Source organism: Enoplosus armatus, chromosome 10 (assembly GCF_043641665.1).
Source record: "Enoplosus armatus isolate fEnoArm2 chromosome 10, fEnoArm2.hap1, whole genome shotgun sequence".
In the NCBI taxonomy this organism is placed as follows: domain Eukaryota; kingdom Metazoa; phylum Chordata; class Actinopteri; order Centrarchiformes; family Enoplosidae; genus Enoplosus; species Enoplosus armatus.
This window is the reverse complement of record NC_092189.1, coordinates 22,387,964-22,456,028: the sequence shown is the minus strand read 5'-3', so window position 1 is coordinate 22,456,028 and position 68,065 is coordinate 22,387,964. Positions and strand designations below refer to the sequence as shown.

At 40.9% G+C, this 68,065-nt stretch overlaps 1 protein-coding gene across 1 annotated transcript; it reads left to right on the top strand.

Annotated features, from left to right (window-relative positions):
- Positions 1–8,207: 8,207 nt before the first annotated feature.
- LOC139291458 (complexin-2-like) lies at positions 8,208–54,461 on the top strand. Its single transcript, XM_070913484.1, has 3 exons — positions 8,208–8,249; positions 49,487–49,662; positions 54,267–54,461. The coding sequence occupies exons 1-3, from the start codon at positions 8,219–8,221 to the stop codon at positions 54,459–54,461; spliced, it is 402 nt and encodes a 133-aa protein (XP_070769585.1). The 5' UTR covers positions 8,208–8,218.
- Positions 54,462–68,065: the final 13,604 nt, after the last annotated feature.

Genomic DNA, 68,065 nt, shown 5'->3' with positions numbered 1-68,065 from the left:
TTAGTTCATTTCTGCTCCCCGTCTACTTACCAAAATGACTTTAGGTAGTTTGACTGAAGTTTGAGAAATGATGATACATCTTTTAAATTGTAATTTATCAGGGATTTTAGTAGTAAAATACAGCAGGCTAGCATGAGTAAGGAAGATTCCACGATGAGATCTTCTTCAGTAAAATCATCTTCCATCTACAGATACAATCATTTTTTGAAATACTGACAATTTTTGAGAAACGTTGCATGTCAGCCACAATATGTAAATCCACTTGATCACTGTTGATGTTACATTCTGTGATTTCATCCGACACTTTCCGTCTCATGATGCATGACCACATCTGTCGTCCATTCACATGTGAATTATACAGACACCCTGAACCCATTCAACATCATAACGACGATTCCTTTCAGCAGCCCATTTCCTCCATGGAACATTATTACCCATGATTCATTTCCTCATCATTGAGAGATGCGGCTGTGTGGCCGAACCTAAAACATTAGATCATAATGGAAAAAAAATGGAGCCAATACGTATTACTGAGATCACCCTATACATACAACTGTCTCCACATGACTGTCTTATACTGTGCTGGCCCCTGTAGAGCAGGGATTATAATGTGAGCGTAATTTAATGGTAATTTCACCAACACTATGCTCCTTTGTTTGACCCAGAAATAATAAAAGGCAGAAATCAGGGAGGGAAAATGGATTTGTGAACACTGAACATGATAGATGAAGTGCGGTTAACAGAAGAAGGAGGTTTCTGTGTCACTGGGCTTCTTTGCTAGTCCATAGGTTCAGACCATAAGTAGAATATGTAGGAGGAGAATAACAAAATACCACTTGAGAAGCCACAAAAAACCTACAAGAATATTCAGAAAGAACTGAAAGAGAATCCAGTGAAAACCAGCCTGCCGGAGCGATGTCTACCACGATGTCATGCTGAGTAGTTCCTGCATCAGAACTGAAAGGCCTTACTGTACTTTACAACTATGCAGGTGTTTTCAAAGCAGGCAGGACAGGAATTAGTGTGCTGTGTTGTCATAAACTGTGGGAATCAGCAGGGCTAGCTGGTTAACGAGAGCAAGTTTTTAAATTATAGAGAACATATGAAAGAACATGTAAAGATGTGCTTCACTTTCATATGAGTTCTTTTTAATGTTATTACCGATCACACCTATCTTTTTTATGTTCCTTATTATTCTCCTGACGAATGTTATGGGGATTATCTACTTTAACACACTTCAACTTAGAAATGTCATTAAAACTTTAAGCTAATTTATGTATTCTTCAGACTAGTGAAATATATATACGGTATAGGTTTTAAAAGATTCAGCTCCTCTTACTCCCACAGTTGTCTCTCTTCATAATTTACACACCAAAAGGTTCACAAACTTTGCCTCTCTCACACAATGTAAGTGACATATCTTATGCTGTGAGCTTTAACCAACAGAAGTCATCCAAACGTCTCATAGTCTCCAATTCTATCTGAGCCTTGAGATTACTTTGCAAAACACAAATTAAGGCAGTTTTACTGTGATACTGTGCACATATACAGGTATTTCAATATCTTCAGCAAAGCCTTCTGAACTTCATAATGAAAGAAATTCAGCGTGTGACCATTTGTCAGTCCGTGGACACACAGCTGACTATGATTGACTGATTAGACATCAGTGCTCTCTGGCAGTTCCTCTTTGTTAGCTGTTAATGTGTCAAAGTCTTCGGCTTTTCTTACTTTTCCGTCCGCTCCGTCACTCACAGCTTTTTAAGAGGTGCATTTCAGCTCCCAGCAATCAAGCATATTTTCTTCTCTAGTTGCTGCATGGAATTTGGCGCATTCATGTAATTCCAAACAAAGCTTCACCTTACATGAATCTAAGGTGTAACAGAATAACTGAAAACACCAACGTGGGTGTGCAGGGCCTTGAAAAAGATGAGAAATATCTTTAATTTCACTGTAACAGGATTGTTTTTGTTGTTGTTGTTGTTGTTCTGGTGTTAAACTGTATTTTACTTTGACCACGACTCAGCTGCAAAGCAAAAAGAGCAGCAACTGATTAAATTAAAAAGTCTTACAAAAGTATTATAGGTTGTTTTAGACTTCTGACTTGACTTGACAATGTCAGCTCTCAAAAATACACCAAAAGGTAACCAATGTAATGCTCTGTGACAAAATGCTGAACGTCTGATTTAGATTGCAGCTGCTCCAATCGGAAAGAATACCACCTCACATGATGTTGTCGAGTATTGCTGCCTCCAATGGTGAGACGTTTCTGGTACCGAGAGGGAGGCGTATACCTTCAGGTAAGATATTAAATACGGTGAGAGATCTTAAACTATAGTTTCAGCTCCACTGACATCATCATGCTGAAAATGAAATCATCCGATCCCATTGAAATGAAGGGGCATTTACCAACTGACTGCAAAGGAGATGTGAGGGCATTTGTCTCTCTTTCTGCAGCTTTCCCTTTGGCCATAGTGAGTTGTCAGACTTTATATTTGATGGAGTACAACTGCTACATTTCTGGAGTCGATTCCAACTCCAATTGCTGGAGTTGCTGAGATTGACTTATTGACTCCTGTGTGCGCAGCACCCAAAAGGTTAGGTAGCTCTCTTTTGAGAGAGCAACCTAAAACTAACTTGTGTAAATTCAATAGATCTGATCATGTTGAAAGAGCAACAATAGATTCGATGTTTTCAGTCCATCCTCGCTCTGCAGGCTGTATACCCACGTGGCTGCCTAGACATCTGTTACTCAACTGTAAAGCCACTACAAGAATTTGCGACTACATTTCTGTTTTGATCTGCTGGGCTTCGTACTTCATCCACCGCAATAAATACGAGAGCTCAGAGAGACTTTGGACTCTGCTGAGGAGGATGATAGCACCTCACCATGGATTGGATTGTGTTCTGAAAACTGGGATGTCTGTATCTCAACGAGGCCTTTGGGTGGCCTGTGATGGCCCAGTTGAACAATTTGGTTTTGTTATGAAAAAACATCCAAAACTACAGGGGGGGGGGGGGCACTTCATGGTGAGCAATTTAATAATGCAAGCTCAGTCACTGTGAATGCATATTGATAAAGCTTCAATTCCTGCATGTGTTCACACAATAAAAAGCAACAACACCAAAGGGACAGAGATAGCAGGGATTATTTGTCAGTAATTATCTTTGGTAAAGTGTCAGTTTCTGTATATTGTATACTTGGCAGATTCTGTAACTTGCATCTCAATGTATTTGAGGATGATTTTCTTTAGATATTTCATCTGCTGAGGGCTGTATATGAGTTTAGTTTAATCATAATGTGGGGACAAACCCTGTTCCCGGTCACATTACGGGGACTGAAAGCAATACTTCAATGGCATCTTGCAGGCTTCCCATGTTGATTTACAGGCTATCTCACCACTTAAACGCACAGATCAACTTTTGGCAAGTCGGTGGAGATCCTCTGATGTCGGTGAGTCAGTGCAAGCATTACTGTTCCTCCTGCACTGATAACCAAAGACATACCACCAACTACTGTGTGTGTGTGTAGGAAGACCATGATACAGTGAGAGAGATAAAGGAGAGTATAGTACATTAGAGCGGGCTTGAATTGTATTAACAAGACGTCAGGGGAGTATTGTATGTGTGCGAGAGAGGGGAGTGTATGACGGCATGTGCGTGTTTTTGAGCTCTTGTGCTCGGCCCTCGCAACAAAAGTGCACCCAGGAGGAAGCAAGGTTTTCATTTTGTTGCTCCTTTTAACAAACTGAGCTCCCGGGGATCTCGCATTGGGTTAGATTTAGGGCACAGGTTGAATTTAAAGTTAGGAATAACAGTTAGATTTGGAGTATCAGTGTCACTTGTCACTGAACCTCTACGTTTGCAAGGTGTCTGTATGGAGTTTGTAGTTTCATTTCTTCATGGACAAGGACAGAATTTTCATTTCAGCTTACACTCAAACTACACTACACTACATACACAGACAGGTGTGCTTTTAATAGGATCCAATTCGTGTGATATACAGCATACACTATATGAAACCTTTAACCTGAACAGGGACACGTTAGCTCTAACTTTGAATTACTCAGTAGTAGTGGAATTAAGAAAACCCACTGCTGTCACATGCTGCCACGGGCTTTATGCATATTTTCAACATTGTAATTGATCATTAGGTTTGGGTCAGAAGACATAGTGCAAATCAAACAAGTTCAAAGTACCATTGGCAATGCGATACTGCAATGACAGTAATGGCTTTTAAAAAATCACTTAATTTGAGTTACTATTGATCCCAGTTCCTGGTCAATAGCCATCTCAGAGGCTGATGGAGGGGACACATGGAGGCTTGTGGGTGGATGCAAATGACCTGTGGGCAAGTAGCCATTCTGGGAGGCAACCTATGGCAACAGCAATACTATAGTGTGACAATTGAAGCTAATGGAAATGAATGGAGAGCAGGTAGAGAATCATGCATACATTTCTACTGCGTACTGTTTTCAAATTACATTTTTGACATTAGAGTATTGGTTTGGTTATCACAAGGTCCACTTATCTGTTTTTTTCTGAAGCTTTCAACCACATCTCATGTCCTTCAAGCTCAACTTTACATATTCTCTCTTATTGCATTTAAAATAAACTGCAATCTGATCTAGAGTTTAAGTGACCAGTGATAAGGAATTCAAGAGTCAACGCTAACGTGCAAAGCTTTGCATTCTTTAAAATGAATCTACAAAGTTGCAAGAACCAAACAAAAAGACAGCTGCACTCAGCAAGTTTGTGCAAAATGAAAAGGAGAGGTCACTTTGAAGTTTAAGGACTTCCAGAAATCCTGTGAGGTGACATCAGCAAGACATGCACAATGTGCTAATGCTAATCCGCCCAGCTGGTCTTTGATGCTCTATGTGAAAAAAAAACCAAAGGGACGAGGAGGACGAAGGAAAAGATTTCAGTTCTCCTCTGCACGAGGCATTATGTAGACATTTTGTAGTTTGCCGATAGTTTCAGCTCACCTCCTTACAGTTGAAGTGAAGATTTAAATGCATACATTTCTCTGCATGTGCAACAATTTCCTCTAAATACCAATCCACACGCCAGGGTTAACCTACCTCACCCCTTCTCTGCTGCAGTCCTACTTTTTCAGACGAATAAGACGGGTGAATAAGGAGATATATATAGATACGATATACGAATCTCCTGTGCTGCTTTAAACTGCATTTTACGCCATAGCTCCATGCAGGTAATACTCTTTACTTTTATTACATCATTTTAAACTGGCAGGGATTTCTGTGAACTCAGTTTAGCTGCTCAAATCAAGCTTCACGTATGTGCAGTTGCACACATAACACCAAGCAAAACATTTTTTGAATTGAGTTAACTTTATTGCTGTCTGAGACGCTGTTCGACCTTTTGTTACTGAGATTCCTCAAATGAAGTGAAGATAAAATGAGAACAGGGATTATAATTCTCTACATGCAGCCTAATTCCAGGAAACATGTCAAGTCCCTGATATGCAGCTGAACAGTGAAGGCCGTCGAGTTGGCACGATTTTACATATGAATCATGGAAACCGAAGAACATCAGTGAATGCTGAATGGGATGCTAAATGAAATACAGCACAAAGGGTGTAAGATGTCAAATGTTCGAGTCACAGCTTTGCATGAATTTGCCAGAACACATCATCTATCAAGAAAAACTTTAATATTGCTTTATGTTTGGTGTCACTAAAAAGATCAGCCTTACAGGTTAAACCTCCCTGCGAGCGAGATCCAGATAAGAGGAAATGTTATGAGCTGGGAACAAAAAGGGCTCAAGTGGCATAATGGACTAAAACAAGCTCAACAACATATTACATTATATCATATCTGCAGGGTTCAAGCTCACTGGGTAGAGCAACAGTTTTCCTTCTGACCAAGCACTGTTCAACCTCAAAACATGATCCTATTTCTTTTCATTTACATGTTCCCCAACATAGAAAAGATGTCTTATGTACACAAGATGTTATTTGTTTTCCATTTGTTGTCATTAAAATGGTGTGCTTGGTTTGAAGTGTCATATAACTATAATATATGTGATATATGTGTGATATCGTACGTATGAATCAAATGTGCAGCTGGATTTAAGAGTGTAGACAGACATTTGAAGGCACTGGCTGAAGAGTCTGACATCCAGTATTTGAGGTAGACTGCACAGACTAAAAAGAGAGTGACATGAACAGGGACACTTCCATGCTTCATTTTTGCCCCACAGTTCTCATCAGGGGGGTACATGAGCATCCCAGCTGCCTCGCTGATGTGACTTTGGGCAAAAACGAACCTAACCAGGAGGAGGTGCCTCTTTCATTTCGCCCCTGTCCCTTCCAGAGTCTGTGCACACCACTGATATGTCCTGATGTCTAGAGGAATATTATAATGTAACAAGTCAAATATAATAAAGAACAATGTGGTGTAGGAAAGAGCACACGCTGAGATTCCCTATAACCAACATGAGGGGAACCCCAGAGGAACATTTTGTGATTTTTCACATCGCACCTCCTGGATTCAAACCGAATGTGTGTCACATTAAACAAGACAGAGCAGGCACACAAAGAGACATCCAGCTACAACATCTTTACCCCAAATCCCATCATATTCCCGTTATATTCTGCACTACAGTTTTAAGTGAAAGCCGAGTCCCTCTCCCCGTTGCAGAGGGGGGGGGGGGGCTGTACGGAGCAGCCAGCCAGCGTCAGGGCTGAATAATTGATCTCTCTCTATCGGTCAGGAGGACGTTAGTGGGACGTTTCTCTGTCCATCCCTCCATGTGATTCAGTCGCTCCTTCCCATCACGGTGTGAACGGCAGCAGCTTTACCCTCCGCAAACCACCACCCCCCCTCTACTCCTCCTCTTTCTCTCTACGTGTGTGTGTGTGTGTGTGCGTGTGTGTGTAAGTGAGTGTGTGTGCAGGAAGACGTAGCGGCAGGCAGGAGGAAGCACCAAGGACGTCCTTTTTCCAGCCCCGGGAGCCGGAGATGCCAGGGACGAGCAGTTAGATTAGCCTGTGCCGCTGTTGCCTGCTGCAGGATAACTTCGTTCCGGAGGGTGCTGCTGCCGAAGCTCTGCTCTCTGATCCTTGTTTGGTGTGTGAGTGTGTGAGGAGGATTTCAGCCAGTCGCCGGACGGAGGTAAACCGATGCTTGATGCGGCTGCTTCAGTGCAATTCAACGGTTTGTGCAGCTATCCACTCGCGGTGGTGCTGAAAGGCTCTGATCAAACAAGGAAGTGCATGTGTAGCTCTGCTTCCACACCAGCTGTCTCTCTTTGCACGCAAACGCAGAGTCAGGTCGATGAACATATTTACTGCACACTGCATGTGGAGCCGTACACATGCATCAGTCTGTAATTAACGAGCTGTGCGAGCAGCGGGTTCGATGCCGGAGTGGGATGGCTGTGTCCGGGGTCCCTCCAATGGAGGATGGAAAGTTTTACCACATGATCCGGAAAAATACACAGCAGTGGTTTAGTCCGGCGCCCACATGCATGACACCAGACTGTCCTGCCGCGCTGAGGACTTGCACCGTGCACTTTCTCAAAAGTCGCCTGGCCGCGGGCAGAGCTCGACCACGTAGAGGTTATTAGTAGGTTATTAGCAGGTTATTAGAGGGTTGTCGTGACACGTCCTCCCGCCAGAGCCTGACACTAAACACTCAGCTGTCCGGGATTCTTGAAAAAGCGCCACATTTGTAAGGAAATGATGATCCATAGCTGCTGATTTGGTCTGTAGATTTGAGATGTTTGGCGTTTTTCTGTGTTTCCTGTAGTGTTTGAACCATTGACCTCGGTGTCCTTCAACTGGCGCATTGTAGAAACGTGCCTCACAGAGCAACACAGATTCTCTAAGCCTTTATGTGACTGTTTGGCTCCGTGCAAGCTGTAAATGATAGAAGGATTGTTTGATATTCCTATATTTACTGGGGACCGTGTCTGTAGTAGTCTAAAGTGAGTTTGTAGTGACCTCCTTAATGGCATTTCAAGTCGTGATCCATCCTCCTGTGCTGCTTGTGTTGTATAGTCATTACTTTCGTGGTCTTATCGGTGTATTTCAGGATTATTAAGTTTAAGATGATCGCTTTTCTGACAAAAACATGTAACTTTTTTTTTTGTCATTTTCTTTTCCAGATCTGGCAACAAAGGACTTCTAATTTTCCGTAACAATTGAATGTAACATCGCTCGGATAAGGAAGGCAGGGAATTAAAAGCCATCATCATGAATTTCGTTATGAAACAAGCGTTGGGAGGTAAGATCGATCTTTTTTTCCCTGTTGCACCCCAGACTGTGAATGCATATACGCGTGTGGTGTTTCTGCTTTTCCTTGAGCTTTTATTTTTCTCCAAACTTCCGTCTGACTTGATATTGATATTCAGTGCCTTCCCAATTTCGCGTCTTGATGCACACATTCACACATCATTATTCTCCTCAGTCGGAGACAGCTGCTGTGGAGGAAGTCAGTTCATCTTTTATTTCTTTTGTCTCTCGTTGTGTTTTTAGCGTTTTCCCTCCACATCTGCTGCTGCTTCGCTGCACACACGGCGCAGTTGGCCCCTGGGGCGCACTGAGCGCAGCTTACTGTAACAGGCTGGTGATTTGTAACGTAGACTGAACCGCTGTGGCCAAAAGGGCATTTCATGTTCCAGCAAGTGCCACCTGCTTACCAAGAGGTGTTAAAACAGGTCTTTGTCGTGGCTCAGTCCTACCATTAATCAGGTGGTGGTGGTGCCTCTTGACTGGACGCTGCAGCGACTCTTATCTCGACATGCTGAGTTCACTTTTTCCAGCTGAAGGGGGGGAAAAGATAATCAAGGCAGATTCTAATCTTCAATAATTCCATTCCAGCATGCAGGCATGTGGATGATTTTGTAATTGCTTGTGCTGCAACGACTCCCCTGACATGAAATCATCATAACAGAGTAATGGATTTTGAGGGAACTTGTTGTGTTATGTATGAATATGCAGATGGTGCGGTGGAAGGTGAAAGGACCTAAATGGGTGTTCACACAGCGGAGACGCTGCTTAGTGATTTGTCCAGAGCGGGCCCTCACAGCACAGAGGAAACCCAAGCCTGGTCTGCTGTTAATGGTGTTGTCAGGAGATGATCAGACTCTAATGTGTCTGCACTAAAATTCGTTTGTGGTCAGGCTCAAGCATCTAGAGTTTATAGAAGAAGTAAAGCCTCTTGAAGAAAGACATTCTCAAAGTTAAAGATTATTACAGCTGATGAGCTAAAAGTCATATAAAGGCTAAATTAGGTGCCTTCATTCACATTTGTTCTAGTCATTCATGTTAAACGTCATGTCAGCTGTTATTACTCGTACTCCTTCGTGAGTTAATCTGACTCTAATCTGCATCATTAGGATGTGACTGTGTGGGTGTGGTACAAACAACAACAACAACAAAAAAAACAACAACCCCACAACTGTCATCACATTTTGATTCAAATGTTGTTCAATCCTGATTGGTGCAGGGAAGTATGTCACTTCAGCTTTCTCCAAATGAGCACCGCCCACTTCAAGCACAGCCGAAACCAGCACAGACAGAAGTCTCTCAGGTGAAATAATCAAGCCGGTTCAGAGCTTTGTAGAAAATTGTGTTGACGTACTGTTGTTTCACACAACAGTCAACATTGGTTTCTTTTAACCACGACGGGGATCTTTCCCTAAACTTCAGGGAATACTCGAATGACCATTTGAGTATCAAATCTCCACTGACTGAAGGGGTGAATGGTGGCTCTGAAAAGGTTAGCAGCTGTGTCAAAACTGTAGTTGGAGCTACAAAAAAAAAACCTTTTAACAGGGAAAAAATGGAAGAAACCTCAGGAAGAGCAGCAGATGAGGGACCCCTCCCCCAGGACAGACAGACATGCAATAGATGTCATGTGAACAGAAATATATACAAAAATGATGACAAGATATAGATTGTAAAGCATAAGTGAAGGCGATGGACCCAGGAGGACAACTGAGCAGCATCAGGTGTCGCCCACTGAATAGGATCTGAGCCACACCACCACAGAGACCTGGACAGAGGACAGGCCACACAGACACAGAAGAGGACAACAGCATTCACACCGAGAGGAGAGACAAACACACACACACAGAGGGAGAGAGAGCCAGGATAACATGCAAACTAGGGAGAGAGGGAGAGAATGGGAGAGGCTGAATCTCCTGGGGGACGAAGATCCAGATCAACGACTGGATGAGGCTCCGACAGCCAGGAGGGAGAGAGGTCCCAGGACGGCCGACGGTCCAAGCAGATGGTGCCAAGCTCCACATCCACACACACTGCCTGACCACCTGCTCTCCATTACATGACTTAATGTAGCATGTGCATGCAGTCGTCACTGTTGCCTCCGGCCAGTCACTCTGCAGGTGGTGGTGGACGTGAGGTTATGTCACAGTAGATCTGCACAGTGCAGCAGGTAGAGATGTTAAAGCACGAGGCTCCACGTCATTAAACCGCTCCATCTTCCTTGTGTGGTTTCGTTGGAGTCTAATGTGGATACAAAAGCACCTCATTCTCTCTTGATGTGAAATGTTCTTGGTGTTATTTTACGAAATGTTGTCTAATATGGGACTTCTGGTGTAAACGTACCCAACTTGTAAACAGATAATATGGAAGGATTTTCGGATGAAGTCGACTGAGCTTGGCATGTTGTCAGTTGGACAGGTGTTTCTCATTATTTCACTGATATCACAACGCTGCTGAAGTGTGTTGCTTACTTCCTTTTTTCCAGTGTTTACATATTCACAGGACAGGATGGGCCTGATTACTCCTCATCAGTTTGTCCAGTGAGGGCTTTCTGAATTTTATGCAGACTTAATGTTCACTGCAGTGGATTACACAACAATAGCAGGTTTCAAGAGTCTACTAATAGATTTTTATATCATACAGAAATGATTGGAAACCAATAGTTACCAGAAACGGTGGGAAAAATACATCAGTATAATATTATATAGCCTGTATTCAAGAATAGTCAGCATAAATGTATACATGATTTGTAGTTAAGAAGCTAAAAACTTGCAAACACACTGGTATGTGGCTTTAAGGCTGCTGGTCTCTGTGGCTGTGTTCTGTTTGTTTGTGTCAGGAAGAGTATCTGTGTGTGTTCATCATGTATTTAGACGTGTGTGTGGTTCACTGCTGGTGGGTGTGTTGGTGGGTGTCCCGGGGAGGTGCGGGTGCCCACCGCCGGGGCTCGTACAAAGCGCCTCGTCAACAAAGACAATAAGTCAAATCCGCTGAACTGTGCATGAAAGAAATTTCACACTTGAGGGAAAACCAGGCGGTTTGCGCCAAGGTCTTCACCTTAAGCAGAGTATTTCTTTCCGTCTTGGGGAGCAAGTTTTTTTTCCGTTTTCTTCGTAAGGAGTAATGAGTTTTCAGTGTGCAGTGGATTAGCTGTGGGCTATTATCTCACTTCTCTCTCTCTCTGTGCGCTCTGAGGAGAAACTCACACTCCATCTGCTCCCATCTAGGCTGTGATTTGTATTCTGTCTGTCTTGTACAGTGAAGAGCGAGGTCGCGCCGCTTGGCACCGAGGAGGCGCTCGTCTCTGTCACCCGCGACCCTTTCAGCCTTTGAAAGGCAAGTCATAGATCAAAAGTCCCCCAAGTTTTTAATGTCAGAGAACCCCAGAAGATGAAGCCTCATCTGAGGAGAGTCTGTACATATAAGAAAAGACCATGCTGGTTGTTTGGTATGTTTTAGCTGGTTCATTGTTAATCATGTGGATTTATGTGTAAATGCAACCAGATCATATTCCTTGTGCTGCTGACTAGTAGTAACGACATGCGTTTTCCATAATCTGTGCAGCACAGCTGGGTATGACCACAAGTACAACAGCCCACATGTGACCAAACCCAGCTGTGATCATGTTCAACAAACTGAAGGCCTGGTTAAACCAGCATTTAAAACAACAACAACATTTTTCAGCCAAATGAATGTATTTCAATGGAATCGCTACGTAAACACATTTGCTAGCAGGGTGTAAGAATATCAGCGCTAGTCTTACATGTCCAGTTCTACGTAGGTGGACTTTGACACGCAAATCTGTGACAATCGAGAGCAAGAGAGTTCAAAACAGAGCAAGCTATCAAAGCCTATTATCCACTTTTATTTAACCTGTTCTGCTGGAATAGGCATGTCAGCCGACAGAGACAGCAGTCGATGGTTCAAATATGACTCTAACTTATTTTCCCATTAGCGACTAGTTTCCTGACCGTTGGGAAGCCAACTAGGTTGGAGAACTATTGTGACTGACTAGTGCTAACATGTAGCCTACCTGGCTTGCTAGCATGTTAGCTGTAATCTTGCTAAGGTAATTCACCAAGCGCTCCTTTATGGAATTATCACCAATCTTACAGTCACGTTTATGGAAACACAAATATGCAGATAAAGGGTTAGAGCATGCAAACACACCTGACTGGTCCTTTAACTTGCAGTGAATAAAATCAAAGTAAAATGGAACCTTTCCTCTTTTTGATTCGGACCCCAAAAGAACCACTTCAAGGACTGCTTCAAGTCCCTGAACCACATTTTTAGAACCACTGGCCGTAACTTATCAGTGACATGGAGGGAGAAAAGTAAGGACAGATGAGGAGGTGATTCTGTTTGCCGGGTAGTTACAGGCTGTTGGTGTGTGTGTGTGTTTCTCAGTGTGTGCAGGGCTCTTCTTGAAACCACGCAGGGGGAGGATTTATTTCCGTATGACATCATCAAAAATGCTCGTAAATAGAAGTCAGCTCTCTCACCTCTTTCTCTCGACGAAGCTGCAACTCCTGCTCCTCCCCCCTCCTTCTTCCTCCTCCTCCTCTGGCATCTCTGCCCTTGGCCTCGGCTGCAGAGGAGGAGGAGAATGAGGTGTAGGAGGAGATGAAAAGTGACAAATTGATCTTTAAAACTGGGTGTTATATCATCAGTGGCTGACGGCAGAGGTTGTAAAGTCGCGCTGCACTCTGGACCGGCACAAGCTGTAATCTCCGTTTAATGGGAGATGTTTTCTGTCCTCTGCGGCCTTACAGTTCCTCTCCTTCCCCTCTTTCCTCCCCTACTTGTATCCATTCCTTCATTCATCGTTCCTCCCTCTAACGCTCCCTCCTCCTTCTAACCATCATCTACTCAGTCACGTTTCTTCCTACCTTTATTTCACCCTCCTTTGCCACCTCGTCACTCCCTGCACAGCCCCCTAATCCTCTCTACTTTTACTCCATCACTCTCTCCATCCCCTCTTTGCTCTTCCATCCTTCAATTTTAAATTTCCTTCCCTTTCCTCCTTCCCTCCCTCCGTCGACGATTACAGTAAATCTAAAGGGCGAGGCAAGGAAGCCTCAATCAGGCAGCCACAGGGGAAACTGGGACTTGTGTGTGTGTGTGATTCATTGTTTGCTTGTGTGTGGTAAGAGAGAGGGGAGGGGGGGGGGCAGCAAAGTGTGTGACAAACAGACAAGAAAGACTGTGGACCTCAGTAGTTGGCTTTAGCTGGCATTATATGATAAAGTGTAAGTCTGTGTGTGTGTGTGTGTGTGTGTGTGTGTGTGTGTTTGTGGGTGCCCAAGTAAGACGGAGAGAGACGCTGACACAAACACACTGACAGGAAAACACAACACACTCACACACATCAGGACAAAAGTATCAAATTCAAACCTACTGACATACTGATAAACAAAGCCAAGCACGCACACACACACACACACACACACACACACACACACACAGGGAGTCGTAATCAGTGGGATGCGACAGACCTCCCGCTCGGTTGAAAACCACAGCAGGGGAACGTTGAGGGAGCTCTGGGGGAACCGTACCACAACGGTTCAGACAGAGCAGCCTGGACAAACAAGTAAACACGGAAGACAAACTTCTGTGTGTCAACAGAAAATAACACTGTATAATAATAGTGGATATACTGCAGAGCATTTGGGCAGGATGCATTTGAGGGACTAAACAAAAGGAAAGTCACACTGCTGTCAGTCAATTTCAGATTTGAATTCCTCTTCGTGACTTACAGCTCCACACAGTGTTAAAGCTGCACTGTCTTATTTTGGGAGGAAAAATTATACAGTCAAGAATCTTGAATGTTGTTTTAAATTAAAACGGCCATGTCGGGTGTTTCTGCCTTTGTAGGTGCATGTTTTGAGCAAATTCACTATTGCTGCAGAGTTACTCCATCTGACAAGGACATGTGGTTTTAAGCCTCATTTATTCAGGGTAGGTTCACTGAGCACAAATGCCTCTCTCAATGATCTGTTGGCACCAAGCAGCTTCACTGGATGGAGGCTGTTTTGCTCAAGGGCATCTCAACTGTGGTGAAAAAGGTCAGAGAACTGAACTGGGGACAGACTCAGTTACAAGCCATTTCTCTAACCTTGAGGCCACAGCTGCACTGCGAATGGATTTACACAAAATGTGGAGAACAGCCAGAAAGGAACTGATGTGGACTTCTGATAATATTACTCATAACTATGGAATAAACAGAGACAGAGCTTGAATTTGGAAAAAACATGGGGTGTTTGTAGCAGTTTAAAATCCATTCAAATTAATATATTTTGAACATGAACATGATCGGGCTGTGGTTTAGTCAGACTAAAAAGGCTGGGAACTACTGTCTTAGACCCACATCGTTTCAGTACATAGTAGTGTGCACATTAAGTCACACAAATACACACACATACAGTGCACATGGTAAACTGAAGTGGGTGTATAGGTCAGCCATGTGGGCAAATGCGGTCCAGAGAGACAGTTATGGAAACATTCATCGTCAAGTGTCATGACTAACATTGATGGTCTAACTGTGAAAATGTAATATGCAGTATACTGTATGAGGCAATTCCCTGTGCTCTGGTTGTGCAGTCACATAGGAGATAAAACATAATTATCCTAAAGGATTAATTAGGATTACCTGAAGAACCCTGGAGGATATACGGCTCTATGCAGATATATAACGCCTGTGTGACCCTACAAACCCCCGCAGGTATATGGGCTGTTATTTGTTTACGTGTTCAAAGACAGAAAAAGAGACCCATTTGTACTTTTTGTGTCTGGATTTGTTTTTTTTGCGTGTTCTGACTTATTGTAATGCTGATGTGGATATTTTCCACATAATGTACATCCCCCTCCCTCAAAGTATGAACTTAAACAAACCTACATCTGTAAATTAATGGCTTTTACATGCCCTGTTCTGTATGTCCTCCCTCCTCTCTTTTTCCATTTCATCTTCCTTTTTTTCTCCCCTCCCCTCTCCCCTCTGCGCCTCTTGCTCTGTCCACTCTGCTAATGAGGCTGATATGGACTGCGTCTTTATGAGCCCTAGACATGGCCTCCGTCCTCCTGCTGTCTTTAAAAGAGCCGTAGGACAGATTCATACACACAGCCTTTGTACAGCTAGTAGAGAATCGTTTTTCTTTTTATGTTAAACTTTGATTTAAACAAACACGGCCATGAGAAGCTGAAATGGGATTTTTATCCAGTAGCAGTTCCATCAGCGTGAATGTGATATTACAACATGTTATTAATGCCCTTCAGCCCTGTACATAAAGAATAGTGTTTTCAAATATTACTTAATTTTTCCCACAATCTTTTCAAAATGGCTTTTCCGTGCACTATTCATTTCAAGCGGGCCACCAACACACACAGCACACCTTAGAGGAGTTTAACCATTTAACCACAAGCTTAGATAACATGACATGTAATTTCTATATAACACACGCTTCCTGCTGGATTTCATATAAAACCTTTGCGCATGGGTGGGCTCGTCTCTGTGGCCAATTCCAATGAGTTTCTTCACACTTAACTGGCTTTCGGCTGACTTGGCATGTAAGAATAATGTTTTATGGCGGATATCAACCTATTTTAACCCAATTCAGAGGAATGAGCCAAGAAGGGAGGCAATGTAATCCTGATAAATTGATGTGCACTAATGATATCAGCCCCCTTCAGACACCTTTATTATTTATGGTGCAGAGCCTTACCTTGGAAAAAAATAATAAAACACAGATTTGAAACTCCTTTGTGAAGCAAAACTTGGCTCCAGTTTCATAACATTTTAGACTATGAGTTGAATACTTTGAATTTTTTATGACTTAAATGTTTAATTTTGTCAGATTTTTATATTATTAACATTTTAACAAGAAATCGTTAAGAAAGTTCAGTGAGACAGTACCAGACTTGCAGAATGCCTGGCTTTTTTTTTTTCCTCTCAATTATTAATCAGCTAACAGCAGAGTCAGCCACATATGTAAAAGCTCACATATCTCATTTTTTAATAGGCCAGTCAATGGTAATGCAGTTATAAAGTTCACAATATGGTAATATGGTTAACAGGAGACAAGGCTCATTATCATCCTACAAGGAAAGGGATTACACCTGTGAGATATCTGCTAGGACATTAAACACACAAAATATTCTCCTCAAACATCTTTAAAACTTTACCTGGTTGAAAAGAGGACCTCATTCTTAATCAAACGTTGAGTTTATTAATGTGTTGAATTGAAGCAAATATAACTGATTATATCAAACAAATGTGTCCATCAACTAATATGAATTTTTAACATAATCACATCACATGAGCAAAAGATTTGGCAACAAAGGCAGATAATACTGGCCTGCCAATACATCATTCAGTAACTACTGTGCAGTGTCTTCTGAACTTGGGTGTTTGTATTTTTGATTAGGATGTCAGAGCTTAGCTGGATACACATCTCTTTTGGAATGAATGCATGCTGGCTTTTTATGTCTACCTTTATGTCCTTTTCTGCCTTTTATACATACACTGAAAGTATGTATTCATACTGGATGCTCATTTTGCCTATTCAATCAGCCCACTCCTTCTCAGAGCTAACTGCATGTTTGTGAAGTCTGGCCCTAAAATAATGTGACACTTTCAAAGACACCATCAAAGAGGAAAGAGCCAATGCTCCAGACTCCTTTTCTTCACAAAGTCCTCCACCTGGCTCTACAGAAGGGGCCAATTTAGAAAAAGTGTCAGTCTGAAGATGATTGATGTATTGATATTTTATTTGTGATCAAGGTCCAACAACTCACCCTGAAGGTCTCCGTGTCACACTGTGTGTGTCGTTTGTGTTATAATCATGGTGAAGTGACAGCGACCAATTTATTGCGATTTTCTGAAACTCAAGTTACAGACCACAGTCTTCAGACGCAGCCATGTCCAGTAGATTTAACTTATGAAGCCCCCCTGAGGCTTCGACAGTCAGGACTGTTCTCAGCAATCGGGTTAGTTCCGGGACTGTTTGGAGCACACTTGCTCTTTTGCAGCAGCCAAAAGTTATTCATGCTCACAGTTACATGCAGTATATTAATATTGTTTCCCAAGAGACTTGAAATTAGGTCAAGATTAAGACCTGTCCTAATCAAGTCATATTCAAAAGTAGGTAATAAAATGTAAAAAGAATGCTTAAAATCTCTTAAAGGTGGCGGCAGACGTTTTTTCTGAGCCCATTACCTATATTTTAACCTTACCTAAAATCTTGTAAAATTCCCCTTATTTCAAGCTACAGTAGTTAATATTATTGAATTATAATTTTAGTTGAAATAACACATTTTGACCACTGCATGCCACTAACAATATCTAATTGAAGGGCTCCTTTAAAAAATGTGTGTCTGTGAGCACCTGCCCTTTTGTATATAGTCTTTTAAAAGGACCAGGTCTGAATCAAACAATCAATCAGGGTTAGCTAGCACGTAACTGGTCAATCACATCGACTCTGAAGGTTCCAACTTCTGAATTAAAGTGTGAATCAGAACAGGAATAAAAACACAGAGCCCCTGATTACGCTGATTGGTTGATTTAGACCTGATCCAGTCAAGCAAAAATACACCTCTATGCTGACGACACTGTCATTTATACTCCTGCTCACTCCATAGTACAGGTGGTGCAAGAGCTTCAGTCTGCAAAAAAAAAGGAAAATAGATGTAGACGTAAAAGTTTTAGAAATCTATCTTTCTATAAATGTTAAAATAGTAAAGCCAAAGTTGAGTCATCCAAATCAAAACAAGTCTGTAGCAAATTTGACATAAGAAGAACTCATGTCAAATTTGACAGACATAAGTATAACTCATCACTTTGGCTTGATTTGACAAGAATACAATTACAAAATAAACTTTACAAAAGTACTTTAGTGGCGAGACAAAGTCACAGCATCATTGTAATATTAATATCTCTCAAATGGATTCAAACCTGGTCCAAATTTCTGAAATCTGTCAGGTCTTTTTGGCTGCCGACCTTTACACCCAACCAGACGGTCTTTGTGCAGTGTTGAACTATATTTCTCCTTTATATAATAATGGCAATTGATTGACATTATCCAATCTGTGGGGGTTTTCTGCCCTGCGACAGCCTGCCGGGGGCTGGCAGTCCAACTACTGTAGAGGGATATCCCCATGTGGTCGACATGCCTGTCAATCAAATTCTTTTCATTTTCAACATGAAAAATCCCCGACATATTCTCCATGTGGGAACAGTTGCAAAGACAGGAGAAGAATGAGCAGAATAGCCACCTTAAATAGCTGAATGCACACCTGTACTGGGCACATGAAAAGCCAAAATACCTTAAGTGACATTTGGGATGTTCAGTTCATAAAGATAACTTTATGTTACAGTATGGTTTCACACTGTCCAAGCAAGGGTGATATTTTCTCCAACCCACTCACTCATGACTACTAATCCTCAGTGTGAACTAATGGTGGGATCAGAGTGTAAAACGTCAGAGATATCAGACTAGGTGATCACTGCGTTAGACCGCATGTTTTTGCTGTTATCAATAGTAACAGCTGAAGAGAGACAGGAGGGGCGGGGGGGTTGACCTGTAGCAAAGAGCCTGGGTTGAGCTACCGGAGTGCAGCAAGCTTCTGTTTAATTTTTTTCCTGACACCTTGCTTGTACAGATAACTCCCTTCACCTTGTGGGAACTGGTGAGCGATTTCATATGACTGGCTAGGTGTCACTACTAGACTGCCATCGGCATGACAAATAAACAGACACATGCACAGTTACAGACACACACTAAAGCCGCATGGCAATCCCGCTCAGTCATCCTCGCAGACAAATGAACCTCCATGAACCTAAACACACAAACGCATTAATTCTTTTGTTTGGTGCTAATTACGTCTCCGAAAGAAGTTTTTTCTCTAATCTTGGTGGGGAGTTCAGGGAATCAAAACACTCTACCTGCATCGCCGGGGAGCTGAGAGGAGACGGCGTGATGCATGAGAGCCACTGATGCTTATTATTGATTCACGCTCTGACCTAGAAAGCGGTTAATAGCGTACGCTGAGGCTGCATGACACTTAACTATACGCTATGCTGAGAGGGATGACTGGATAGCACAGATTAGCGTTATAGAGCACCCTCTCGATTGTGTGTGTGTGAGTGGCTGTACATGCATTCAGTGTTCAGTATATCATCATTATGCTGCAGGAATGTTGCTGCTCTCATTTGGCTTGTTTCACTGAAGTTGACTCAGTGCTCTCTCAGTTGTTATTATTTTCATGGCTCTCAACTGACCATTTTCCAATGTAATATAAAATGTTAGAGTTGTATTTTTGACACGACCTGTTTATACATCTGTATAGTTGTGACCTTGAACATTCTCAGTCGTGTATATAATGATTTTTGCGTTTTTTCGTGTAAAAATGAGGCAGGAGCCTTTTAAAACTCAAAAATCTTGTACAGGAAATGGTGTTGTAGCCTACAGGTTTGTTGGCAGAACACTGACAGCGCGTACATTTGTGAGATCAATGCCAAGAATCTATAACAACACCAGCTGGCACCCTGCCAGTGACATCCAGCTAGCTGGGAGGGTGGGATTAAGTGGGGAAGTAGCAACGTATTTGGTTCATTAGGTTTATTCTAAGAATAGAAGTGTTTAGTTTTTTTCTTTTTTAACAACTTTGGTCTCATTTTATTCCTATGTAAACTATTATTCACTCATTTAATTACTGAGATCTGTGAACAACAGAAGTCCAACAGGAGTCCAACAGGACAAGGAGCGCACCAGAGACAAGTAATAAGAGATAAGATCAGTAATAATATCAGCTGGTTATATTTCCATTTTTTTCCCCACTGAAAAACCATGTCCATGCACAACTACAATAGGTATTGTAGGTCTAATAACAAAGTAGTCTTCAAACTCATGCAACAAAGATGTGGTGAAAGTTTTAAAGCTTTTATGACTGTTGGATATTAATCAATGAGCGTGTTTTCACAGCGGCACTTAACTGGTCCAGTTAACTCAGACTGGTTCATTTTCCCCCTTGGTGGGATTCGTTTGGGCAGGTGTAAACACAGTAATCCCACTCTGGTGTGGACCAAAACAACCACACAGAGCCCTTTGAGAGGAGGTGGTCTTGGTCTAGTCCCAAACAAACTGAAAGCGAGAAACAGAACACAGGATTTTTACTTTCTTGTCCCAGACACATCTGACCAATAAGCGGAGTGAACGCTCTCTCGTGGTTTGTAGTGATTTATTTTGGTTTGCTTGGATTTTTCTCTGCGTGAAAGAAGAACAAACCAAGTCATCAAACTGATTCGGACCAGAACAAACAAACTATAGGTGTGAAAACACCCTATGAATGCTGGCCAGTAAGACCCATATTTGTAAACAAAACAGATTTTTTCTTCAACATTATATGTTTGTTTCTTTACAAATTAATTCCCAAGAAACTTTCTTAGGCTCCCTATTTCTGCACAAACCATAAAAAGTTTCACTGAAAACTACATGATATTATGAGACCAAGCATGACTACCATTAATAGTGTGTGTAATAGTTGTAGAGCACTGCACTGTAGCAGCTAATGTACAGGAAAAGCAAATGGACCTTCAGGCAGTGCTGTCAAGGTTTCATGCAGGTATGGTACTGTATGAGTCACTCTAATGGATGAGGCCCTATTTAATGCTGCATCCTCTTTTGGCATACTGCTACTGTAGATCACTGGCACTTAACAGACCAACATCAGTCCCTTCTATTGTAGAACAGATCTGTGGATGTGCAATTTTAGTATGTATGCTGGCATTTTTTAAGGATGTGTAATTTAGTCATTTTTCCACTGTGATAGTTTGAATTAGTATGTAGTTTGCACTCAGCCAAAGTATACAGGTGGAGGGCAGACAGAAGAACTGGCCAAAACAGCAGGTCAGTCAACCCAGCAGCATCCAGAACTTTCTGCAGGGGTCAGCAGCTGTACACTTGACGTGCGTGCACACACATATTGGCGGTGGCAGGGCTGTCTGAGCTAAGGGCAGAAGGAATCAGTGATGTGTTGTGGCCTGCTGAGCCGCCAGGAGGATTCTGATGCAAAGAGATGCCACCTGCTGCTGTGACACACACACACACAAAGGGGTGTGAAGTTATCAGTGACTGCTGCAGCAGCGGTAGAAACTGCAGAGTTTGTTTTCTCACACACAAGTTGGGTCGTGAAGTGAGTTTCTAAGCACATGGCCAAGAATTCACTGAGTCACTGTTGTTGCTCAACAAGCTTAACAACCCCTGCAGATGTACTGGGGGCAGTTTGTGCAATCAGGCTGCTAAAATCGACTTATTGCTCTGTTCATGATGATGAAACACACACATAAACATATGTTTGTCCACCAAAAATGACATATAAACATAAATATACATAAAGATGTGTATATGCAAGTACCCTCAGACATAATGCCCACATGTATACTCATGCACACACACAGACACACACATATAGCGCAGGTAAGTATGACAACATAAACAAAAACATGTTGACAAATGCAATAAACAGATTCACATGTACATATTAACATACAAAGAGATTCAAACAAGAACACACCCATTCATTCAAAAACACAACCGTGTTCAGAGACGCACAGAGCCGAACATTAGTCGCACACATGCTCACCACAGATGGGCTCCCTCTCTACCTCTGCAGTGACTGTGTTGTGAGGAAATGACTCATCTGTTTAGCCTGAATATTTGCACCTACATTATGCAACATCGCCGTGTCGACCTCCACTGTCCGTTTTTGGCGGTTTAACATCAAACAACACCGTTTAATCTGGGTCAAGAGAGTTGAACAGATAAAATACACGAGTGGTTTTATAATAACTTCAGGGCAAAATGAAAATATAAATATAAAAAGATATACACAACATAGTTAATCAGCTCAGCCACTGAAGTGTGAAAGTTACTAAAAGGCTCCTATTCTCAGCAGGATTCTGCTCATAGAGCTACAGGGTATTAGAAAGTTGGATTTTTAGCAGCTTTTTAAGGCAGAGCTGCTCTGACGGCAGAAATAATGTGATTGGTTGACTTGATGGAGGAGGAGCTGCTAGTTCCAGTGAGGTTTTTCCTTACAGTTAATTCTCATTTGAAAGTTTTCTTTTAAAGATATCCTCAATGTTGCTTAACATGGAAACACTGAAGTGCAGTCAGAGACATGAATCTGAGCAGAAGCAGCATTCAGAACACTTTATTGTTGCAGTTTGCAACAAAATGCTGCACCATGAATGTTAAATGCATCTTAAATGGACCCAGAATCTGAAAGTAAACTTATTTAAATGTTTTAACATTTATTTTCTACACTATATAATGCTTAGCTTTAGCTTGCTGTTAGCAGTGCATACAACATAACTGAAAGCTGGGTGATGGGATGCTTCTCATGCTCCTTGGAGTCATAATTGACTTCTATCCTAAAACAACTAGAAAATATATTTATAAAGTAAATGTTTTCATTTAGGATGATAGCATCGATGATCTTCAAAGCACTGCAGTAACATACCTGATAGCTACAGGCTGGTTTGTCTAGCCTGAACTTGAAACATCAGCCTGGTTAAATGGCCAGCCTATTAAAGATTAACGAAAATATGTTCAAAAGCATAAAAATCATTTCCTGCAACAATATTGTTCACTGGTTTGTCATGGTTGAACTATATTGCCTGCACTACAAATTATGTTTTTATAATTATACTTTATGTGTATGTATGTTTATGTATATATGATTAAAATGAATTTTGCGCCATGGGGCACTGAAAGTCTTTCTTTATGTTCTTTAGCTGATTATATAAAGGAACCACTGTTGCCTAAAATAACTGTTGTGACGTCTTCCCTCCTTAGATAACAACTAATTTTCCACTTGGCTCTCTGATACAACATGCTGGGCTGCTCTGCCCAATGAGAACAATGTGTAATTCTCTGGCGAGGGTAAAAAGCAACAGCTGACCTTCACTGCACCTTCTTGACCAGCATCCAAAATGTCCGCCCTCTTCAATATGTCACCTTGGCATGTGTTACGGCGCCATTAACAAACACTAGGAGCATTAGGAATGATTCCCTTTAAGTTACACAATGCTTAGACACAAGAACATATGCAGACACACGCACTCTCCATGAAAAACAAACAAAAGGCTCATCAATTATGTCTACGTGACATAGCTGTGGCTGAGCCTCGGTCCATTTGGTTTGCTGGATCATTAATCAGAACACTTGTACTGTGCTGCAAACCGTCTTCACTCTGCACACTTGTATTCATCCAGAGGTGTTTGCGGTGCCGTTGTGGGTTAGAAAGGTGGGGAGGGTCCGGAGGCATCAGAGCAGTGACCTGTTGAGGTAAAAGCCAAGTGGATCAAAGACACGCGGCAGCAGAACGCCCACTGAGATTTCACTCAAGGACACACCAAGGCTGGAGCTTTTATCCTCACTGTGACTAAAAGCTTTGGAGAATTTGGAACCTGAAACCAGGACCCTGTTCTTCAAATTAATTCATTAATATGGTTCTTTAAAGCATAAGATTTGACTCAAATATGGACAATGTTCAGCAAATGAAAGTATACAGGAAATTAATTAATTAGACCTCAGCCACATTCAATGGCACAGTCAAGTTTTATATGATGGGCTGTTGCGCTTGTCACCCCAAATCACATTTGATTGGATAAATTAATGTATATATGTCATCAAATACATTGTTATATATTTCACATGAAGAAGAAAAAAGAGCAATTTTGATATAAAAATAGGTAGAATATATCTTTTTTTTTAATATTTGGCTGATACTCTTGACGGCTCAGAGATATCTGAATGATTAACACAAGGACAAAAGATTATAACATTTATTTCTTATTTCGCTGTGTCTATAAACTTAGTAACAGTGCATATTTACATACTCCAAAGGGTTTTGGAAAAGTTTTATGATGTAAGGTCACGTCAACCTTAAGTCAAATGAATGTTTGCTTGTGTGAGAGCGATGCTGCAGTCTGTCTGTAATATTGTTCAACAGAAGGTACACTGATAGCATAATGACTTCCCACTTCCAAAAACAAGTCTGCTGGTTCCAACTTGAAATTACTTTGAACCAGAAAATGCATCCTTGAATGCATCAGTCGTACGGCCATCACTTGAAGATAATGGAAAACTTAACGAATATAAATCTCTCCCTCTATATGTATGTATGGTGGACTACTGCTGGTTTTCCATCTTACCAGTTAATTGGTGTTAACAGCATTCACCTGGCCTCCCAGGTGTAAATCAGTCCCTGATTAAGTTGGCAGGGAAAAAAAGCCAGCAGGATCCTAAAAACTGAATTGATAACTTCAGCAAATTGTCTTCAGGCGAGATTGAAAGCCAATGATATTTTGCACAGAATTCACAAAACAATCAATACATTAATTAATATACTGTATCACTGCTATATTCATGCCTTTGTTGCTCTTCCAAGTCATAATCCTATATAACAGATAGATTCTATATGTCTCTCCACGTGGTCCACTATAAGCATATTAGCAGTCTGTGCAGGCCAAGCTTCGTGTCCTGCTGGCTGTCATATGCCGAGTGTCCTGAACAATCCTTAGTCCCAAACGCTGCCAGGGTTTCTGTGGTTTGATTCCTACTGGGCTAAGCCATGCTGAAAATGTACGCACTCACGATATTGTATGATTCTGTGGATTAATAGCCCGGTATTTGGCCTGATAGCGGTGAACTGCCAGGGGAGAGGGACATGTGGACGAGGGGAGGGTGGTTAAGGTGGGGGGTAGAAACCGCCCAAACCTTGACTCTGCTGATAAGATTGGGGCTACGTCATCCACCATCTGTCTCGGGGGAAATTCCTCCTTCACTGCTCTGGACAGAGCAACAGGAGCAGGACATAAAATGACCACTGAGGTGCACACAGGTAGGCGGAAATGATGGCAGGAGATGTGCCAGCAAGGTAAACACTCAAAGGTAAACACATACAGAGGAGGCGGCATTTAAACTGAGGCTAAGTGACACATTTTCAAATCTTTTAAATCAAAGTAAAGGGCAAAGTGGTGCAGGTAGTTGCACATTTGAGATGTACATTTACATGCAAGCTTACACCTCAAATTGGAATTTGCCAATAAAACCAACTTAAATAGCTGCATTTATTGGCCAAACGGGAAGGCACTTACAGTAACTGAAAAACCAAATCAAACACTGTCTAGTGCACAGCTGACAGATGCCAACAGATGCATAGAGGAATAAAAGTAATGCCACTGTCAGTACTTACTAAAAGTACAGCATGGACAATCAGGGTGACAAAATTATAGATAGATTGTAAACTGACAAAAATGGATCTGGGAGGACGTTGAGCAACTTCCAGGTGCCGCCAAACGGGAAGAGGACAGACTACACAAACACACAAGAGGCAAAGCTCAAGCACACCATTCACACAGATAGAGAAAGGAAACAAACACAGAGGGAGACATATGATGGCCACCCAGCACTCACACAAGTAGATGTTTGGATCACAGCACAGGTTTGTGTTGTCACTTAGCCAAATCTACTTAAGCAGTAATGCATGATGAGGTGTACCGACCTAAAATAACACACAAGGTGGAGGAAATGTTGTGTTGTTGCATTTCTACCCTCCGTATCCATGAGCTACCACAGAAGAAGGTAGGCTGACTTGAAATCGTTACCCATGTTTCAGTTTGCTTGTATTCATTTTAACCCACGTTTAGGTCCATTTCTTCACCAGCGAGAGTTAACTGGTAATGTAGCATGAGCACGAATTACAGTTGCTATGGTTACCCACACTTTAATATTTTGCCTTTTACCTCGTGCATTTATTTAGCACAGTGGTTAAGCTTTTCACCTGATCATTGTTCTGATATACAATTTGAAACCGACACCAGCCATCAAGTCAGAGAAATAAGTTCTCTATATCTTTTATATTATCTATATCCTTTATATTATCTATATCTATATCTTTTTTTTGCTGGTAAATGATGGTAAAGCAAGGTTACATTGTATGAATGAAATTGCATCATTGATTAAGATCATTGTACTACTAAATTGTGCAGATGGTCGATGTGCATGTGTACGTTTCGTAACTTCATCCACAGCCAGGCCAGACTGCTGTTTTCAGTGGGAGTTTCAGTGCAGTTTAGGGTGGAATCCCCCAGGACATTTTTTGTTTTTTGTTCTGAGATTACTGTAGCCGGAGACTTTTGTGCATATCCCTTCAGCGCTGAGTCATGGCGTGATTCATCCGTCTCCCTGCAAACTCCTGAGCTCAGGTGATGACTCTGGGGAATCAGCTCACCAACCCTGATGCAGATTCGAAGCTTCCAAAGGCTGAATGTGCTGTCCACAGCGGGCTCCAGTCTGGGCTTTTAAACATCGCTGGTGTGTGGTGAAGCACACATGCACTTTGTGGACACCCCCACACACACCCAAACACCCGAAGTTGGCCTGCAGCATTTGCCTTTCTAAAGTTATTTATTTGAAGAAAGTGCGATTTGCAATGTAAGACAATACAGTGAAAACCAGAAATTTAAAAGGACAAAAAATTACTTTAAATACAAACTACATCTGTGTTATTTCCATCTTGTATTAGCATCACAAAGCTCTTCACGTATTCTGTATCTATATTATACTGAAGTCCTATAATTCAATTAAATAGCATTTTTTTAAACGTTATATTTTTAAGGCCCAGTAGTATCAGATTTTAAAACAAAACCCTCTTAACAACAAGACAAATCTGAGTCAGTCATGACAAAAAAATACATTTGTACAAAAACAATTCCACTACGAAAAAGCTCATTCAGATTATTTTAGGCCATAAAAGAAGAGAAAAGAAACAAGTATATTGAACAGGTAAAGCCGCTGTGCACTGTGAAAGCATTCCAATTTATCGCAGAGGAGCGGCAGATCAGTACTTTAAAGGCTGCATTCTTTGACAGCAGAAAGGGTTTTAGCAAAACAAGCAATTTAGAAAGGAACTTTGTAATAGATCATAGCTATTTGCCCTGTCTCTGTGGGCCTTTGAAACACGGACTGCTTTTCTTCCCTCGTCAAACATGAATAGAGGCGCTCTGCGTTGAAGCGGAAGGTCTCGAAGCTGCATCGGTTACTCTGCTCGCTGTGAACCTTTGTGGAGGTACACAGGCTCAGGAGATATGGGTGTTGAGAAAAGGCTGCTGGGCTGCCGTGAGTGGGAGTGTGAACTTCTGCTGACTGCTAAAAAGCTTTATGAAGCTTCCAGGAGCGTTCCACCTAAAGAGCAGCAGCGGGCATCAGAGAAACCAGGTCGAACCATTATTACTGGCTCAGGGGGTCACAGGTTAGATACTCCCTTTAAAGGACTCCATATCTCTACCCAGTGCCTCAGGGGGGCTTTCTCCTGTGCTGTGCTTATCCACGAAAATATTTCAACAAATGGCTTTATTGCAATAAAAAAAAAAGGGGCCCTACTTATATGTTTTGATGTGTGAGCTTGCTTGCGTGCTTCCACAGTCTGAGGAACTGGGTCTTTGCTAATGGCATTTTGTCAGTTAAACAGCATGCACATGCTGTGTCAACAGCTAAAAACAAAAGGGGAAACTCGATCACTGAAGGCCGGTTTATGGAACTGAGCAAATGCATCCTCTGAAAAGACACCAAGCCCCTGAAAAGAGAACAACCGAGAAAAAAAAACAAAAGAGACATGGGGAAGAAAGCCAGCTGACACAATGGAGCTCTAATTAGTTTGCAGATGTGAATTGGATGGCAAGTGCTTCGATTTTGGGGACGGTTAAATGTGTCACTGGCAGCGAAGGAGAGAGGCATGAAATTAGTCCGCTCACATAGCTGGTTTAATGAATCACTGATTCACCATTCAAAATAACATTAAGGTGCGGATTTGACATAACCCCCCCCAAATGTCCATACACCTCAACAGAAGTAGGAAAATCAAACCACTACATGGAACAGACTTAGGAATAAGGAAACATGTTGACGTGTGGAGAACGTTGCGTTTCTGACATTCAAGGAGCAGTTGGAATGAAATGTGATGAATCTCAGACTTAGCTTAGCATGTAGCATTTCCCAATGATGTCACTTTTTTTTATTTGAAACTACCGTTTGAACTTTAGGATTAGGCTACAAATAAGTCCGTCTGCAAAACACTGTTGTTGTACATTATTGTTCCACGATGCAATGAACAAGAAAAAAAAGAGAGCTTCTCACAGCTTGCTAAAATTTTGAATTAAAGAAGAGAAAACTCTTGTTTGCTTTCTTCTGAGAGTTAGATGCGAAGATTGTTAACCACTTTAGAAAGACGAGAAACAGGGGGACACAGCTAGCCTGGCTCTGTCCAAAGATATCGGACTATTTCTGAGCCAAGTAACTTCCGTCTCCGCTAGTTGCCTGGCAACCGGAAAACTAACAAAGTACATGTATACTCAAAAGCCAGTACGCATACTAAACTTCTGTCCTATTGGTGTATACTTTTGTCCCACAATTGAATGCACAAAGGAAAAATGGAGGACATGCTCACTGTTGCAACATCATAAATAAATAAATAAATAAAAGAAAGAAATGGTGGCAGATGGTGGTGCAACAGCTCAGCCGATGGCATTCAAGTTTGATCGGCACACATTACATAATTTACTGCTAGTCGAAAACAGGAAAGTAGATTGATTTCTTGTATGGTAGTTTCAGTGCTAAGTAATTATAACTATGACAATTAGTAAATTGTCTCTCTGTCTCTTAATAACAGCATTTTAGTCCTTAGAAATGGTTTGTCGTGCTGAACAGTAGGATGTATCTTCATGCAGGTGGTGTCGGGCAGGGCTGCCTTTCACCGATTCAAGGGTGCAGTTTGGTAATTTATTCACTCGGGGTGAGAGGGTCAGGACTGAGGGCGAGGAAGATGACCTCCTGTCAGACATGTAATACAACCTCAATGGCCTGAAGTCTGCCAGGCAAACCTTTACTGTAAAGGTCAGTCCTTTCATAGGCGTTCAGACTATCACACTTACAGTTGAGTGTCAAGTGTGCTGGAGTCATGTCACCTCACTGACTCCCTGGAGGTAAAAATTATAGAATCTGAGCCTCTTTCTATTTGTGATTATGAGAGTGAATTGGCAGCTTTGTTATCAGGGCGGTGCACAGTTCAGACATCAATGTCGGGTTTTGTCCTCCAAGACAATGGAGAGGATATATCTTCTCAATCCATATCTACAGTGCTACAAAGAAACATCCCACAAGCCAAAAGAGTAGAATAAAAGCCCCCAGTTGACGGAGCAGATGGAAAACTACTGATGGAGACGACATATTGTATATTTGACCACAGCTCTCAACACCAATCTGCCCTTCAGAGCAGAAACGTACTGATGAAAACATGTAAATGAAACTGAAATATGGATTTTCAACACTTTCACCATAACCATGAACCTGAAAAATGATTCTATTTGATATTTAATAAGAGTAATTATTGCTTAGAGGTGGTTGTCTTGTGAACACACGGCACCGACAAGGTTACATGAGGGCTATTCATTAACCAGCTAATGCAGACATAAGCACGACTGCAGATCAAGCTGAAGTAGGTCTGTTGAGGAAAGATAAATGGCGTCCACTAAATGTGTGTTTTCCTTAAACATAACTGTTGAGACAGTTAGTTTGATTCTCACTAACCAACAGCAGTCTGTTCAGAGACGTTCAGGTCCATAAATAATTCAAAAAATCAGGATTAAGAATAGCTTTAAATTGCAGAAACATTAAATAAAATATGAATATGACATCATGAACAGTTGAATTCTGTCCCAAAGCTGCGTTAATTGTTGCAAATTCTTCAACATTCACAAGACTTTTGTTAACTTTGAATATGACTTAAAGTTACAAAAGAGAAACAAAAGAAATGTGTAGAGTTTGCAGTTGAAGGCTGTCGTGTGTTTCCTTGTTTCCTGTGCTTGTCAGGGTTAAGCCCTGAGCTCTGGGTTAGTGGACAAACCTAATGAGAGTAAGAAGACGTGATGAGGAGACTGCAAATAAGAAAGAGGCTAATTTACAATGCAGCGGTGACGGTATGCTAATGGGAGCTGCTAATTACTGATGATTCCAGCTGGGGTGAAAAGAGAGATGAAATCGAGTCATGTGACATGAGAAGTGTTGATCAATTAGTTTCTTCTTTTTATTCGCCCTCAACGGGAAACACTTGAGCAGCAGCTGCAGCGTGGCATCACATCACTTCACAGACATGAGACATGACAAGAGCCAACAGGTTCAGAACAACTGACATCACACTGAGTGCACAACACAAAAGAATGATGATGCTGCTGCACTAGAATAAGTCAAATCAAACTTCAATTTAGGTTGTAAGAATTTGGATAGTGACATATTTTCTGTTTGCTCACTCTGAGTTTTAAGTGCTGACTTTAATTTAAGGGTGTTTTTATCCATATTATGTTAACAGGACTTGAAGCACTTTTTATACAGACTGCCCCAATTTGTGAACAATGCAACAAGAAACCGAGGCTTCACTTCCTAGACTGTTCATCTGATGAGCGTAAACATCTTTAAGCTGAAGATCCGATGTTCTGGATTAGACAGCCACATTTTCAAAAGTATTAAATATCATTTGAGGGCATCATAAGGAAGCATTTAATACTAAAAACTATGCAATAAAGAAAGTTCTACTATGAACACCTACCAAAGTACAGAAACTCTACTGGATATAAATAGTGACTTCCGGGCTCTTGACTGCATGGTATAAACAGCCTCAGTCTGGTGTCCGAGCTAGAGTTCCTTGCCAGGCTTTTATCATCAGCCAGCTGAGCGATCTAAGCTGCTCTGACATCAGTTTGCTCCCCATCTGACACCTTCCAGGTCCAGTTAGCCTCCTAAAGCCTGGCACACTCAAGCTTCTCCTCCCAGGGTTAACATAGTCTGCCACCGACCAGCATTCCTCGTTCAACCCAGAGGAATAAAGGTTAATTTTCCGAGTGAGCTGCTCCTGTCACATGCATTAACGTGGCGATTCATACGCAGTGTACTGGCTGTGTGTTGGTATGTACGCAACACAGGCGGCGAATGCATCTTTCTGACCGTGAGTCATCTACAGCCGCCGGCTCTCAGACATCGAGCCTGTCAGAGGGTCTGAATGAGCGCCGGCTTCACTGGTGCTGCTGACCAGCTCGGACCCAGAGAGCAAACAGAAATCGAGCGAAGCTAACCAGGCAGCCGCAAGTGGGATTATGAGTGTGTGTTGTGTTGGTATGTGACAGCATGTGGGTGTATGTGTAGGATCAGCTCCACAAAGCCTTTTTACGGAGTTATCTGGATAACTTTGCTGAGTACGACTCAGAACTCTTCGTATCTCGAACAGGACTGATCTAAAGAGATATATTACAAGTTTTATTTAGCAAAGTTACCCAGAAAACACTCAGTTACTGTCAAGGAATTATTCTTCTCTGTATTGCTCTATATGTTCTTTGTACTGTTCCACTAGTTCTCCCTTCTGTCCTTATTTTAAAATAAAGACCCAAAAGCCCACATACTTTGTTTGTAACTTCTTCTGTAACTTTGCATTTTACAACTAGAGTCCAACCAAAATACTTCTCGAGCTTCTAGTGGTAGCTCTATTGCTTAAAGGAAAATACAGTTAATGTGTGGGAAGTTGTACATTGGCAGAGAAAACCTCTATATGAACTCTCCCACTGGGTTGGCGCAGGCTTACAGAAATACACTGATATTATAATCTTTATCTGGAAAATCCCCCCCTTTTACATGATAATTTCATCAAGGTTCATAATGAAGACATGATAAACCAGCATTAATGATTCTCCCTCAGAGGAATGGAGTTCCAGTACAGAACATCCATCTTTGTTCTCTGTCTAATAATACCTCAGAGCGTCCTCACTGACCTCACCTTGACTGCCTCCCATGATACATCAGCAATCCATGTGTAGTCGAGTAGCTTGGAAATGTGTTTTGATACAGTTGTTTTTCAGGGGTCAAAACACTGGAAATAGACTCACTGACCCCATCGCATTTGATTTAATTTGTTTGGCATAATGAAACCAACAAAATAGAAGCAATGATAGAATCCCTTTTTGTGCAAAATTTGAGTTTTCTGCCCTCCCTCCATTGTGAGGTCAGACATCAGAATAACAGCAGCAGGTCTGCAGCTGGAGGCGAGTCAGTGTCTTGCTGAAGGACGCTTTTAGCAGGACGGACGCTCACAAACACAACTGCTCTCACACATATAATGTACCTGAAGTGTAGTCTCTTTATAAGCTACATCCACCCACAGTCCAAATAGCTGAACCAAAAATATTTGTCAGGACAAAGTCAAACTAAGCTGGGGAGACGTGAGCATTAGCACCATCATGTTTCCACCAAACAGAGATTATGTAATGAACTTCCCTAAATAGAAGCCATATTGGAAGCACTCAATTCTTGAAAACAACAGCTGTTAACAGGTGTATTTGTGACCCGTCTGTCTTCAAATCATGGAACAAACTAGTTTAATGTCCGCGCTGACGGACGTCTGGAGTTTCCCTGCTGATTTTAAATGTAGTTAAAGTCCATGAAACGTCTGCACGAGTGATGTAATATAACCACAAATGACAAACAGTGACAACTAATACATTAATTCAGTTCATCATTGTTGTTTTTCACTGGCCTGTAAGTGATATATTAGATTAATTTAGCCTTTTAGGTAATATCAGTTTGTTAGGTCATTAACCAGCATCTGCCAGCTGAAGATGAAACCTGTAATTATCTTTATCAATGTAATATCATAGCAAGTCTCCGGTAAAGTATGTTCATATGCAATTGCTCTGCATTGGCAATTTGCACTCATTGGCAACACACCAATTCATATTTATATATTTAGGTACCTTCTAGTGCCACTAGACAATCACTGTTTGACATATGATAGAGCCCAGCTGTGGATGTGTCACCACCACAAAGCTTTGTTACAAAATCCCTCAGATTCTTTTTTAAAGCTCATTGTAACCAGATTTGTCAGATTTTGTTAAACATGGTTAACAACACGTAAAGTGTGGCCCATCGCTCTCAGCTCCACTGTAGAGGAGAAAACATTGATATTCTGTGCGGCTCCCCTTCCTCTGCCAGCCAAGGTCACTGGCATGGATGAGTCAGCATCACAAACCCCGCCGTCACACTCTACTTCCTTTTACTCCTCGGCGACAATCAACTCAATTTCTTTTCCACCTCTCTTTCTTTCATTTCCTCCTCTTCAGCCTCTCCCTCTGTCTTTCTGATTCTCACCTTCACTTTCACTCCTGTTTCACCCTCTCTTCCATCACATGGGGATTATATTTCTTGAAATTCAGAAAGAGAAAAGACAGCAGGGGAGATCAGGGAGTGCCTTGTCGCCACGGAAAACTCGCAGAGAATCCAACGCTGACCTCAATTCTCAGCTCACTTTCTTTTGCTCTTTTTGTCGGCGAGGAACTTCAAAGAGCTGTGGGAGAGGCAGGGGTCTGGTCGCCTGGTGAACATCAGAGGACATCTAGAAATACTAGAACATCAACCTAGCACTGAAAGTGTGCCAGAGCATGTGGTATGACTGAAAGTCAGTTGAGGGAAAGGCATGATGGGATTTTTCTGCTGCAGTCAGTCACGCTTTTCAAACCTAACTGGCTGGATGTGCCACAGCTATGGTTCTCAAATTGGAGGTCAAGACAAGTTTCAGGGCAAAATGACATTTAGTACAAAAAAACATGAAACGTATTTGATTTACCTTCAGTTTCTGCCTTCCTCCGAGGATTAATCGTGCAGCACAGCCTGAAAAGTGAAATCAAAACCTGTGTGGTGTGAAAAGTTCACCTTTCTGCTTGTTTGCAGTTGGATTCCTCTCAACTACGCCTACTTGCCACTCACACAGGGTGACAAGTAGGAGTTGTGTCTTTTTTGGAGGAAGGTGTGAGAGCCAAAAAGGTTGAGCATTTGTTTTGGTCTGAAATTCAAAATGCTGAATTCCCTCCATAAATAGGCACATAATAAAACTGTAAATAATAACTGAAATACTGTTTGACTATTTTTTGTTTGTTATATCGTTTTTTATGCTCTTTTCACTGCTGTGCAGTATTCAGACATCTTGTAAGTCGTCATACTCGTGGATTTATTAACTTCATTCCCAGGATTATGTTCAGTTGTCTCACTAACCACCAAAACAGCACCTTGCCTTCTTTTAAACTGCTATTTTCGGACTGACTGCCCAGTTAAGATGCATACTGACAACTGTGACTATACTTAAGCTCGTCACTTTTCCAACATCAATGTACTACAGACTCAAAATATGCTTAGAATTTGTATGTAGTATGGACCTGGGACCAAGAATTGAATCTATAGCTGTTACCGGGGATGATGGGTAAAATCTCACCTTGTAAAATAATCGGATTATATTTGGGTTTCATTTAAGCATACTTTTTCATTTGCATTTTGCACAGCAATCAAACAAAATCGCAAAGAGATGAAAATCAGTCTCTTCTCTTCTGTGGGTGAGACGGAAAAACAAAGTGAGAAAGGAGCCAAACTGCAGAGAGGTCACAGAGCTCAGTGAGAGCTGAGGATGATCATGCAGCCATACATGCTTTTGATTAAGCTAACAAAAGTAATAACACAAAGACGCTGTATCATTAACAGCATGCTGCAAATTCATGAGACGGAGAATTAATGTGGCCACCCTTTATGAAAGGATAGGAAATGTTTTATTACATACTATCTCATCATTTCAATGGAGGGTTTTATAGAGCTGAAGAAAGAGAGAGAGATAGGCTGCGATTGTTCAGCAGGCCGTGATTCACAGTATGAATCAACTCTGTTTTATTACCAGCTGTCAATGGGCTTCCAGATGGGATGATGGCGAATAAGTCAGAAGTGGAACTTCACATTAGAGTTTGTGGCCTGCTCCGTGACTCTGTGACAAGACACATTCAGTGCATCTTTATTCATATCCTCTGCCAGTCAGAGTCGTGTATCAGGTCCGGTTTGGCCTTGAAGTGGAGCGTTTTCAACTTTATTTTGTCTTCACCAACTCTCACTAAATGCATAAAACACGAGGAACACCTGGTCTCTTTATAAAATACAGGAGTTATAACAAGTGAATTTAAGGGAAAGATTTAAAATTCCTTCTGTTTATTTCTGCTAACAGGACAGAAGGACTTTGAGGCCTCGAAACAGAAGGTGGTAACTGGTGTATCAGGACACAGATGGCTCAGGATGTTGACACCAGTGTTCATGTGAATATTCTTTCTCAACAATATTTTGAGGTACTTGTACTTGAGTAATTCTATTTTATGCAGTGGTGTTGACATAGTTTTACTTAACCCCTGAATCCTAACAAGCCGTGTCCTGGAGACAAGCCTGGAGGGGGGGTTTGTTACCTTATTGCACATTGCATTTGGTTGAAACTATACAGTATATTGTTCGAAAGCACAATGCCTCATAATCCTATCTGTTTAAACAATCTTTAAGATCTCAATACATCTTTGACAAAAGTTGAGTATTTTATAACAGGAGGTGCATCCAAAATAGTTTGGGGTAATAACAAAAAAGTGTGCAAATTTAGTTAAGCATCACTTGGGCTAATTATGACTTTATGATAGTATACTTCAAAGAGATTCCTTTCAAAAGAGACCTGTTTCATGCTGTAATTATAAAGGTTTTAAAGCAATAACCATTTTATTTTGGGTATGTCATTTTCGAGCTTGTGCAGAAAGAAAAGTGGGTGCTTGTTATGGAGTTTTAAAAGTAAGGACTCATTAGGCAGAATAATGGCCTCTGTCAGAACATTATGTTATATTGTCAGACGAGCATTACTGATGCATTAACATTTAAGCAGCATTTTAATGTTGTGGTTGATTTAAGTGAAGCTACAGATACTTCTGGGTGATTAATCTGGTTACATTTTGTGAGAGCACCATGTGTTTTGTTTGTTAAATCTTTATTTTCTTTATCTTCCACCATTAACTTTTAATATCTAATATATGTAGAGTAATGTACTAGGGTAAATGTATTAGGTGGCATATACTGCAAATACTCAAGTACACCTCACAATGACTTGGTAAAATGTACTTATTGGTTCCTTTCCAAACACTTATTTTAAGTAACTTTATAATTTTACTCGACACTCAGTATTTCAAAGGAAAATGTACTTTTTTACTCCACTGCATGTAGTGTATCTGACAGCAGTATTTACAAGTTATTTACCAGTTTTGTCTTCATTGATGGTCCAAGCGTTGGTGGCGTCACTTGTCACATACTGTGTTTAATAAACATAATTTAATAGCCGTGGATTGTACAGAACAGGATGGCAGGTGTTGGCGTTTTTCACACTTGTATACATTTACAAATTGCAGCCTAATCTGAGCCATGCAGAGCTGCACATTCCTACTCTGTATGGACGCACTGTCTTTGCTCCTGCATGACCACTCATGCTGTGAGAGGGATTGGCATGAATTGCATTTTCATATTTCACACGCTTAAAGAGCCCTAAAGCCACACAAATCCAAGCCACGGGTGACGGCGTGGAGGTCGGCGCAATCTCATGTTTGAGTAATGGTGTTAGTTATCATTGAAATCAGATTTCCCCCATGTGATCGATGAGTATACTCAGATAGTGGCAGGAGAGGATGAGGCGAGGGTGATTATGCGTAGCGGGAAGCCATGGATCCTTCGAGCTAATTCACAGTCTGAGGCTCTCCAAAGCCATCAGGAGGGACGGAGGATTGAATCAAAGTTCCTGATATTAGTGGAGGCAGGAGGCGAAATTTGAGCTAAAAGCATAACTGGAGGGTGAGAGGGAAGCAGAGCCTTGGGTCTTAGGGATCAATGGGCATGCATAATGCTGAGAATACATACCCACAGAGGATCTCAGCCAGCTTAGCTGCATGGGGTTTTCATGGTAATGCCTATTGCAGAAGGTAACAGCAGCACGGCAGTGCTCTCAAAGGAGCTCGAAGCTTTGAACAGATGACTTTCCTCAAACTTTGTACTGAAATTCGGGATTCAATTTCGATTCTCTGTTTATATTATATATATATATATATATATATATATATATATATATATATATGTGTGTTTTTCTTAAATCCATGCAACAGAACACCAAGACATCTTTTGCCATTTGACATCTTTTATCAAACAGAAAGGGATGTCATCATGGCAAAGGTCAGATCTTTGACTTCTAGATGATAGATCCGGAAACTGTGTAAAAAGAAAGCCGTGTCAGAAGCTGCTATTGTCCTTAATGTGAAAGAGTCTTTTAACTGCACGGATGATGGGGAATTTTATTGCAGAGCTGAAGAGGGAGCCGCATTAGCATCTGGAGTCATGTGGGAAATACTACTACTGAAAATGCAAATCTAGGATTGATGGATTCTCCTAAACGAAGCTCTTGGTTGGCAGATTAAGCAAACCCCCCTTTTCCATTCATGCATGTGGAAGAGTTCAGTTTTTAATGTTGGGACTCTCATCTGAGAATTTGTCAGTACTATGTAGAATAAGAAAACTGAGTGCTAATTTTCCCAGCTGAGTTGATTACCAAGTCATGCCAACTATCAATCAACATATTGTAGATCGCTTCAGGTTAAGTTCAGTTTCAGGCACGTTTGATGCTTATGTTCACGTTCATTTGCATACAGTAACAGGGGGAGATAAAGGAATCTGTTAATTAGTTAACCTGTTAATTGGCTCTGGTATGTCAAGATTTAAAAGTGTTAGAAGTCACATCTCAGGTATGTAGGATGTGTATAAATAGGACAAATGAAAATAGGAGTGAAGATTTTCAGGTCCAGGTGTGATACAGTAAATCACATCAACATGCAAAAGAAAAAGATGGATAACAAACTAGTCATTTGAGCATATTTTTAAGAGATCTTTTGACTTTCACTCTCACTATCTCATTTTACAGAAATTTGTGACAAGATGAAACAATTTTGAAATATGACAACTTTAGTAACACCATGATTGCCACCATTCTAGCAAAGTAATTCCTATCATTAGCTATATATAAACTTCTTTAATAAAATTAAGAATGTTCATTTTTAAGTCCTATAAGACAAATGCAGCATTTAAATATAAAATCAATCAATAGCTTTAGTATTTAATTGTTTTCTAATTAGTTGACAAATCCAATCATTTATTTTTAATTTGACACTTGTGCTTTGTTCCTCTCAAAAGCAATTATCAGAAGCAATTATTCAGCTCCACGAAGAGTTTCACAAATCTTTGCCACGTCTGACTCGGATGTAATATTTCTGTCAGGTAGGAGACCTGACAGAACAAAGCCAACAGCAGCAGCACACAATAAGCCAATTATAATAGGGCCTTGATGATGACCTCAGTGGCTGATTGACATTGATTGATTGATTGACATGAGTTGTTATAACACAGCTTCAAATAAATAACCTTAGTTTGAAAAGTTTCTACAGTCTACCGGTATAAAAACTTTTCTCTGATAACTTAAAACTAAAGATTTTATACCGTGAATATATAATTCGTTCATAGCCAAAACTTCCAGAAGTAATGATAGCTTTAATCAGTGAACTGTGTACTTAAATATGATTCTACCCCTTTGGCTCTAGGGTGGATTACCTACCTTCTTCTCCTCTGTCACATAACAGCATCTCCACAAAGCTACTGTCATAGGCTTGCTAGTTAGCGGTAGCATCTGAACTGTAATAGAGAGTTGAAGTGAAACCGTAAAATCGAGGTGGCATGGAAAGAGTTCAGCTAAAAAGTTGGAATCAAAAGTTACAATCACCTATTACCATGTGAAACTATATGGCAGCTGTTGTGTTTTGTATACTAACAAATTGTTTAACATTGTTAAAATCACGAAGGGTTTGAATTCTAATAGCAAAGCTGTAATAGATAACCATTTATCTTAAACTATGGATAATAAACCACAGGAGCATGTTTCACCTTTTCAGAAAGTCTGATGAGAGAAACCCTCAGTGAGGCTCTCTAGCATGGCTTTATAGCACAGTTAAGAAGTACAGAGAGTATGTATTATCTTATGATTTGGATTTAGTAGTTCTGAATGTCGTGCTGCTTTCTAGATGTTTCAGGGGACTGTCTTCTTCCACAGTTGTCGACAGCTGCTGTTTGTTGCACATATGGAGCAGATGAAACGGATGCTATTTTTGGGGTGCTCTTCATTACTAGTTATTGACTGAAAACTTACAGTGAACGATCAGACAGAGTATTGAAGGAACAGCATGGAGTGACATTAAGGTGAAGAAACAGGCAATGAACAAACACAATATCACACAGAAATGTGGCGCTAAATGTTTCTTAAAGTAACTTGCCGTATTACTTTGAACACAAAAGTAAAAATGGATTAAACACAAACTGAGTGGGTTGTAAGAGACCAAGGATGGACACCTGGGAGACACCATTTGTGCTCCGTTTCTTCGGACTGATGTCATGTGAATTACTTCCAAGGTTATACCCCATCAGGGATCACTAGCTTGATGCAGCTTATTGAACTGTCAAGACAGATGCACATGGTTCATTCTGAGGGGAAATGACAGGTGAAAAGAAGCAGTTCCCATCGTCTTGGAAGTATTTTATCCCACTTTTCCAACCGAAAATGTATTCTGACCAGGAAGACAACATGCATAATTGACTATTTGAATAATAACCATTAAAACAACTAAATGTCCTTCATCACTAAGTATTAAACCCAAACATTTGTCCTTGAATGTAATGTGTGACTTTGCGTGACTCTTCACTATGTTAAGGAAGTCTGCATTAACACCCCTGTCTCTCACACATGCATTTAATGAGCCGTCTGGCAGGCTATTTTTAGATTTTCCTTTAATGTAAGTACACACAGATCACAAAACCAGACATAGCCTTGGAAAAAAAAATCGCTGGTGTAAGATTATGCCTTCAAATTACCGTCTGACACCTTATTGATCCCTGTAGGACAAAAACCATTATCCCTTGTCGACATGGAGGTCCGGGTCACTCCGGCTGACTTGTGTTCATTTGATCAATAAGACGTAGACTTAGCTGAAGTAGTCTACATACTACACTTCACAAAAACAGAACCTATAGCATCCAAAATGAGTCTAGTCCATTCATGAAGGCAGCATGTAGCAAAAATATTACTCTTTTTATTATCCAAACTTACTTATTAGGGCAAAAATCTGGAAGCGTAGCAACCATTATGTTGGATCAATAACAGTGAAAATGGAGCAGCAATGGCTAATGTTTTAGCTAACGATGATTAATATATATAAAAAGTGGTTGTTAAAATGATACAAGAGAACATGCAATTTACAGAAGATATTAATAACATGTACTAATAGTAGTCCAGGTAATTCTCTGAATCCTGACTGCTTATCTACAGCAAGGTTATCGCAGTACAGTACATACATCCGCTCTTCTGAAATGCAGATTTTGTTTTCCTCATTTAGCATGCAGATCTTTTTCATATCTATATATATATAACTTCAATGGGTCTATTTCGAATAGAAATATTGTATGTGGTAAACTTTCCCCTCTCTTTCCTGCGTTTCACCTCCCCCATGACTCTGCGGTGGGTAGAGTCCTGCCGCAGCGTCACCTCCATGACTCATTACTGCAGCGACTCCAGAGTAATTGCTTATGAAGTTCTGCGATTGCTCTCCATGATCTCTGGCACGCGACCAAACGTGCCATCCCGAGCTGTCGGGGGCTGTTAGAGCGCCACCGCAGATAACTCTTATCTGAAGAGCCAGAAGAAGCTATCAGAATGAAATTCCATACAAAGCCAGATATCATATAATGAGCCAGTGGTCATCACGATGAAAGTGCTAAAGTGATATTATCCTGGTGACATTTTATTTCACCAGGGAGAGAATGATTGCATTTCGGTGTATTTTTAGCTTCATGTATTGTAGTTTTTGATGAAAACTGGGATTTGTGTCTTTCTGGTTCTTGGGAGATATAATGCTCATCTCATGTTGAGTGCTGTGATCGTAAGCTTGTCTTCAGATTTTCAAATCTAATGTACATTTTATTTATTTGCTCATTTCCATGATTGACGTGTTATTTATCTAGTTGAATGTGATTTGTCTGCACATATTACAAAGATAAACTAAGAAATCTAAAAGTAAATGTGTGCTGTGGTGACCTGCATTCTGTGTGTGAGTGTGTGTGTGTGTGTGTGTGAGTGTGGGTGTGTGTGTGTGGGTGTGTGTGTGTGTGTGTGTGTGTGTGTGTGGGTGGCTTGCCTCGTCCTTGGGGCCAACGTCAGAGGTGATAAATGTGGCCCGTCCCTGCTCGCTCATCGACAAGGCCAGACTCTGTGAGGCTGTCTTCCAATGATAATGGTTGCGAACGGGTGATAAAGCACAGGAATGATGTACCTCAAGCCTCCATTTCCCATGCACCCCAGAGATCTACTGAGGTTTGCTGCGGAGGATATCTCACATCTCCACAGTGTCCTCTTTCCATTTCGCTTCCTGCAGATGAAAAATCACTCTGGGTTTCTGTCCGCTTTGTCAAATACTTCGACTGCCGACATGCTTCCTACATTTCCACACGCTCTGGGACTGAGGTTCTCACTTAGCTTTGACTTTGGTGCCTTTAATTCAATGTGGTTTTTCGGGTTAGCTTTGTTTTTTTTCTTCAAATCACTCCTTATTAGTTTGTAGACTAAATTTTAAGAAACAATACACAATACCATTTCCCAGATGTTGATCAAATTTTTATCTAAAAGCACGTACAGGCACAATAAAAAAAAACTGTTACTACAAACAAGACTCAGGCAATTGACCGGGCAAGACAGAGTTAAGCCACTAAAGGCACCCAGCAACATGAATGCAAGAGGAAAGGAAGGTGCTCCACGTCTTGCTTAAGGACACTTTAGAAGAGATTGAACTTGGCACCATTCAGCTATAAAATAATCGCTCCCTGGGCAGCCTGTCACTCTTGGCGATATAGAAGCAATTTTCTGTACCGAGCAGGACTCTCTCTTCCTCTTTCACACAGGGTTGTTAGAGCTCTCCAAGGACAACTGTGCTCCAAAAACCAAACCAGTCTCTCAGATAGAGTCAATAGTTGTCAAGGTCCGGCACAGACAGCTCGGTGTGAAAAGTGACTCAGTCGTGCTCGAACAAAAGATTTTTCTTCATCTTTTCAAGGTCTGACATTGATAAAACTTTGTGTAGGAGTTGGAATACAGCTACAGCTCTTTTAAAGCGCCACAATGCAGCCATGACTGCTACATGTCCTTTGAGCAGTTGGCGAGATGTGGACATGGACACCCCCACTGATACCTGGTTCTCCCTCAGCAACACTTTGTTTTCATCCAGTCGAGGCAAATTCAAACGCCATAAACCGTGCATGATGTGATTATCAGATCCATGAACACCAACTTGATTATGTGTGTGTCCTGGAGAAAGCATGACCAGTTGTGCTTTTCAGATAACTGAAAGCAGCCTTGTTACTCTGACAGTGATTGTAAATGGCTTCCTAGTTCTTGTCCTTTTGTTTTTGATATGCGTCAGGCCACATAGTGCCTCCGCTGGTGTTCCTGGCTGTTAGTGTGCTGTGGGTTCATCAGTGCTTGTTTGCTGCTGCTGCTGGAAAGGTGGTTGAAAATGGGGCTCCATGTGGTTTTCTGCTATACAGTAAGGTTCCCTTGGTGGTCTTTCCACTGGGTGTTGGGACCACCTTCCCGCCCATCCCGGGGAAGGAGGCTGATGATGATGGCGTGTACCGCTGGTGTGGGTGGTGGGGGTTAAAGCAGGGACCCGCAGGTCGACAGCCGTGGGACTGCTGAGGACTGATGACAGATGGGAGAGCAGGAACACAGAGTCCTTGAGCTGGTCCCGCTGTTTCCTCTCTCTCACTTTTTTTTCCTGCAGTATCTCCCGTTATATCTCTGGTTCTACCCTTTTTATATCATCTTTCTCCATCTTCCTCTCTCTAAATCAGTTTCTCATCTTTCTTTATCTGTCAGTTTTATTGTATCTTCCTCTTAACCTTTCACGATTATCATTCAGTCATCATTCTCATTCTTTTTACTTTGTTCCTCTTCAATATCCTTTCTTTCTGGTCATTATTCTTTTTTTTCTCTTCCCTAAACACCCCTTGTCCTCTTTTCTTCTCTAGTGCTCATCGATGTAAATTTTGTGCATCACTCTCAGCTTTTTCAGTTGTCCTTGTTACAGCCTTTTTACTTTTAGTCTGTCACTCTTTTTTTCTTACTTATCCGTGCTCATTCTCTCTATCGATCTCTCTAATTTGCTGTGTTGAAGAGGAAATCATCCTACTCTCATTCTAGTTAACCTTATTCCTGTCCTGCTTTCCTGTTTTTCTTCCACTTCAGCCCTCTTTTTTCTCTCTCTGTCCTTCTTCGTGTGCCTTTGGGCTCCACAGGGGTCTCTTCTCATGTGGTCTCACCCATCCGTCAGCATGAAACATGCAACTCACACACACACACACACACACACAAATACACACAAGTGGAAACACTCTCGGAGCCCAAATGCACCTGAAGGACACGCACTTGATTATGCTCTGCTCTGACGGTGCACTGTGACTCTGCACTCTTACTGTGACACACACATCATACATGCACAGATGCATAGCGGGAATTAAGAGCTGCACATTTTGTTCTCATTCTTTAACACCCAGCAGACACACACACACACACAAAGAGCACCACAGATACTTCCAGACACTCCCTCCTCATGTTTTCACACCCCCTCCAAATCTAAAGCCAGCCTTTATATAACTCTGCACAGTCCAATCCACAAAGTGATCCACCCATCCATAACTTCCCAACTTCTCCCTGATCTAATTTAGTTTCTACTCCTTTTCCCGCTAAGCAGAGAAAGCCTTCTTCTGTTTTAAGATCAGCCCTCAGTCGACCTAAAGAGTCCTTTTAAAACTGTAATGAGTTACAGCACGGATAACTAGGTGTCCAGAGTCATAGCAGTGATGTCAATAAACAGGTGAGGTTTGTACTGTGTATTAATGGGATGACTTAAAACATGTTCTTACCCATTCTGGGGATGGAAATGTCTGTCAGGTCGTCGGTCAGTTGGTGCCACTTTGGTCAAGACTGAAATATCTCAATAACTATTGAATAGATTGTCATGAAAGTTAGTCCAGACATTCATTGTCCACAGAGGGAACGAAGCCTGCTGAGCCTACAGACTTTTCATGTTTGTAGTGAGACGTCTCGACAACTATTGAACGGATTCCCATGAACTCTGGTCCAGATGTCCACGGTGCCCCGAGGATGAAACCTAATTACTTTGGTGATTCTGACTTTTTCTTTAAGCGCCACCAACAGGTTAGCATTTGTAATTCAGAGTGACATGTCTCGACAACTGTTGGAAGGATTACCATGCAATTTACCGTCATCGGGTCGAACGCTGTTTTTGTCCTGTACTTTGTCAATACTCTTTCTTCTAGATTCTTGTACTTGGAAGACTTGTTTAATCTCCAGAAAGGTCTATCAGGTAGTATACTATATGCTGGGATCAGACTAATAATGTCTCATGGCAGGAAACTCCAGTTAAACCTTTATTTGCAGTTGCCTTGTACAACCATTTAAGCAATCAACAAGTAGCTCTAGCATCGTGCTGAGGGATGAAATGTTTATTGTGCTTTCTAATTAAGTACTTTAAACCACGTTTCAGTGTTTTTCTAACCATAGCCAAGGCTCTCGGCTCTTCCTCTGGAGCTTTCTCGTTTTGCTTACCGTTCCCAGACTCCACAGCTGGCAGCTTTTGATGACACAAAGGCTTTTGGGAACGTCAACTGTCTCACGCCGCTACACAGCAACTTTGTCACAATCAGACGAGCTAATTAGCTTTGAGCATCGAGATTACTCATGTGGAGGTTTGGGAGAGGCACTGCAACATGTGAAATGCAAGAGATAAAGTGGCATCAATTGCAAAGAGGTAAAAATCATCCGCAGTAGAGCAGAGATAAGAGGTGTATCTGTCTGATATTACAGCTGATTTAGGGCCTGCATAAGAGTGTAATTGTAATTGCAGAGTAATTAGACAAATCTAGACTAAATTAAACATAATTTGACACAATCTTCATTTGTTACAATTAGATGTGTCAGATTGTCTGATTGAGTTACTCTAAGGTTAAAAATACTTTATACTTTAAATACAACTTTATTGACTTCGCTTACACAAATTAACATTTCAGTATCAGTGGCAGTGCTAATGAGAAGGTGAGAATATGATGACAAGAAAGTAGGAAGATACATCTAATAAAATCTAAGCTCAAACAACATGTAAAGTGTGTCGTGCTATTTTTAATTTGAATCTGCAGACTCTAAAGTTTTAATTTCAGAAGTTTCTCTGTTCAGCTCAGCCAAAGAAGAATTTATTATCCCTGAAGTGATGAGGGATATTCTCCATCAGAGTATATTCAGCTTCTATAAAGATTGCTATGCATACAAGATTTGGGAAATCTCCTCAAGCTACCAGCAACAAAGCAGAGAGAAAGTTTATAGTCTCATTCAGCAGCTCTATTTGGCCTGTGGCAAAGCAGAGAGAGACAGGAAGACTCTTTAAGACATATTCTTATGAGTGTTACTGCAAGAAAGTAACTCTACAATGTTCTATAAGCATATGTGATTAATAATTAAACCCAAATACTTGGAAACTCTTACCCTCAGAACATGGATATCAGCTGCAGAACTGAGAGAAACTCAAAGCATCTTTCTGACTCCTTGACCGTCTCTCGCTGCCTCAAATCTATGTGGAAGGTGAGACGGATCAGGGTTGATATGAGGCCACCAGTTTTGTCAACATGAATATATTCTACACCTTCAGGTGAAAACATGGTTTATATTTAGACTTCCTTCATTACTTATTCACTACAGGTACAGTAACTTTCATCAGTTATTTCTAAATATTGAATCACAGCGCAGCAGTTTGCTAGATAAATCAAATGATAGGTGAGAGTCTCAAAAAGTGGCGACCCCTCCTCTGATTCTTTCACTTCGTATCTATATATCTTATAACTTTATGTATTACATACACTGATTCTCTATAATACATGTAACAAAGAACAAACACAAACCGTGTGTGATTGACATTATGATTTGTTAGAAGAAACTTTACGAGTATTCTTTTGATTGACGTTTGTCTTGTCTAAATGAAATGCAGCCAGTGACTTTACTGTATAACCATACTGATGGCCCCTTTATGCATATCATGTATCTGTATGTTTTACACTTGTTACACTGACATGAAAAAGCCAGAGATGACAGTAATGCATTCTTAGCATGCCAACGCGTCATGCATTCGAAAAACTGAAGAGTTAATGAAAAAAACACGATCTCTCTGTTTATTAATTAGCAGTCACCCTGCTCTGTATGACTAAGGGCCGGGGCTTGTCCCGGTCCGTCAACACGGCAAGTTCGGACCGCAGCCAAGAACCTCAAGGTCAACGCTGTCTCATCGGTTTCACAGCTGAAGCAGATGGCTGTGTCTTTGCGTCGTTCCTCCAGGGAGCCTGCGAGGCTCAGCATAGCAGCCGAGCACAGACCGGGGCGCAGGCAGAGGCGCTAATAGCGAAGGGAAGTGTGCTGGACTCGAGGGCAGGGGCAGGGAGAGAGCCAGACCTCGGTGTGGTCCAGGAGGTCCAGTTCTCGTTAAAATCAGGACATTTCTTTCCTGCGAGTTAGGAAGTGAGCAGAGAGCGGTGGGTTCAGGGTTGGTCGGGCCACTGTTAGAGCGCTGGCTTGTTTCCAGCCACTGAGCTGGAAAGAATAGCTAATGCCTCTGGAGTGAAAACACACAGCCGGAGCCCCTTGTAAAGGTAATGTTCAAAAGCACTGCAGGAGCAGCTCAACACTCAGGGTGACACTCAAGATTAGTCTGTGCAACTTCCTGATTTGAACTATGGCCTTTCAAGTTGTTATAGTTGGGGCATTATTATTATATTATTAGGATAAAACCAGTATTTATTTTATGAGGGTGTTGCTTGCAGTAAACCCGACAATGTTCTTGCTGCTCAGAGTGTAATGAGAAGAGTCCTGCCATGTAACACATGAAGTAGAGGGGTGGAGTGGAGCAGTCAAGGTCTATTGTATAACAAGCATAAAGGACTACACCTGGGTCATACAGTGTTTATCGTGTTTGTTTATGTCTGGTTTACGTTTCACATTATCATTTACAAAAGAATGCCTTATTACATATTTCAACTTCAAATTCAAACATCACAATAAAGGTAGTAAGAGAGTCTGTTTTCTGGGGAGTGTAGCATCTGTTCCTGTGTGTGTGTGTGTGTCTGACATGGAAGCATTACACTTGTGAAAACACTTTGCTCAAGTACAACAAAAGTACAACAGCAACTGACAAAACAAAAATGTTAACTGTGAAGGAGTATCCCTCGCTCTCTCTGTGGAAGTTGTTTTCATGTCGTACAAGAGTGAAAGGCAGCAAATGGCTTCATCTGAGTCCTGACAGCTCCAGCAGTGTTGACGATGTGCACACGCCAGCAGACATTTTTTGACATTCACTGCCAACTTTTTAAACTTTTTTCTTTCCGTAACGACTGTGCATGGTGGCTACAGTGTGGTTAATGTTAGGGAGTGATTGCAGCTGTGACACATCGTGTATGGTTAAGATTAGTAACGACGGGTCGCCATTACTACGGCTGGTATTGTTAATAAATGTTATGACGAGAATAGACGTATAATTGGTCAAACATATTTACAGATAGTTACACAGGTAAGAAAACACACAGATATATTTTAACAAATCCGGGAGGGTAACGGATAGGGGTAGAGGGGAGTTTGGTTGCATGGGGGGATGTTTTTATTTATGTAAGATATTTATTATAGTAGATTTTGGGGGTGTACATATTTATCAAGAATGTATATATTTTTGGTAATGGTTTTTATGTAAATACTTATTGTATATTTATATGTGGGAATATCTGTGTAAACCTAGATGTAAGTGGTATGTTCCAGCCAGGTAGGTCAGACATCATTATAGAAGGCGTCAGTCAGAGTGTTTTGTGTGCACGGTGCTCAGAAAAATAAAATACTACAAATTGGGAAAAGTTTGTCTCCTCATTTGCCTCCATAGACCGCTCGGGCTGTCTAACAGTGGTTAAGGTTAGGGAAAGATATGGCATGGTTCCAATTTTTAAAAAAGTGAACGTAAGGCAACAGATAAGGAAACACACCCATCCACCAACACAACCTTCACAACCTGACTCTGCACGTCCCTACATAAAGGGCATACTTGTTCCCGGGTTGGCACTGGACATAAATTACAGAATCCAATATGAACAGAATTCCTAGGGATGCTGGGATAAGGCAAAACACACCAGCGGTGTAGTGACATATGAAGCATGTCATTTCCTGCCTGTAGCACACAACAGATGCTTCACACAGACAGAGGAAGAAGTCTAGATACAGTAGGATGTCAGAGACAGCTTTGCCGGTGCCTGCAGGCTTTTTAAATAAGCCAATCTTCATCAAGAAGAGAACCTAATCAAAATGACTTGTTGGCATCTTTCTAGAGTCTCTCATCATTGAATAAAACCATTTACATTTATAATATGAACTCCAATCCAGAGCAACAGCAATGGTAGGAAATGCTTAAATTCCAAAATCATTAGCATTAGAAGTGATCCAAATAAGGAACATAAAAGTCAAAGCTACAACATCCAGACCAACGCTGTAAACACAGGATATAATAATAAGTACCTTTTTAACATGTGCATGATGTCCTGTTTAGCATATCTAACAAGTACAGCCAAGAGATGGGATCAGCGTCTGTTTATTATGGTCCTTTCAACAGCACTCCAAGCCTTTTGTTCTCAGGTCTTGACCCATAGTCCAAGTGGACACTTTGCGTGAGGATGTAAATTCCTGTCGGTGATGGCAAAGGCCAAAGTGAGCAGCACAAAGGCAATCGAGAGAATTGCTAATAATTTATTGCAGTGCCTTTTATCTCAGGTTCTTATTCATGACGTTCACCTCTTGTTCCCTCTATTGTCCAACACTTTTGTCTTTGGTTCAGTCGAGGGCAGATTGAGCTGCTCTTTCACTGGCCTGAAAGAGGATTGAAATACAAAGCAATGTCTGTTGAATTATCCAAATCTTAGATGTTCCTTTGTTCACATCAAATGCTCAGCCACAGCTGATAGCTGAGATCTATTATGTGCAATTACTGTGAATTGCCAGTGTCACTCGTTAAAAGATTTCTGCTTGACATTTGTTTCATTTATCAATTTTCTCTTTCTCTATCACCACCAACAACAGGGGCCACCAAAGACATGGGCAAGATGCTTGGTGGGGAGGAGGAGAAGGATCCCGATGCTCAGAAAAAAGAGGAAGAAAGGCAAGAGGCGCTGAGGCAACAGGAGGAGGAGAGGAAGGCCAAATATGCAAAAATGGAAGCAGAGAGAGAAAACATCCGACAGGGCATCAGGGATAAGGTAAAAAGAAAATACAGCTCAGTACAGCTAACAAAGATAACAAGTTAACAAAGAATGTTCACGCCCTTGTTTATTCCCTAGACGATTTATTAAAGAAAGGTTGGGAGATGTTACCTGCTGCACAACTTCTCTGAGGCAACACTACCACGCATTTTTTAAAGAGCACACAACTGAACATATTCAGTACAGTTCAGTTCACATTAAACTCGTTCTATTCTACAAATAGTGATCACACATCTGGCTAATATGTTTCAGAGGAATGGTAGTGAAGTTGTTGTCGAATAATTGGACAGCGTCTGAAACCCTCTCACCCCTCCCAACCCGCTCGGTCTGAAAGGTCTACGTGCGAAGCATACTGGTAGAAGCATACTTAGCCCATAATGTTGGATTAGATTAGTTATATTAAGTAGTTATATCCTACAATATCCACTCTCAATTAGAGTTTTGCTGAAGGATCTGTTCACCCAAGTTGCAAGAAGACATATTTTTCCACCCACTTTAAGTTGTATCCTGCCATGCAAATCTGCCAGCACCCCAATACGATCACGATGACTTAAATTTCAGTGTCATTTTAAAAACTCAAAAGCAAAATGTCTGTGTGCAGTTCAGTTAACACGTACATTTTCCTTTTTTGGTCTTGCCAAGACGATCTTGTCTTTGATAAATTCATACGTACTGTTTAATTAATCTGCAATAAAATGTTAATTGATGGTATCAAAGTGTCTGCAGCTTGCAGTCAAATACTCCTCTTGACATTGCTGATATTTCATTGAATATTTGACTTGAACACTCTTTGAGGGCTTTCAAGTAGAGTTGGAAACTTTTCCATGTGTTGCCCTTTAAAGCTATCTTTGTAGCTTGAGGATCAGCTCTGCAGTCCACTGAGTCCCAGTGATTCTTTAGTTTACTTTTGGAACAATTGTGAAAGAATAGAGAGGAGGAAGGCAGAGCAATATGACAGCATATCTTTGGGAAGTGTTTGATTATAGCAAGTGGAGAGGGGCTGACTAAGCGTCACTGTCTTCACTTCAACTGACACAGGCCTTTGTTACTGTGGATCAAGTCTGAGAGGGAGAGAGAGACTGACTCAGACAAGAGAACGGAACTGGAGGCACGGAGGGAAAGCAGAGAACAAACAAGGGAGCAGAAGGAGGTGCAGAGGAGATATCCATCAACCAATCAAACCAATGTTTTTTCTGGCATAGAGTAAAGAAAAGCGGCCAAATTGAGTTTCCTCATCCGCAGGGTGACTGGGCTCAGCCTCAGAGATAGGGTGAGGAGCTCAGACATCCAGGGGGAGCTCGGCGTAGAGCCGCTGCCAGTTGAGGTGGTTCAGGCATCTGATCAGGATGCCTCCCGGGCGACTTGGAGGTTTTTCCGGGCATATCCAACTGGTAAAAGACCCCGGGGTAAACCCAGATCACGCTGGAGGGATTACATATCTCATCTGGCCTCGGGATCCCCCAGGAGGAGCTGGAAAACATTGCTGGGGAGACGGACGTCTGGACTACCTTGCTTAACCTGCTGCCACTGTGAACCGGCCCTGGAAAAGCAGGGATGGAAAAGAAAATGGATGGATGGATGGAAAGCCAAGAAAAAACATTTCTTGGGGGGTTGAACTAAGACATGATTCCACTTATCAAATCTTTTGCAAGAGTCTCCAACCATTTTGCAGATTTCGTGTCTTTGACTTGAAGCCAAAGGATCTTTAATTCTCGATCAGCTGCTTCTCTGAGTAGCAGCTATTTTGCATTAGTTGTCAGAGGGAAACATAAGGCCTCCTGGATCACATTTTTGTTTTATGTACCAACTGCAAAAATGTTTGTCACATGTGGCAGATTGAGTTTGATATTAAGCCAAAGAACTCAGTGAAAGTAAAGGAAAGCTAATGATCAAGTTTAAATAATAATGAGAGTAAGAGTAAACAGCCATTCATTATTTTGAGCAAAATTTTAATACCAGCAAACATTAGTGTGTTAGCATGCTAACATTTGCTGATTAGCACTAAAACAAAAAGTACAGCTGACGCTGATGGGACTGTGATAGTTTTGCCAGTATGTGAACTGGAATGTGTACTTTGTATAGTTGTAGTATAAATATTTCTTACAAAAAAAAGATGCAATTCTTGTCATGAAATTGTGAATTAGTTTAACTGGTCTACAGTTATTGTAGCCATAAACATGCCGGGGAGGAAGATCAGTCCAAGAATTAGATATGATCTCTGCTCTGCCTTTCACTGATGGTTTTATACGCTGCAGCTTCCTGCTGATCGATTGTTGCCCCACATTAACTTAAGTGGTATAGCAGCATCGTTCTTTGTTCAGTAACTGAGTTGGCATTTATTGCTGATGTACCATTTGATCTTATAACACAAAAGATTTGTGTTATAAGATCACAAAGCCACATCTTACTGTCTGACAGGGGGCTGCAGGATGAGTCCTTCATATCCAGTGTTGAGCAAAATATAAGACCAGAATTAAAGCAGCTGTCAAACCACCAACCTGCTGCTATTATTTGTCAGTGTTTATCTATTTATTGTGTGTTCATTTACAACACCGAAAAGAATGTTTCCTTCTTTGATTTATCAAAGTTTGACAAAAGGATTGTTTAGTTGTGACAGAAGATAATATTGAGCTGGATGCCGACTTCAATGGTAAAAGAAAAGGATGAAAAGCTTTATGTTTGCATACTTTTTGACTTTGTTGCCCCCCCCCCCAGCAAACCTATAGTGCTCCTCTCTAAAAGCACAAACAGAGATGCTCCTACTGCCCCTGTGCACATGTTCACAGCGGAAATGGACACTAGTAGTTTTCCTTTAAGATATTTATTGCTCCAGAATCACATTAACGTGCACCTGGGAGAGCAGCGAAGAGGTCATGGAGGAGTCCAGCTCATTTTCCACATCTCTGCCTCAAGATCAACCATCGCTCAGCCTGCTGCCCTTCCTGTGCTCTGCAACCTTTTCCTTGCAGTCCAACTGTATTGGTTTTGCTCAAACCAGGACCACGCATACAGTATACTTTAGGTAACAGTGAACACAGATCCAGAACCTTTTACACTGGAACAAAAGATGACAAGATACTGGTTTCAAATTATCTTCAAATTACAACTAATATCTTCCACTCTCATCTCATCTGCTGAGATTCATTAAAGCTTCAAGTTCAGTTAAGGAAGCAGTGTTTAAGCTGACATGCAGCATTAGTGATAAATTGTCCTAGCCTGTCCAGACCTGTTTGTTTCAAGTTGTTGTCAGTATAAAAACCTTGTATCTCCAAAATATCAGCTTTTTATGAACTATAGACAGCTTTATTTTTAACATAACAAGGTGATTTTTACTTCAACCCAAGAGTCCAGAGATTTTTCCAGACTATTTATAGGTGTATAAATAGAGACACAGCAGGATGTGGACTTCATCTTGACCTTGGATATAGTACTTCATTGTTGCCAATGGAAAGTAAAAGCTGTGTGACATGAATGAATGAATTTTTTACGGTACAGTATTACAGAAAGATGACTTGAATTGCACAAGATTGTTACCATCAAGGCGCTGGTGAAACAGATTTCCCTGCTGTTGCTGCTCTGTCAATTTTTTTAAATTGCGATTTTGTGCTCTTTCTCCTCTAAACACACACTTGATTTAATAGAAGTCTTTTGGGGCTCGGGGGTTTTGTAAGCTAATTGTTAGCATTGTCCATTACACCCGCTGAGATCCTCTGCCGGTAATTGGTATACAAAATATCCAGGAAGGTCTAATTATTGTGCAGTCCCAAACACAAAAGCACAAGCACAAAATCCACATTTCTGTTCAGTTCCAACTCTGCATCTAATTGAGAAATCGATTGTAACTGCTGTTCAAGCAGCACCCAAAAGGCTACAGTACAGTGTGCTTAAACCTCATGAGGAAGCAGCCTGAAGCTAATTCATGCAAATGAAGAAATATGAATTACTTTGCAAGAGCAGTCATCATTTTCAACCAATTTACCTCAAATGCATGAAATGATCATGTCACGCCTCACGGGTCTCTATCTTTGGAGTAAAAATTGTCACATTTTTAAGTCTGACACAGTATTCATAGGAAGTTTTGTCCAGCACAGCAGTGAGCGAGCACTTGGCTTCCTGCCTACTTTTGAAGTGAGTTCCAACATAGAAATCATATAGTGTTTAAGGTACTAGGAAATCACATTTTTGTCATGGGGGTCCCTTCTGCAATTTACAATGTTTCTCATTGAAGTTGGACATAATGAGTGGTGTGCACAGACTCTCTGGAGGCATTTCTACAGCTTGCAGGGTTAAGGTTAGGTTTAGGACCCTGGCCAGAGGAGCTGGAGTCTGGAGTTTCCCCCTGCTTTCACTCTATATGCTAAGCTAAACTAATTACCTCCTGGCTCTAGTAGTGGAAAGAAATGAGAGTGGTCTCAATCGTCTCATCCAAATGTTAGCAAGAAAGCAAATAAGCATCTTTCCCAAAATGTCAAACTAACTCCAGATCCCAGATCCCAGAAATGTACTAATTTAGAAATTCTAAAACTTGAAAACATCCACCTAACCGCCCCTAGAGAAAATAATATTGTTGCCTTGTTTTTCTTTTTCTCTTTCCTGTGTAGTACGGCATCAAGAAGAAGGAGGAGAAGGAAGCCGAGGCAGCGGCTGCTATGGAGCAGGCCTCCGAGGGCAGCCTCACCCGTCCCAAGAAGGCGGTTCCCACCGGCTGTGGCGACGAAGAGGAAGAGGAGAGCATCGTGGATACGGTCATGAAATTCATCCCGACCCCGCTCATGGATATGTTCAATAAAAAGTAACAGTGTTTTGGGTGAAATATGATTAACTTCTTACAATGTCATCTAACCAAGACTAATGTTGAACCTTTCTTCACCCCCCCCCCCCCCCCTTCAACCCAACTTCTAAGTGTCCTGGAGTTGACCAACGTGCCATGACTTTTCCCTTGATTTAAATTATATGGTCTCTGATGGTGATACGTACTTTTTAATCTCTCATGCAGAGCATCTTTCTTGATAACCTGTGATTTTAACCCTATTTTAAAAGTATGTAACACCTACACAGACCTCGTGTCTTTACTTCAAGGCAAATCTTATGCCATGTTTTCAAAATGTCAAGCACTTAGAATAAGACCAGATATCACCCATCATCCACCCTTTTTGTTTGTAAATAGCCTCGGGTTATGAAAAAAAAGAGAACTATATAGGAGTGAAATGTGACATATAACAAGAGTATAAGCCATATTTTTAACGTTTAAGAAATTATCCAAATCATATCAAAATTTGATTGAATTTTCCTGTTATGTTATTGCTAATATTTGATACATACAGTGTATATAAATACTTGCATTTTTATTAGTTCTCCGTTGTGAGGATTCACCCCATAAACTGTCCCTCATGTTCTCATTGGTTTATTGTCAATGTGTAATATGAGCACTTGGTAGAGTCAAAACAACACGTGTAAAACCAGAAAGTGAAGGAATTCATTTGAAATGAGACGTATTTTTGTTTTGTTTACTTTTTTTAAGCATGCAGTAAACCTTTGTGAAGTGAAGTGCACATATGGATACCATTTCATTTGTTTTGATGAAGCGAAATACATTGATATTTGAGGCAATAACTGGTTTTCCATTTTTTATTTGATTGACATCTCGTCCACCATGTACAGGTAATAACTGACTTTGTGTCTGAAATGCTCTTCCATGGGGAAAACTATAAATGTTCTCCATACATGAAGTTTGTCTCGTTTGGCAGTTAGATGAAATTCTTATATAAGTCCACTTGCTATACATGTTTGTGGTTTGAACATTCAGTTTTTATGTCCTGTGGCAGGTGTAGCTCGCTCTGCTTTTGCAGTAGGACGTGTACATTTTAGACCACCCTAGTTGATTTGGATTTCTTTTGACATTTCCATCAATTTTTTGTAAAAAAAAAAAGAAACTTCACAAACACAACTTTGTTGTGAACACACTACATGTGAACAGACAGTGACAATAGTGCAATATATTGTTCGAAATGAAGTTGTCCTGTGTCCGTTGGTTTAACTGATGGGAGTGAAGTCCCAAATCAGCAATAACAGACAATCTTCATTGTTGTGTGTTTAGACTTACTCAACTTACTGTGTTAGTTGATGTTAAAGGCACGGGTGTGTCTGCATAGTGGCAGTGAAACCTTTGTAGGTCAGACATATTTGATTATAAAAGAGAAAAGGGGGAAGGTGGGACGATTTGTTTTGTGTCGTAAAAAAATGTTAAAGTCACATGTTATAGAACGATGACCACAACCAGGATTTGTGTTCAAAAATCACGAACCGAAAGGCAAATCAATCTGCAGGTTTTCAGAGGCAGACATTAACAATACATGCAGACAAATGCGATGAAATAATGAGGGCTGCATGAAAGCTCCATGACCGTACAACAGAAAATGTTTACAAATTTGGCACAAATTTAAAGGGGGTCATATGAGGGTGAAATCAAATGTTTCTCCACATGCCTTGTTTTTTTTTTATTTCTCCTTCATTCCTCAGTGTCTTGTTAAAACATTCCAGATATTTCAGACATTCCACCAGACTTGTGCTGGTAACACTCAAACTTGGATATTTACTGTAGACCTCAGTCGATGCCTTTGTTAGCCTACAAGTACTTCACAATGAAATTTGATGTTGTTATAACCGGAAATTGACACTAGAATGAATCGAATATACATAAAAGGATTCGTGACTTTACCAAGTAAATGCAGTTGTTTTATTTTCTTTTATGTACAGAAAAAAAGATCCCACATGAAGTTTAAGGGAAGGCATAAATGTGCTATTAGATGAGATCCGTTCAATCTTGTGATAAACTTTTGTTAGAAAATGTTTTTGTGATTCACATGTGCACAGTAGCTGTAGGCGTAATTAAGGTTTTCTAAACCAGCTTGTTTCCCACATTGCCACTGTTTCTATTGAGCTAGCTAAACATGAAATAACACTAATTCTGAACTTGTGCGTTCCTGTGGCATAGACGAGGGAAATCTAGCTTTTATCAGCGCTTTGTGAGCTCTGTAACCATGTTGAATATATTATAAAAGCATCCAAGGTCACAGTGTGATAAGGTCACCTGTAGAGCATATTTATTGAACTTCCTGTGATTTTATTGTACTTGTAAACTGCCTTTGCTAGCCTCCGTTCAAACAGTGTGTTAGCAGATAGTCAGCGAACCACTAGTTGTTTACAGTTACGAAACCATGCATCAACACTCGTATCCATCATCAGAGCAGTTCAATCAAACCAAAGAGTAGCGCTGGTAGTAGTAGACTTAGACAAGAGGCTTCATTCTGTTTATTTACTGCATGTCTGATTTATTTTGAAATTCTCAGGTAATTCTACCTTTAGGTTTTAATAGAAGTTTTAACCATAACTAGCCTTTTCTTAGCATGATTAGCCTTCTCTGCTAACAATTGAACAATTTCATTGCCAGGGGCCTAGCAAGCCCACACCAACTTTTATTTATAAATGACATATCTCTTGTTTGGCCCAAGAATATTCCAGAAAGCTACAATTACTGCCCAGTCAACCCATTTATAGAACCTTCCCAGCAACAAAACCTTCAACCTTCAGGCTACCAGTGAGTCTTTTCCAAACTGGTGTTCTCTGAAATCAGATCACCCTTTGCATCTCATGCATCAACATCATAAACCCATTTATCATCACCTTGTAAATGCCATTGATTGCGCTCTAAATGGCTGATAGACCACTGCCCAAACAAACTGCCCAAGTCATGCGTAATCAATATTTAGTCGTCCAGTAGACTCAGATTCAGTGACGAGTTGGAAGTCACTCATTTGTGCCGCTCATACAGACATTAATATGACTAAGAAACTGCCTGAAAAATATACCGCTTAAAAAAAATACTCCTTTGATGTGACTTGAATGTAACTGTCTGATGTTTCTCTCTCCTTGCATCTGTCTTTTCTCTGTTCTGTACGTGTTGAGAAGATGCTTACTCTCGTGCAGTATTTTTTCTTTTATCGTCTGTAGCCGGTCCTGTTTCTGTCCTCTGGTGGTTGGTATTTCGGAAAAAAAAAAAAAAAAAAAAGTTAATTTGGTGCATTCTTTTGTACTGCGAAATCTTCTCACCCTTCTCCCTCCTTCTCGCTCTCTATCTCCCTATTTGTTGACAAAATGTATGCATGCTTATGGTGTGCGATGTAGGCAAGGTTGTTGATAAAAATCGTTTTGTGTCTTCTCTGTGTTTCAAAGCTCCACCTGTTAGCCTCACTGCATGCCATTTTAGACAGATGTTTCAGTCTGTAACTTTCCTGCAAAAAATGGAATCACCGCACACTCTGAGAATAAAGTGATTTCATATAATTTTTCATCGTCTTGTGTTTCTGCATTCAAACAGTACTGCAGCGAGCCTTTGGCTAATGCTCCATCTGTATAAAATATAAAAACTATATATGGAAGCAGTGGTAGTGACTTACAGTGTATTTCTGGTTTGGGAGGCAACATCATCCCTGACTTGTGAGACCGAGACGTGACCTGCAGTCATCGATCATATCCCATTGCATGGCATTCGTTAAGGAAGTATATGTGCAAAGACCTTCAATGTATATCACATGTTACTGTTTCTGTCAGTCAATCCTGTTTTTCATCTCAACATGGCTGTTGTGCATTTTTTTTACGTTTTATTTTTTCTCAGAAGGAATTTCAACATCTATTCAATAAAAGCGAAAAGGGCTGTAAACAGAATGCACTGTGTTGTTCAAATCATGATTGGAGGGTTTTTCAAAAACCCTGCAGGGACATCAAAGCGATGCAAATAGCATCTCTCCCATAGCAGTTTGTTTGTCACAAGTGGGTCTGTGATATTGGTATCGGCAAACCTTTCACATCAAACAAAGCCACTGAAAAGATAATGGAGGAACGCCAAGCAAGGATTAGGGATGGCAATGACTTCAGAGTTGGGTTTAATTCCAGCACAAAAAAGAGGCCGACACTAAAATGAAATTGATTGATTATGATGCTTTGACATTTTCGGGTTTATTACTTGTCAGAATTTTGGTTTGGATTTAAAATGGGGTTCTTTCGAACGGTTGCTGACACCAGCTTTCATCATACACAGTGCAAAGCTTGTTGTTTTATTTACCCTCAACTCATACATCAGTAAATTTGACTTTTAAAGGTTAGCTGTCAATCTTATTGCTGTGTTTTTACAAAAAAGCACAACTTGTTTTATTAAAAAAAAAACAAATAATTGAACACATTCATGTATTTAGTGGTTCAGTCGGTACATACGTAAGTATTTTCATTTGCCTGATACATCAGACAACTTGGTGGGATGCTGTCGTGCTTCAATAAGCACATGTTGTTTGCAGAGCGGGGGGGGAACAAAATCTTTCTCACTCTGTTGCAACAGATGTTGAGTGATTAATGCTCTGCCAGTTCCTCAACAGACATCCCCCATCCCAGAGACAGGTTCTTATTATTAGCATGGTACTAGTAGAAGAGGCAATAGCAGTAGTATTAAATTGAACTATTAAGTGCGATCTCCTAGCTTTCCCCGAATGAAAAGCCATAAATCTCTTGTTGTTACTTCTAGGCTACTTCTGGGCATTGAACGACTTTAGTCTACAACAGCAAATTAAGCTACAAACAAGATCTCAAGACAATTTCCTCAGAGCCGAGTCAAAGAAGCAAGACCTACAGTTTTTTTTGGCATTTAGTGCATCTTATAGTTCCACTGTTCTCCAAGTATCGTAATAGACTTTTTGAACATTTAACAATTCAGTGAAATCGTTAAATATTTAGGAGGCATTAAAGTCACCACCCTGAACCTTTCTTCCTGCCTGTGTTGCCTCTTAGAGGGGTACTTCAGCATATTAGTACAGCACTTGCCTCACCATATCTTTACTTTTGTAAACACGCTTATAAATGTAGTGGATACTAGCCTTGTTAATGGCTGCTAAATGACTTCTAACTAGCCACTCAGCTACTGAGATATTTTAAGCTTTGGTCAGAATAACTGAGCAGATCGTCCCTTCATTTAGCAGCAGAATATAGAATAGGACTAAAACTACAGCAAATACAGTTTTCTCTGCTGTAGCAACCTACATTTGGATACAGATCTACCTCATCAGGTCATTCACCAAAATCTGGTGGAGATGAAATTGAAATGTAGCGACACCACCAACATCTTCATTAGGTTTCTCCTCTTGCAGTCTTCTTGTGTGTCATTGTATTCACACAGCCATTTCTCCATAATGGCCCCAGTCCTACAGTAGTTGCTCAGTTTGTGACAGAACTGCAGAGCCTCTGTGGGTCGCACTGTGCAGCTGCTTTTCCACCACTTTAGGCTGTTGAGCACACACAAGGGTCTTGGCTCCTCCTTGGCAATAAAAGTCCACAAGTCTCCCTGCAGGAAATGGAGGTATAAATCAATTCCATTAGTATTCATGCTCTGAGGTAGCCTTTTCAGACCGAGCTGCCTTTGTGCTTTCTGAGCAGCACTGGGGCTGCAGGGGAGCCATGGCTCTATTGGTGTCCTGTAGACATGCAACAGTCAATGTCAATTAACTGCTCTCCACTGGGCACCGGACCCATGAGCCAGCCAGTGTGCACTGACTGGAACTGGAATCTGGAAAAAGGATTTTTTTTTTGTCTTGAGGGAGGGAGATATTTTCCTTCATGAGAGCATAGACAGAACTACTGTCATCAGTGACCATCTGGCTGCTTTGACTGCTGATATATTATATGGTAAATTGTCAAAGGCTTGCTGTGTCACACTCAGAATTAATGACAGAGACAATAAAGACGACATACTGACTGCAGAGCTGACCAACGTCTGGTTGAAATATTTCTGTTCAATAAGTGCTCTAGAGGCAGAATGAATCCCATTGGTTGAACTTAAAGTCAGTGTGTTTTTCAAACACTGCATTGCATTACAGTACGAAACTGCAAACCTCTGGATTACATTCAGTTTTCTAATGAACTATTCTCGCTATATTAACTATGACTCAGTAGTCTCTGTGGCCACAATGATAAATCGTAGTGTAACAATAGAGAAGATTCATCAAGTCAGCAAACTGACTATAATGTATAACAAACATTAGCTATAAGGCAGTAGCAGAAAAAAAAACAGTGTTTTGAACTGACCAGAGGTCTGTTTTATGTCATGCTTCAAGGTTGAGCTTTAAGAATAACCAAATAAACAAGTTGTTGATCTGAGTGGTGACGTGAATCCCGCTCTGTAGTGTCCATTTCAAATATGATACACAACACACATAAATGACAAACCATTGGCATTAAATTGATATTGTCCAAAATATGTGCTTCTAAGAAATATTGAGCTTCTAAGATTATTGATGTCATAACGGAACAAATGGTTTGTGATGTTCTATTGCGTAGATTGAATTTGTGTTTTTATTTTGTTCTTTACACAAGCTGATCCACACACTGACATCTGCCTTTGTCATTGAGATCATTTCAGTTTTCAGGGAAGCTCTGACTCTTAGAAACATGTTTATAATCAAAGGTAAAGTGCTCTTAAAATTCTTAAACGTCTGGAGTATCGCACATACAGTATGTTTACATATGACATAGAACACAATAGGGTCTCAGCTGTAGATGGAAATGTGCAGTGTGACCAAAAGTGCATGACCAGCAGTGCTGAATTTCCATATTGCAAGACTAATACTCAGAGACAGGCAACCACCCTGAAAAAGTGTGTTTATTTTCTCATCAAACTGCATCCAATGGGCACACCATGTGCTCCAAACTGATATGCACACAGATTCTCTTCTGCTTTGCATATTTTGATATGCAAATAAGCTATTGAGAGGTAAATGTGATTCGTTTCAAATCCATCAGACTGCTATTTGACTGCCATCACGCTGAGAGCGTCTCTTTCTCCACCGTTCAGCTGTAGGTCCAGGGGACCTCGGTAAGTGTCACACCATCCTGGGGAGACTCTGATTGACAAGTCCATTGACATGAGATCGCAGCAGCCGCGGCGGCTCAGATGAAGCTATAATAGGTCCGCTTAATGAATAAAGTGGCCCAGAGACCTTCTCCACCCGTATCAGCGCAGACGTGGGAGCTGCTTTTCCATCCACCTCAGTGACAAGAGGTCTGACGTATTATAAGGCATTTAATTTCAGCACAGGACTCCAAGGGGACATTCCTCCATTTCACTGTGTTAAAAGGAGCGGACAAATGGGCTGAAAAGGATTTTAAAAAGTTTGGTTTTAAGAGCACGTCTGACCTCATTTAGTGAGCATTTCTCCTCTGAGTCTGAGGTGCTAGCTTCATACAATGACGCTAACCATGCAACATCAAAACCGTCTAATCCTGTGTAGAGGCCTGCATTATATATAAAACTTCCTCCACAAATAGAACATGTAGCATGAATACTGCATGTTCCTCCTTGAAGGATTTGAGGGGTGTAAACAGGATGTTTGGCTCTGTTTTTTATTACCGATGTGCTTCAATAACGTTTCCTTCAAGGAAGCTGTCGCTCACAGACATCATCTTACATTTGATCAACCCGTGATCTCACTCTGAAACCGGGTGTGGTGCAGATTGTGGCTCAGAATATTAGTTGTTTGTTTGTGGTGATCCCACTCAGAGTACCAACTGTTAAACGCAATATTGTTGGACTCTTATTCTCTTCATTGCATTTTTTTTTTTTTGGTGGTTTCTGTCTTCATGTATTAAGGTACAGTTTTTAGAGTTTGACAGTAGCAAGATGCTTGGCTCACTAACTTTATGGCAAAATCTGATTGGTTGAAGAGAAAAGTGAGTGTGAGTGGGCCAAGCATGAGTATACACAATTATGATGACAAAATGTAGACTGTATAGGAGAAGAGGAAGGATCTAGGAGGACAATCGAGCATGCTACTTCAGGTGTCGCCCGCTAAGTAGGATCTGAGCCAGTGGCGTACTGGACATCTGGCATACCGGGACAAAACCGGAAGTAGCGCATGCTCTGCCCATAGTGCGTTATTAGTAAGTTGTACTGTTTTATTTTCTATAAAAGTTAATAAAAGGAGTAACAATAACTATTTCTGGAGTGTTATTTACTTTAAAACATGACACAAAATGTGATAAAAATGTGCATTTTGTTTTGTAGGTTAGGGTTGCAATAAATACAGATGTAATTACATTAACCTGCAACTGACTGTTGTATATATTGTACATACTGTATGTAATCAACCCTCAACCTACCCCCTAACCCTGAAGTATGGAAGGATAAGTACTAATTAATGAAAGCAGAAAGATGAGTTTTCAGCTGTCTATACTTTACATGATATGTTCATAAACAGGCCTATTTGTCAGGCTTTGTCATCGCAGGCTTGGTTTGGGTCTCTCCTCAGCATGGTCTTATTACTTTCAAACACGATGCATTAAATATTACAGCACATTTGGCTGGGCTAAATCTGCAGCCTTACTACCCAGAAAGTGCTCCTTTGGATTAAGCTCTGCTGAGCTGCAAAATTGAACTGCCAGTCGTCTATGGAAATTTGATAACAGAGGTGAAGCTCTGAGCCTGACATCTGAATTTTGACTCTGAAGCAGCTGTGGCCAAAAGTGGTGTAAAGTAAATCACACTCTTCATGGTTATCAAGGCCTTGGCCATGTAGTGAAGAGGGGGGAAGAGAAAAAGAGGAAATACAAGTCTGAGATAAAGACCATACTGGTTCCCAATGGAAACACAACACTGTGATATCTTATTACAAAACTGTTTGATGAAGCATCTGGGACTCCTCAGCCCAAGTTCCCTTGTTGCACCTCGTAATCCGCCCACATCTCCTCTCATCCAGGCCTGAGTTGTGACTGTTTGATCCATCCAGAAAACCAATTACATATAGCAGGCAGCCTAATTGTCTCAAATTTAATTTAAGACACTCATTTGTTCCACAGTCAAGAGATGGGCCAAGATTTATGCAGAGGGGCCCTGTTCTGCTTCAAGCAAATGGACAGCTTTGAAATTGAAATGCTGGCTTTTGTGTAAGAAGCACTGGGCAACTCATGATATTTATTTGAAGTCAGTGGCTTGAAGAGAAGGTCATTTAATTTGAGATCCTTGTCAATGCATGGTGTGCTAAGAGATGTGCTTAAAATGCAGATTCTCTTATACTTTAAGCAGTGTAATGTGCCTTTAAAGGGTTAACAACACTGAAATTCAACATTCAACTACAGTATTTCAACTGTTTGCTGTGGGCCATCTCAGTATTAATGAACATTTTCCACAGATAAGAGATGCTCAGCACACCTTCAGAAAGCTCTACATCTATTGGAAAAAAATCATTACCTGATCATTAGAAAGTTAAAACACTCTTGTGTTATAACCTAAATCTAAAGTTACCTGACTTTATTAATGTGCTACTTTTTGAAGCATGAAAAAAAAAACCCGATATCTCATTATAAAACTAGGACAGTCTGCTTACAGTTAGCGTACACTCTTAACTTTTCCAGTTGGACATGAAAATGGGACAGCAGGATTTTTTTCCTTATCTGTGACACCATACGGATGTTTAGCTCTGGCTAGAATCAACTGACAAAAGGTGGAAAAGATGGCTGTGCTGATATTCAAGAGGATTTTCTGGGGATAGGGGTGGATTTTCGGACCCAGAAATGATAGAGCCGATGAAATGGAGATAAAATGGGTGTTAAGTTTCAAACAGTCACTGTTCACAGAGCTACAACATGCTAGTAGTAGCTAGTAGCGGTAGTGAACCTTACACCACTCCTAAGGTTTGTGACTTATTAGGACCCAATAAACCCGACAAAAAGTGTACCTTTTCTTTAATTAAAAACAAACTCAGAGCGGTGAGACAGCAGCGACATGCTCTTTCATTAAACACATTCAAATATGTGAGTATTATTATGAGGTGCAGAGAAGACTGCTCATTAAGCCAGCGAGTCAGAAACTGCATGAGGTTGCTTTGATGCATTAAATCACACTTACTGCACATGAAACACATGCAATATTCTCAGCAAATAGTGCAACAATGGAATTTATCACAGTTCAAATTGGACCTAAAAATAGAAACAGAGAGGTTGAGGTAGACCGGGTGAGCACTCTACCAAATTATTAAGTGAGCTGCCATGCAACATGTGAGCTGAGCTTGCATGGGGTAGGGGGAGGTCAGAACAGCTATGCTCCACTAAACTGTCAACCAAATGGTGTAAAGGAATGGTGAGAGGGGTTATAATTGGGATATGGAAAAAGGGAAGACGTGGCACTTTAACACACATAACACAGTCCCCATGAAACCAATGGGAGTACCAAAGAGCGTACAAATGTCGTGAAACAAATTCAACCAATCCCCTCAATATTTTCAATATCTTTTCTTATCATTTTGTCAAATCCCTGCAATATTTCAACCAAACAATTGTCAAATTAGCAGAGTGCTTTCTAATTGTTTCAATTACATTTTCTTAAAAGAATAAACCAATTCAGAAATACTGGACCAACCAACCAACATAGATCCAGCAATATTAGGGTCTGTTGCTAACTGCCCAAAAATCAGCAGTGGAGAGTAATTTCAGTTACAGCTCACTATTTGGCAGCCATCTTGAAGTTTGCACAGCTGTTGCACAACAGCAAACATCTGAGCACATCTGTAAATGTCCAAATTGTCCATTACTACAGAAGTGGGATAATGTGGTTTATTTTATTTCATTTATTTAATGTGTTGTATTGTGTGTAGCTTATTAATATATTGGAGGCTAGCAGCTGCATCATCAGAAAGAGAAAAGGGGCAAGATAGAGTTCATTCTGCCTCGTTTACCTAATGCATTGTTCAATTTGATAAAGCTTTCACCTACAAAATTACAAGGCTCTCCAAGAGGGTGTCCCAGTCTGTCTCCCTGTCCCTCCTCTGCACCCACATTTCTGTTTACCCAGGCCCTTCAATGCCGTTCTCCACTATTCTCCACCAGATACCCTTGGACTTTTCCCACCTGTTCCCATTTCTCATCAGCTCTGCAGTCACACGAGCTTCCCCACTCGTGTCCCCACCTGCACCTCATTCCCTAATCACCCCTCACTACATGTACCACTTCACTCCCTTTGCTCCTTGCCAGTTTCTTATGTTATGTTACTGTGTGCGTTTTGTCTTGGTTCCCTGCATTTTGACCCTTTTTGCTTGTTTGCTTGTGTTGGACTGCTCTATGGCCTTTGCACTACACTTTAATCACTGCACTGCACGTGCTCTGCCTCAGTTGTCTGCATTTGGGCCCCCCGTGTTCCTTATTACCCTGCCTGCACAATGGTGACAGAGGGTGGGATTGACATCTCATTCAGAAAAGAAAAATGTCACATCATTGTATATCATATAGCATGTGGAATAATACAAGCAGCATAGACGCAAGGACAATGATGGAGGCTAATGACAATATGAGCTTGTGCTCATTAGCCTGCTTGCTCTTGCAGTTTACGCAGGAGCTAGCGCTGCATAACTCCCCCCACCCTGACTGGCCACATTATTTCCTCTCCTTCCTGCAGCCATTTTTGATCTCTGACCGTTACAACTTTATCATTCCTATAAGTTCAATACATTTAGTGACCTCATGCAGTTCCCAGCATAGGTCTGCCCAATCTCAGCTGAGGTCTTATCAGTCTTGATAACGGAAAATACCTGTGTGAGTCTTTAAGTACATTAACGCTGGTTGATTTGCTAAATTAATTAATTAGCAATTAATGCACAGTCAAGCTACGTACATTCCAAATAGATTTAAACAGTATGTTAACACGGCCATAAGCTAACTTTCTTTATTTTATATATCCTCTCTGTAAGGGTACTTATTAACAGGTACCATTCACAAAGTTTAAATAAAGAAATAAGAGAACAATCAACACATCTGTATCTCAGTTTTCTGTGATGCATCTGAAACACAGCGCAGGTGATAATACATTCTTACACCTTTTGCGGCACATTTCAGCAACTAATGTGCTATGTTTGTCGAAACCTGTCTCATTTTGGAACAAAGCTCTTCATACATGCTGTTCAACAAGCACAAGATGTCTGCATGAAATGAGCTTCATGGAAGAATTTTTCATTTTGAAGGCTTACAATTTCCCTTTTCAAAATGGGAGGCAGTAAGAAGACCTTTGTTATCTGAGATATACTCATACAACCCAGTTCCAATCGTGTTCCAGTTCAATTGTGGATATTGCTGTGGTTTTATTTTATCTTTCTGTCTCCTCAAGAGAAAGATGGCTATATGTGACCCCAGGAAAACAAACCGAGCAGATAAATAAAGAGTCTTTGTATCAGTGCAGACGCCACATTTCCACTGCACAAAAGGAAATGCTGACTTTTATAATAGCCGCGGCAACTGGGCCCTATTTCCCCAGGTGTCATGGTGAGAAAATGCCTTATTTTTTCTTGTACAGAAGCAGTGTTACACAAAAGATGCCCCGCAAGTGTTTGTCTCTTTAGCGCTGCCATTTTAATTGGATTTCTTTGAAAGTTCAGATTAACCTCGAGGGGGCCTCTGTCTCTGGTTTTGGCCTGACACCCAGTTTTAACCTGCCTCTCCATGAGGCTGATTAAATCGCTCTGTGTTTCTTGGGGCTGCTATTCATCATGTCTAGACTTGCTTTTGATTGATTCTTGTTTTGCAAACAGGAAGTGTTGCAGGGTCACAAGGGGATCAATCCCAGGATCTGCATACACATGCATTTGCTCACGCACGAAAAATATACTATAAATTCATGCAAACCTGCAAATTCACGATTCAACAACACTGACAAGCACGAGTGAAGAGCAGCTGTTGTGCTCTGAATAGATTTACAACATTTTTCGTCCTCTTATTTCCAAGTTTAATACTGGTGCAGTAGACCTTACAGCGTAAGGCACATACATATACATTTTTAATTAGAAATAAAATAAGAAGTGTGGCTGTTTTTTAAGCACTCTGTACCCTCATGAAGAAAGTCCTCTTAGATAATTCATTAGCCTGCTCATTTAAATCTCATTTGGTACTTGCTTAACACCAGTATCTTTGCATGATGGCCTATTCTTAGGCCTTTATAAATATTCAGTTTGTCCATAATTATCTTGATTATAATCAAGTGTTTAACGATCATGTGTAATTAAATGCTGCAGGGGTCTTGAAATCCTCCCTTCTTTATAATGTACATACAGTTTAGTATCAGACTTCTCAAAAGTTAAATAATCAATCAATCAATGCATTAAATAACTGATTAAATGTGACATGCATTTTTAAAAGTTGACAAAACAATCCCACCAAGGTCTATTTAGTAGCTGTTCTAAAGCTTTCAGTTGTATCACATGATCTTCCTCAGCAGGTGCAGTTTGCCTAGATGTCATGGAATTGTAGACGTTCATATTAAAACTTATTTTATTTAAGGACTTCTTCTTGAACTTACGTTAGCTTCGTAGCTTTTTCTAGAGCT

Coding starts and splice junctions, on each gene's coding strand:
- LOC139291458 (XM_070913484.1), top strand. CDS start 8,219: ATGAATTTCGTTATGAAACAAGCGTTGGGAG. Junction 8,250..49,486: donor TATGAAACAAGCGTTGGGAG/GTAAGATCGATC, acceptor CACCAACAACAG/GGGCCACCAAAGACATGGGC. Junction 49,663..54,266: donor GACAGGGCATCAGGGATAAG/GTAAAAAGAAAA, acceptor TTTCCTGTGTAG/TACGGCATCAAGAAGAAGGA.